Raw genomic sequence first — 72,089 nt, forward strand, 5'->3', positions numbered from 1 at the left:
TGATGCCCAGAAATATAGTGTTTGGAAATAAGTTTTATTCACACAATTTTAGGAAAGAATGTTAATCTTTTGGGTCAAGGAGAGTTTATAATTTTGTAACTTTTGTCATAAAAATGACAGGAGTCACACAGGGATTCTATAACCGCCTACGCCAGAGACATAGGCAAGCTTTTTTTCCTAGGTAGCAGTGCAGAGGTTTTCATGCTGAGTGGCTACTCTGGGAGTCTGAAGATGCCAGGAGTCTAGACTGGCTATCCTTTCCTCTCCAGGAGTTTATACATTCACAGCTGTCCAATCAAAGATCATCCTATGAAATTAGTAGCATTTTAAAATTATATTCATCAATAAGAGCATGTAATTCATGTTATGAAAAAAACTGTTTCAGATAATTTAGCAACTGGCATCTGTGTCTTTGCCAGCTGCGACTGGATCACGATGGTGTCCCAGCTGGGGACTTTCCTTTCAATCGGTGCTGTCTTTGAAATAGCTGAGACTCTCTCAGCTCAGCTTCAGGTATCTTAACTTCCTGGGTTTTTTGCTTATTTTAATGCTGACTGATTCTCCTGGATTCCCTACTCTCCTTATTAATTATACATTGAAAAGATAACAAAATATTACAAAGTAGTGTCATGTCTGTGGAATCCAGCATATTGGATTTTTTGCCTGGAGTGTCAAGCAAGATTAATTATTCTGATAATAGCTGGATTATTCCGTTTATCATATACAGTAAAAAGACACTGTTAACATTCAGACTGAGTTATTCTTGGTCTTAAGAGGCACAAATGGCAGACCCGGCATCTAGAGGGCATTTGTGCCTTTGAAAAAACTCCATCCCCTTGCTACCTTCCCCTGATCCTTGGGCCAAATTCTTGCCGCAGGGCTGGCTGTTACCATGGTGGCAAGAAGGCAGTCTTGCAGCGAGCTGTGTAGGTATGAATGTTTGGCAGAGCTCGAGAATTTTAGGTAGATGCTATAATTGCTCTGTCATTCAACACAAAAATGTGATTTTGTTTTTCTCTGATTGCTTTAGTTCCTGCTTTCCTACTGTGAGATTGTCAAGATCTGTTGCACAGCTTCTGAAAGCTAATTTGAGGTCAGCCTGTGAGTCAAAATCGATTCTTGATTTTTGTCAACTGTGAGCTGCAGACGCAGGGGTTCATTTGGGAAGGGAGGCAGCAGGCGCGCTTCCTTGCTGACCTCGGTGGGAGCCGCAGCTCTCGGCAGTGCCAGAACTGGGTCTTCTGCTCTTGCTCTGCGTTGATGAAAGAAGTTGAAAAGGGGCAGGATCCTTTTAGCTTAAATCCCTCCTGTTCCAAACTTTCTGCTATTTCGGTATTACCACAAGGGGAGAGGGAAGAAAGGTTAGATCTCAGGAATGCACCCTCATTAAAAGGAGGCTGGTAACCAGCCCACAGCGAGACCAGAGCCATGTCAGCTCCTACATTTGTAACTGAAACACCTTAAGTTTCCGGAAGTCTCTAAATGGATTGCTTTCAGTCGGAGCAGTACAGACATTATAAAACCTGCAATTACTTTTACTGTAGGGCCATAAAATATAGATCTGTTGAAGTCTTGGGGTAGGACGCATGGGCGCCCTACGGTTCCAACCAGCACAGATGAGAGTCTATCAGATATGATGAAAACAAGGCACTAGAAAATCCATTAGAGCTATTTGTTGCCACTTGCAATGATATTCCCTGTAACCACATTAAATCAAAGTATTTCTGGGGCTTCATTACAAGTTTTTTATATCAATACTGTATGCTGATATACATAATAGCGTTAACAAAATCAGGGAGAAGAAATTATATGATACTGTAGAAGTTAGGGATTTGTGGTCAGTTATTTAACATTTGTATCAGAGAAACACTTAATTTTTCAATTGGAGTGGGATACCATTGTGCTAGGGACTGCGCATGTACTGAGCAAATGAGAATCACTGGCCCAAAGTGCTTTGACCATCTAAATTGCATCAAGGACAAAGAGCGTAAAACGAGAGAATAAAAATGATTAAAGTTCTCTCTAGATATTGCTGCTCTGGGATTGAAACCATACTCATATCCAGTAAGAGAATGGAAAGAAACATCTGCTTTTGAACTCTAGGAAATAGCAAAAAGAGACTGACAGAAACCTGTGGTCACCCTGTGTAACACTACTCTTTTCCTTGCTCTTCAAAGTCTCCTCCTTTTCTCATATGCTCTCTACAAACAGAAACACAACTGGCCTGTACCTCTTCTGGAAATAGCCAGGCTGTCCACCAGTGGTTCACTAAAAGAAGCAAGAAAAGTACATTTTCATGGTAATAAATGAAGCAAGGCTGTCATCAGGCTTTAGACAAATGTCTGGAGGGAAAACTATCCTTGTTCTTCCTGATTCCATCAGAGTTTTGTATTTGAGTTTCCAGGGTCTATGAACACAAAACATAAAAAGGAGATATGAATCAAACATGCCAGTAAAGTTCAGTGAAAGTAATATGAAGCCAAAACAATGAATTTTTTCCCCCACAGCTCTGTTTGCAGTATGTAATTATCGCGAGCTGGTTGGCAGTCCTGCAATAATTAGGCACAACAGCATGAGTTAAGAACATATCATCAATCTTAGCTTAGGATTTCTTCACTTTTGTTGGTTTATGCTAACCTCATCATACTTAAATATGTATGTGTGTATCTTTGTAAAAGAATATTTTTAATGAAAAAGCCCAGCTTAAAATAAGCAATAACAGATTCCTCCATTTCTAGTGTAAATACATCATTTGCATTTTAGAAATCTAAGACATACAATCCCAAATTATAACCATACAAACTATGAATTTTTGACTTAGATGAGCAGATATACCTGCATTGTAAGTCATGGATTTCAGAATATTTTTGAACAATAAATATGAAACCCAGACTTGTAAAATGCAACATTCACAGTGACAGCCTTTGTGGGGATAGTGAAGATACAGAGAGCAGAGACCTGAAGTACCTAAAGGATGTGAAAATCCAGTTCTTACTCAGACTGGCTTTGCAAATCTCAGCCTGTTTACTCAATGTATTTACTTCCAAGCATCTGTCTCTGTGAAACAGATGTGCCAGGGAAACAGATGTTCCTGTTCAAAAGAGTGGTATTGCTGGTTAGGAAGTGGTTAGGAAGACAGATTTTCAGGGGTTTTCTTTCAGGATGCATTTATGGGGGCTGGAGCCACACTCTGATCTTCCATGGACCTCGAAGGGCAGTTTTGCCCCACTCCGGGACAAAAGCTTTGGAGCCCTTGTGCAAACTCTGGGCAGCTGGAGTTAATGCCCTCCTGTTAGTGCCTGGCCAGGAGCAACGTATTCGTTAGTGCAAGCAGCAGGGTCTGCTCCCCACACAAGTCCACCGCCTTTCCATTGGCCACATGCAACGCCAGTTTGTCAGCCTGGAGATAGTCAGCAGCAACTGATGCTCTGCCCTTTCTTGGAGCTTGGGATCCGCTATATCATCCTCATCCTTTAAAAGGAAGAGTGGAGGCAAGTGTCCTAACCAAACAGAGCTTTGGGGCAGTTGCTATTTCTGTTTTCCTCCCTAATCACTCCAGTCCCACAGAAATGCCAAATACAGCCTGTCCGCATTTTCAGCATATATGTGGAATGTAAGGGACCCCACAGGTGCATGTTACAGCATGAAGGCTGTGTTGCCCCTTTGTCTTTTCCACTTTACTATGGAGTGCTATACCAGAAAAATGGATCTATTGATTACTTACCAACAAGCTAAAGATTAAGTAAACATACAACTCCCCACCGCACCGGCTGGTTACTGTGGGTATTCCAAACTATTTGACACATGCCATGTAACAAAGTCAACAGTCAAGAAATCTTTCTTTCCTCACATTGTTGGCATCACACAGCCAATGCCCCTAATTTCTAGTATCCCCCAAAAGAAATGACGTACTCATCCATTAGCTAAGACTCCTGAGAACAACATTGAACATGGCTTCTGGAAACCTCACAGTTACAGCTCTTATGTGTGTTATGTGCATGTATATATGTACATATAAACATAAAAATTGTTAACAGTCCTATTTGACTTCCATTCCTAGCAAATGGATTATTTCCATTGGGTTTAATAGGAGAGTAGAATCAAGTCCCAATTCAGGAAAGTGCTTTAGCTGAGCTTTAAGGAGGGGACTCATCCCAGAAACTTCAATTAGGCATGTCAGCAAATGCTTTGCTGACTAAGGACTTTCATAGCTCAGCTGGTGTAGAGGGCAGCTTCCAAGCTGGATGCTACAGGATGTTGACCTCTCTCGAGAGCCCCTTGCAGCAGCCAACCATCTGCAAAACATGCCGAGTAATCATAATAATTCCCTTGGCAGCCTCTTTCAGGGAGGAAAGGGAAAAGAAAGAGTAGAAAAAAGAAGGAAATTCATTTTAGTTAGCATTGAAATGCTCTCATAATTATTGTCTTTACATTTTTAGTTTGAGGCTATATATTAGAACTTTTCTACTCTCATCCTTGGTGCTGATGACTGGTAAGAGGGGAGGAAGAAAATATGTTTTACTAGCTTTCTATTCTCACCCACTGACAAATGTAAATCTTGTTCCTAAGAAGACACATCATTTTAGGGGTAGTTAGCACTACTTATCAATTGCATCTCATTTAACACAAATAGATTTTGTATCTTATTGCAGGGATGGCCAACATCCCTAACCCTATGAGCGATATACCTAAATCTTCATGTGCCTGAGAGCCTGTTGTCATAGAATTTATGTAAATCTCAAATTAGGAAGGTTACATATATTAGGGTTGTGTCTATCTTTCTTGCAGCTAGCTTTAGTAAAGCTTTTGTTTGTTTGTTTCGATGGGGGAAGATGGAGGGAAAAAAGGCATTTTTTTCTTTTCCTCCTGATGTCCTAATATATGTGCTGCACTGAGGTACTTCATACTGATACACTGATATATTTGATATTGCTATACCTGATGTGCTGAACCCATTTGCTCCTCTGGAAGCTCTGATAATGGCGGTCATTGTTTTGTTGAATAGCTGCCTCTGGTTAGTGACTACTGAGTAATGAGCACTGTGATCAGGCCAAAATTATTTGATGTAGGAGGCCTATTTACACAGGAGAGGTCATAGTGCGGTGTTGTTCCCCATATGGAAGTAAGTTCATGAGTCAGTGAGGCTAATTTTTAAGCAAGGTACACGTTAGCACGTTCAGTTCTGAACTACATTGAACTTAAAAATGGAGGAACAGAAAGTAAAATGAAAATATTCTAACGTATGATATGCAATAATGCTTTAAATACTTTGTGAGCCCTCTAGTGGTGCTCAGCACATCCTGGAAACCTCCAGGAGCCCTGGCCAGAGCCAGGTGGCCCTTTTGCCCATCATGTTAATATAAACACTGTTCCTCAGGGTTCAGTGTGTTCATCTTCTTATTTCAGATCCTTACTAAAATCACATAGATGAGAATTTTATTTCTACCTACCCATGATAAAACGTTCTTCAGAACATAAGGAACTCACTGAAACCATTTTCTCTGTTTAGTTGTCCCTTTATAACAGTCAGTCAGCCTGCAATAGATTCCTGCTCCTACGCAGGTGCTGGGGAGACCCATAGCTCCCACCTCGCATTCCCATGACAGGGTATAAATCTTGAGGTGCACGTGCTGTGCTTCTCCAGAAATGGAGTTTTAATGAGTGCCTGCACTGTTGTCTCTACAGAGCGGAAACCATGTCTGAGCTCCTGCCCCGTGCGTGGTGCTGACTGGGCGAGCTGAGGCTGGGCAAGGGCTCTGCTTGCACACAGGCTCGTGGCTGCCACAGCCCCAGCAGCTGCGGTGGATCATCAAGACAACATAATGCCTACCATGACGGCTACAGGTCTGTTTTTCGGCATGCCACCCTGTATGGGGTGTGCCAAAGCAGCACGGTAAGGCTATAGCGCCGCAAAAAGGAATTCTCTGGAAAGGAATGATCTGGCCAGAAAATCCTAAATTTACTTCTGAAAGAGCTCAGCTCTGGGATTTCGCTGCGGTGAAAAGCATCATTCTGCTTCTCTTCTAAACACAATTCAGCATGCTCCTTTATTTTTTTTAGAATTGACTAATAAAGACTACAGGAGGGCACCGATTAGTGACATAAACCTATAATGCTCAGTGCAGTGACTGCCATAGGATTGCTGTTTAACAGCCTCCTTGCTAATCAATTCTCTTCAGTCAGCTAAATGCCATAGATGTTATGTAAATAAATGCAAGTTTAAGAGTGTTCTTCAGTGAGTGGTTAAAGCTATGTTCCTTCTACTCCATCATAAAATCAGCATGCATGTTAACAGATATCAACTCCACCTCATACAAATGACTTTTCTTTTTCATTTTACTGTTGCAACTTGGTAAAAACAGAAACAGGGAATAGTGATAAACTGCCTGTTCTTCTTGAGCAACTTTTTAAACATCCAATACCTCAATAGAGACCTGGTCATAGAACAAAGATGCTTATTTTAGACTCATAATGATGTCTACAATTTAGGTTGTTATAGAGCTTCCATTGTAAATTTTAAGCCAGTCTGCCACCCTTCAACTTTATGGATAAAAGGCCTGACTCTCATAGCCTTCCTCATGTATAATATTCACCCAGAGGAGACTTTTCCCTCTACAAGTTGATGTTTTAGTAACATACTTAGTAAGCAGTTTAAGGCACTGTGGAGTGCAGAATCCTATTAAGGACAAAAGGATCCAAAATCCATCAAGGACAATGACAACAAACACAGTGTCTTTAATAAAACTAGAATTTCACCCGTAGTGTCTGGGGTGTGGGTGAGCAGCACCTTTATACTAACAAAACCTTTATTTCCTAACCAGGGCCACTGGAAGCTGGACAACAGTGTATATTTGCCATTTATCTTCTGTTTAGTCCTGAGGCAAGGGCAGTGATACTCAAGCCGTGATAATCAAACATTTAATACCTAGCTCTTGGTTTATGCTTTCAATACTACATTCCAGTATCCTGCAATAAAGAGATCAGTGTATTGTCTCCAGGAGAAAATGAAGACACAAAAAGAAGGAATAACTTGCCCCAACTTACCCAGCAGAACTTGAAACCAAGCCCAGGTCTTACATGTTTATGGAACTGAGCAGAGATTTAACGTAAATTAAACAGGCTGATGCTCTGTCCTGCAAATTTCACTGACTTTCTCATATAGCATTCTCCTTTCTGTCTTCTATACAGTACTGATGTGGGATAATAAATTTTGAATAGAAAAAACATTTTGTTTGAAAGTCTAGCATTTAAAAATTTTGAAAAGCTGTAAAGTTCCATTATCTTGCCTGTGTAGGGAAATGCATTCTTTCCTCTTAATGTTTTTTTTCAGTGTGGGCTTTTTTTATTGTTTCCTATGATGCTGTGTGATATATATCACAGACAACTTCAAACACTCATTTTTTCACAGATAAAGAACCTTAATTGTCTAAATTCCTTTTGTATAATAAGAACTTTTAAATCTATTAATGTTTTATACATTAATATTAATTAATCTGCATGTATATTATTTATCAATATTTTAGCACATGGGACAGATGATGAACTTTTCTGCCTGATTTAAAAGGTAAGTAAACTGAGGTAAACCATACTGACAGACTGAAGCTCTCCAAGATAGGACTGTTGAAATGCAAGAATTTGAGAAAGCAGAAATGAGTGTGCTACATTTGTTGCTCCCCAAATTTTACCAATTTAGGAGCAACTGCTGAGTTGCTCCTATACACGCAAACACATGAAACTTTCAGCATTTTATTCAATACAGAGAATTGAACCTAATGACATATTGCACATGCAAAGCAATCCTGAAATCTTTGGTTTAATTGATAGGCAGCTAAATGATTTCAGAATATGTTTCTAAGGTTGCTTAAAGAGCAATCTTTCTGAATTCTGTAACGTAGGAGATGACCCTACCAGTATAGTCCAACGCAAATGGGTGGACACAGGACTGGCTATGTGAAAACCTAGAATTGAACAGAACTCAGTGAGGCCTGGTGAAATTCCACGATAGCAGAGACTTTTTAAACTTTATTTCAGTTTTATTTTTAGTACCAGCTGCTCAGAACTTTGATTTTTGTTTTTTTCTCAACTTATCTAGACCCTTTTCATTTAGCAAAACATTGGGGGCTTTCTCGCTACTTTGCATTGGACTGAAAATAATGCAAATGTTTAGTATAAAAACAGTTTTAAAATATGTAGCACATTTTCATGCCAAATCCCATGTCTGCGGTTGTTAGGGCTAGCAGTTTGTCATAATAAATCATACAAGTGGTCATGGGGAAAGGCAAAGGCAAAAGTCACAAGAGTGTAGCAAAAAGCCATGGATTGTATTATTTAAATACAGTTTTCCTTTATTTTTAAATACAAACATTCGAGAAAACAACCTTGATATCACTTACCTCAAGTTCAGTGGCAGCAATAGTGTAGAAATACATGGGCAAGCAAGAGCCATTATTATTGTTCCCTCTTCATTTCTGCTCTCCTGCCTGTGCCGAGGGAACAGTGCATGTAGCTTTATGGGACAGTAGGTCTCTGCCTGTGGTGCACAGACTCCTGAGTTCACGGATGACTTCTGTGGGGCCCTGCAGGAGACGGGTTAGCCAAGCAAGCCCTGGCCAGTATGCTAAAACTCGTTCTACTGGGCTTCAGGCCTCCATTCAAAACTCTTGGGATCTGCAATGAAACAAGCTGAAAATCATTGCTATAGAAGATTTTCATAAGGGCTGCCTTCTTCCTAAAGGAGCTAGTGTCTCCGGGCTTGCTCTGTGGTCAAAGCTGAGTGAAAGGTGCCTGGAGTTGCCCACCCAGAGGAGTCTATCTCTCTCCACTGATTAGAGGGTCAGCCCAGGTGGGTGACCCTCCAGGAGCTAAAATTTGCCTCTATAAATTTTGCCCTCAGTTCAGCTCCCCCGCATGCAAACTGGAGGCATCACAGAGCTGGAGGAGTAGCTGCACATTAAACGCAGCTCTGTCAATCTAACACCCACCTTGTACTGCAAAAAGAGGTCCTGCTGCCTCTCTCCTGCCCTTTCCCCAGCTGGAGGTACCCTCGTCCCTCATGTTGGCTTTGGCGATTGTGTGGCCTTAGGGTGAATTGAATCAGTTGACAGGTTGACGTATCTGGCAGCAAACCATTCTTTTATTTGCATATTTATTTATGTGCAGTGTCAGGTTTCCATTGGGTCAATTCTCTGATTTGATTTGCCCCAGAGCTATCCGACTGCTAGAGCCATCCCAAGGGGAACAGGGCAGGAGCGTGTGGCTGGGGGAGGAGAGAGGATGAGAAGCGGGACCTCCTCCCTCTTTCGGGACAGGACTCAGTGGGATGTGAAACTGTACCCAGAAGGTGAAGCTCGGTGGCAGGTTAAGCTGATCTGAGCTGGTGCTGCTGCTGGCCTGCCCATTCCCTCTCCCCTGTCATGCACTCCCAGATTGTCCTGGCACCAGCACTGGTGCTCAGCCAAGTGGGCAGCGAGTTGGCTGCAGGAACTGACTTTGCAGAAAGCTCAATACTTCTTTGCAGTGTTCGTTTTCAGCTGCATTGGCTGAAATGCATTTCTCGTCATTGGCTCGCTGTCCATGCAGGCAAGTGCCCACTGTGGCAGGGTGGGAGTGTGGGGCCACAGCCTCCAGGACACAGATCAGCTTGAGCTAATTTGGAAGTGCCCCTGAAATGTCCAGAAGAAATCCTTAGCTCCCCCATCTAGCTCATGGAGAGGGCCTCACCGAAGCATCCAGGGTCTCACTTGATTGTTATGAGCTGTTCCCATTTACATTGGTCCAACTGTGTCCCATCTCCTTCTGCTCTTTAGAAAAAGAAATCTCCTAACGGCAGAAGTTGTGGATAGATTTGAAAACACATAAAGCCAGCTGAAAGCAAAATGTATGTGACAGCTATCACAAAACTGCAGCCTTAACAATTATCACTGATGACAGCCTAGATGTCGAAAGAGTACTGAAAAAGTCAGATGCACTGCAGTGGCAGTAGTCAAAACCAGACATGATGGGAGGTGCTCTTTCAGTATGTACAAACGTGCATGTCAGAAGCCAGAACTGTCTTTCTGCATCTGGCCTATAAAAAAACTCACTTCATGTTCTGTACATATCAATTCAGTTTCTGTTTTCTCCTATATGATGAGCAAATGTGAGCACTTGGGTATAGTAAGCCACAGCTGTGAGATACCTCTGCCTGGGAACTTGCAAAAACAAATCTCCCAGTTTGACAAACATTCTCAAAACTAAGCCAGTTCCTGGATTCTGTAAGCTGCAAGAAAAACACCAAAATAGCGGTAAATTGCATAGGCTTTCACAAGGTGTAAAGGACTGAAGAACCAGGACAATAAGTTGAATTAAAAAAAACAAAAACAACTATGAGAGAAACTGTGAGAGTAACTAAGAGTAGCTGCAAAAAACAGAAAGTTACTATACCTTCTTGAGGTATGAAGGATTAGGTATCATGGGCCTGATTTATCACTGTATTGTACCATTTTATGCCAGTGTAAAAACAGGATGATAGGGCTGTGTTGAATACCACTAAGTACGCACCCCTTCAGTTCTGTCATGCATTCTCACAGGCCTAAAACCAACTACCAGTTGTGTGAATCAAAGAAAAACCTACTAAAAATGAAATAGTAGAGATGTCAGATGCTGGGAAAGATAATCATTATACTCCTTGATCAATGTAGTTTTACTGTAGCAGTCTGGCCTGAGGTGCAACAGGAATTTATTGAAAAGATAATTTTCAGTAAGATAAAGACCTCTTGCAAAGTGGCATTAATTTGTCTTTGATAAGTAATTAAATCAGACTGAAAGCTTCCTAAATACTCTGGAGTTATATATATACCTTAGTTGTTTGACTCTGTCCATGTTACCATGTTATTTAATGCTCACAGCTCTTAGAAGCATATTCTGAAATTGTTGTGCTTGTTGTATAGTATATTATTACTTGAGGAGACCCTTTGATTCACAATGACTTACTCACAGCAGAATATTCTATTCAAGAAGAGTAAGTGTGTGACCCTCTCTAAAACAGCACCCCATTCTAAGTGGGTATTATGCCACACATAGCAAAATTTGTATTCTTCACATGGAAAAAGTTTCACATTGTGAGAATTTATATTTCTTCTTTAAAATTACAGATAAGGCTTTATCAAGTGCAAAAAGCATTAGCAATTGCATTTAAAAACACTCTGAAGTTCTGGAAGTGCTGAGGAACCTGATTTCTAAGTGTGTTTATTTGAAGAAAGACTTCAATATGCATAGTGATTGATAGGCTAGAACAATGCAGGAAAAGAACTTGTAAAAAGGGGTCTAGTATGGCTGGGATAAGCATATTGTGAGAAAAGTACACCTTGTGTGGTAGCAGGACGTTTTAATAATGCAATAACAAATGGCTTAGTTTAATTATATCTGTGATCTGTTACTTTTAGCTATTTAAAATATTGCAAATGTATTCCTCATGTGATTGTTTCCAAAGAAATGTTTCAGAGAATTATTTGGCTTACATTCAGTCAGTAATAATCAGCGGCAATGTTACTTTTACAGTAAATGTACATGAAGTTTATGAGCAACTGCACAGTGGGACATAAAGATATCTATTTGGCATTTCCAAGTTTATGAGCTTTCTTCAGAAGAAACTTCTGAGAAGCTTATTTTCCCATGTACACATCTATATACAGTCATTTACTGTAAGCGAAAGCAGATTTGTGTCATCTGTTACATTTATTTGATCGACTATAGATTGTTTGCCCTTTGATTGCTGCTAATGTTCTGTGAGGCCATTTCTTTTCCTGCAGAGTTAATGATACTAAAGGAAAAAGTATTACTTTCTTTTTAGGACCAATTAATTTAGAAATGTTTTTGTTTAAAAGGGAAAGAATGAATAGATTGCTCATTCTCTCACCTGTCCACTTCAGGAGTGTGCAGAAATGCAGACTCCTGGGACATGGAGCTTACGACAGATGAAGGGAAAATATTTTTGTGAGAACCCTTTCGTTAAATTATTGGCAACAAATCATTTGTCTCTCAGGACACACAGGCACTTGGGTTTCTACTGGCAGAAACTGGAGGGAACCTGCTCTGAATTTACCTACTATTTATCCTGAAAAGTTTTAATAAGGGCTTAACTGTGAAAAGGTTTCTGAGTAATGAATTGTGATTGATGAAAGTATTCCAGTCCAGGGAAAATAATTATTCTATTGCATATTTCAGAATCTTTGGGATTAAGAACGCGGCCTTGTGGGATTCACAGAGATAAAGATAAGCAAACACATCAAGACGCTATCAGTCAAAGATTGTCTGTGGCTTCCTCCTTTCGCCTTGCTCTCCTCTGTGGCACAGCCCTCCTCCTGGTAGGAGGCTGCGAAGGCAGTTCAGGGAGCCTCAAGGAGATGCCACCTCCGGCTGCTGCCTTGGTCCTACTGTCAGAGCCAGCTCTTCCCACCCGGAGCCCTCCGAGGGCTGCCTCCTCTGACTCGGAGCGGCCACAGAGGGGACCTGCCACCGAACACCCTCCCAACTAGCCTTCATGGGTAAAAGCCAGTAATTAGTGTGCCATGTTTTGTTGTCAGCGTTAACGGAAGGGAGGCGTCCCACCTGACGTGGGTGTCAAAGAGCAGCACATCCAAGGGCTCTGTTGCCCAACAGGGCTGTGCAGGGTATCATCTTCCTTCCTTTGCCCTTCTTGGAGGACTTCAGTGACAATGTTCTTTTTTCCAGCTGAAAGATGGAAACAGCTCTGCTCTTCATGTCTCCCACTGGAATTTTTCGACAGCAAATGTGCACAGGGGAGTTTGAAGAGCCCACTGCTCTCACACCGCAGATACAGAGAAAGGCATGTGGGCTGGAAGAGCTTTCTAAGAAAACCTGGAACCTCCACGTCATTGCTGTTGGGCCCTTTCTGAATGAAAGCGAAGAGCTGATCAGTCTCAGTGAGACTGGTTTTATGGCAAAGGGAATTTAAATCCTAAGCATTTTTCTTTTTGTTTCCAGATTATGCAGACTTTCCCATTTGGTCACTGGTCTTTGTATTGCAGAACTGTGCTAGGAATGTAAATTAGGAGTAGCAATGAGCACAATTGCTTCTGTGCCTAAGTAGGTGCTGAAGTTATGGCCATCAGATGGAAGTTTTAATTATCATTGAGAGACTAGAATAGCAACATTTCTCCTTTTGTATCAGACTATAATTATCTCATTTTACACCTTTATGGTCACTGCTTGTTTTCATGGAAAGATTTTGTGCAGTCCTTCATGCAGTGATAAAAAAAGAATCAGAAACTACTAGCACCATAATTAGGACTGAAACTAGGAGAAAGCTCTTCCTAATAACTGCAGATATGGTAAGCAATTACAATTTACATTGGCTTTTTGTGTCCCCATGAGTTTTACAAAAAGCAAACAAATACAAACAGGTGCAGAACCCTCTACTTCCTTTTGCCAGGTCTGTCCCCTCCCCTCCCCTCCCCTCCTGGTTCCTGAAAACTGTGGCCACTCTAAGGGAAAGCTGTGGGCAGAGCATAGCTGTATACCAAGTGTTGCTAGACCTCTCCAGAACGTAATGTAGGCATGAGCCACTCTGGAGCTCATTCCTTGTGCTCCCTCCTCACCCTGTGCTAGACCCTCAGGCAATGTCCTGAGACAGGAAGAAAACTGCAGGTGTAAGGAAAAGAAGTAGTGCCACTCCTTTACCTGGGGTAAAGTTGAGCTCTTTGCTTTTTTTCTTCCTCTCCCCACATAAGCAGGAAAACCTGCAAGGCAGACAGATGCAGCTTTTAAAATAATTGTTTTCAAGTAAAGCTCAAAGGTACAAATGAGCTGGGATGACTTCCATGGAAGAAAAAGGGCAGTCAGGTCTGGGCTCCTCCTTTTCCTGCTTTCTGCCATCTCCTGTCCTGCAAAAGTGGCATTCCCTGACTCTGTCCCTTGCCCTGCCTGGCTGATGGGGGACCCTGGTTCATGGGGAAAAGGAGCCACCCCTTCCTGCTCAGCAGCCAGCAAGGATGGAATAGCTGCACTGGCCAGAGCCAGAGGGCCCTGGGAGTGGGAGTCCTCAACGCTAAGGATATTGTGGAGCTATGAGAAGCCAACACGGTGCCGTTTTCCATTGAATCCTCCTGCAAAGTACGTCCCTGGGCTGGGATCCATCACAACCTCCCTGATTTCAAGGCAGTGCACAAGTGGTTTCAGCAATTAAAAAATTATGAGAATGTGTCAAAAATAAGGGTTTCCGCTGGGGAGGGGTGCAAGCCTACTTTGTCTTTTAGGGACAATTATGTAACAAAACAAGAGTTTCATGTTTCGATCACCTAGCATACACTTTGAGATCTGGTGCCGCACTCAGGCAGATCTGAAGGCTTAGCGGTTTGAGACCATCTGACAGACCAAGTAATACATGTTATCACTCTGTCCTTTCAGTGATGACTCAGACATCAAGAATTTTCCACTTTCATGATTTTTCTTTCTATTTGGGTTTATATGACATGTTAACATACCAATAAAAAAGTAAAAAGTTAACAGAAATATGTGCTTATCATTAATATCAGTGTTGAATGATTTATTTAAGTAAGACAAGAGTGCTTTTTCTCTTTCTTTCTCTCCTCCCCTGCATTTCCATGGAATAAGAATTTGGTAATATGCCTGAAAACCTTCTTTTAAAATGTTGCTTCAGAATCAGTGACTAGAAAGATCAGAACATTTCCTGAAACTCTGTGGTTTGCGTAAGGTCACAGTAAAGATCAAATGGAAAAACTGCAGTGTGTACCAGTTGAGATGTATGAGTTTTTTGACCACTAAATTTGGTCCTATGTCATTTTGAATATTTCCCGGGAAAAGAATATAATTAAGACACCTCTATATATTTTAACATGCATATATGTATGTGTATATACATATCCATATAAATAGTATGTGCAAAGATTTCACTTATTTCAGCTGCAACTACAAAAAATGAAGTTACTTTAGAAAATTAACACTTAATAAAATGAGAGGTTTTTTTGAAAGACAAGAAATTGTGAATAAAGTTTAGATTTTGAAAAACAAAAATTCAGTGTTCTGTGTTTCAGTTTTGCTGGATAGTCACCTACAGATATGGACATGCAGCAGTTGTCCTTTTACACTACTAAGTTTTGAATGCTACTAAGGTTTGGTACATTAATGGCTCATACATTTTTCAAGCATGTTAATGGAAGTATACAAGGAGGTAGAATAAATAAAGGGAATATAAAAATACCACTCAGTAATACTTTGGAAGCTGGTGAGCTGCAGTTTGCTGTCTGGCTCTTAGTGTATCTGAAGTTCGTCTGAAAGTTGGAAGGGACCTCAGGAAGTCATTTAATATACCTAATAGATAACAATGTACATCAGTTTTTGCGGCAATTAAGGTATGTGTTGTGAAAGCAGAGGCAGATGTGTGTTTAGATTAGTGAGTTAGGCTAAATATGATAGGTGCTGAAACTTCAAGAACTGATTACCAAATTTATTTTTATTTACATTCTGGGCAAATGTTTGGGAATATGAGGAGAGTCATTAGAAGCGCTTCTCTTCACATGTATCAGTGTAATGATTAGCAAAACATCTGAAAGCATGCTATGCATTCCTCTATAAAATTGGCTGCTTCTTTGACCCAATAATTTTGGCTTACATTTCATCATATATTTTCCTCTCCTTCACTAAAATTCTCCTCGTCTCTTAGAATGACTTTTTCTCCTCTTTTTGTCCTAACCCCTCACACTGGAGACTCAAATGAAATATATGATGGAGCCTTCAGTTTTTTGGATCAGTAGGGATATTCATTTGGTTAGAGTTAGTCAAACAGCAGAGAGGCATTTTGTATTGCCATTGTAACCCTGCAACATTCTTGCACATACCAAAGAAAATGGTATTGGCAAGGATCAGTGTTATTCACAATGTTATCTTCTCTGCTTTGTTTATGGCAAGAACCTATGAATATAATTTATCATAGTTCAATTCTGAAGTCTGGAGTTGTCATGTAAAGCCAAACAGAGCAGATGTTGTTATGATGATGATGATTAACATTATTCTTGATGTTATTTTTAATTTGAAGCCTGTTTAGGAGAGCACTTACGTACATGCTTTAGTCTCATAAAGCTGAAGGGAACTCTCGAGTTTTCCGTGCTTGTTTAAACGCTCTTCTAGATAGGGATGGACCTGAATATATGTGAAAGTACTTCACTGAGCTGGAGCCTACTAGAGAAAAAGAACTTCTCATTTTCTTCATGGGATGGATCTTTGTTCATTCCAGCTGGGCTATGCAGGCATAAATCAAACTGACCTACCAAAGAAGTACCTTCCTGCATAAATTCCTGGATTGCTTAAACTTAACACCTAATTACAGAGCTGGTGGATTTGGATGTGAAGGCGGTTTGAACGGCTGCCTGAAACATCAAGAGCTGGGATGCCTTTGTCGAGAGCATTGTGCAGTGATGTGCAACGTGGGTAGATTCCTGTGGGATGTTGACAGTTTGTGGGAAATGCATGTAGGAGGAATGGGGTTACTAAGACTAGGGCTGTTAAAATGTAATTTTTTTCTTTCTCATTGTACTGCTTGTGGGCTTGGGGATTTTGGGGGTTTGTTTTGTTTTGTTCTCTTTTTAATGTAGGGGGAAGGAAGAGCTTCTGTTTCTGGAAAAATCTGGCCAATAAATGCAGTATGCAATGAGTCACTTGTTCCTGGAGGTTCAAAACTACCTGGGTTGTTCCCTCCCAAAAGGATGCTTGTTGATGCACCTGAAAGCTGTAATGTTCCTTTTTTGCTCATGTCATTTATATGGAATGATAATCACTTGATAAGCCATGGATTTATGTAATGAATTAATTAGCTGTGCAGTGTTTCCTCAACTCTCTGCCTGCCAGCCTGTGTCCACTGGGACTTGTTTGGCTTTTCTGAAGAGTTACAAATAGCTCTCAGTATTATTATTTTCTTTTAAATCAATTGGCAGGAAAGTGCTTTCTCCTCTTCACACCAGAAGTGGAATTTTCCCTCAGTGCTTTTCTGGCCTCTGAGGCATAGGATGGACAAGATTCAGTTCTGCATCAGCAGCAAGATTTCTGCATGCAAACATATGGATTTTAAAGTTCAGTAGCTTACAGAAGTGCAAGGATAGGGTTAGAAGCTTTTGCCATTGGAAGAGGGGGAATCTTAGCTTCATGAAAAACCTGTGACTCTAGCATTTAATATTAGCAGGGCATGAGACAACATATTTGAAGTTTTAATGCCTTGAAGTATAGCAAAACTACTTTCATGCCTCCCTTCCTCCCTTCCTTCCTTTTCCTCTGACTGTCTACTGGAATTGCCATATGATATCAGACCAGGATCTGTTTATTCTAAAGACAGTATATATAACTTTCAGAAAATTATTGTTGAACTCAATGAATTTGCATATTCTAATTTTCTTCATAAGTTTTCAGTCCATTTTTAATTCTGCTAGAACAAAGAGTTCCAGAGAGTAATTTTTATTTGTGTTGCCTGAAAAAAATGCAGTCTTTTATGATTCCTTATGGATTTTTATCATGTAATGTTTCCACTTTTTGAATGAGAAATGTTGAATAGGAGCACAAGATTTTTCATTTCTGTTAGAGTCATCACATTGCAACCTCTGATATATTCGTTCTTATTTTGCCCTTAAATTGAATGGTCCTAATCCTTTTTATCTTTTCATAAAGAAAATTCTGCATTCCTCTACTTATTTTAACTACTGTTTTTCTGAATCGCCTCTGTTGCTCTATTATCAACTATAAACGCAGTGACCAAAACTGAACACAGCATCCCAGTTGGCAGTGTATTATTCACTCACCTATCACATTATGCTATTTGTAAATGTATTTTTCCACCCTGATTTTATGTCTCATAGCATACCATTTGCCTTTTTTGGTCCAGACAACATACTGTACAGAAGCTTTTTTGCCGCACTGCCATCAGGAGTCACCCAGCCCTTTTGCAGAGCGTCTCAGTTCAGAACTCAGGGAAGCGTACGCAGCTTGCAAATCACTCTTGCTAGTGCTCTTCGCTTCTTATTTATCAGGATGTTTATCAGTACTGTGTTGCCATTCACCTGGCTTCGCTAGGCATCACATTTTTCTTCAACTTCAGTCTTTCTTTTCTTTTTAGGATATTCTGTGGATGTTTCCACTTCAGCACTTAGCCCTTTCTAGGGTTCATTCCCATCAACAGCACTGCTAGAGGACAGGGGGTAGCCCCTGTCTCAATTTCTGCCAAGCCATCAATACTGTTTATTCTTACTCTCCATTCATGCCTCTATACGGCGCTCCTGTTGCTCTTATAGAGCAGTTGCTGTAGCTCACGCAGGCACATCTGAACTGCCTTTGAACTTGCTAACTCCAGTATGGCTGGCTGCAGTGGGCAGTGTGGGAGACCGTGAGACCACCCAGCCCACCCTGGGCAGGCAGCCTGCGATGGTTTCTCTGCAGATACCCCTACCCTCCTGCCCTACGGGAGGAGCTGGTCAGAAATGACTCGTGTAAAGCTCCTTGACCTTCAGTTAGATCTCTGAGTGCAACTTAAGTCATAGCCTTCATATCCAAGCCACAAGGAGGGTTCCTCTGCCCCCCCAGGCAGCTGCATGTGTTAAACAGCGTCTCTGCAAGCACTTTATCAAAGGCTTATTGACAACTCCTATGCATTATATCAATGGGTGTAACTCCACTCATCCAGCTTTTATAGGCCTCCATCTAACAAAATTCATAATTGATTGCTTAATATTAAGCATTTGAGTACTGCCAATGGGTATTCTCCCATGCTCAAATATAAATGCATGCTTCTGTTCTGTACTTGGCCGAGGCTCTGCTCAGGTGCTTCACTGAAGAAGCAGGCTGTTTTATTGGAACATCAGTCTTTACACTTTAATTTCTAAAAAGCTCCTTTCTGTAGCAAAAAGAGCAGATACAAATTCCGCAGTACTGTGTTATGAAGCCTACCAACAGCTAGAAATACTTGCTGTACTATCTTTATAAACTCAAGCCAAAAGAACATTCATATTAAGCAATAATTTGAGCAAGATTAAGAGGAAGAGAGACAACACATGGCCAGTTAGTCACAAAGGTGCACATGTATGCATAAAATAAATCCCCAACCTGTTATAGTAATGCACTTAGTTACTGGAAATGCAATACAAGCTTACTTTCATGAGCAGGGATGAATGAACTTGTTTAACCTTTGTACAGCGTTTTCCACCCACACAAAAAGTGACATCAGATGCTTCATATAGCTAAAAAACAAGTCAGCACTTTGGAGCCTCCAGAACAAGAGACCAAGATATCTCCTTATCATTACTACAGTTTGTTCACTTGATTGGCTACCTGCTTACCGTGGGTCACTCGAAACTCCTTGTTAGTTATTTGTGGATCCTAATGACTCCGATGCAAAAAGAGAGCCCTTCAGCGCTGTTCATGAAGTCCTTGCTGCAAGGTATTTTACCCTTATGTGTGTAGTATACAGTAAGGCTTTTGCAGTAAATGACGAATATTGTACTATCTAATATGCTACTGAGAGAATCAGTGGCACTGAAGAAGGTTTTGAATAAGGTTGCAAGTCTTGCTGCCATTTTGGTTAGCTTAGAAAATGTTTCTGAGTCAGTCAGTCAGGCACAAGTTGGCCTTTGAGTAAAAGCTTACAGCCTTGAAGAAAGAGTTTAAATGAGCATCACTGAAATGGCTAAGTAAAATGCAGGCTGGACCTGTCTACTTTTGTGCCACAGTCTGAGTGGATTTGAGTCCATTTCAGCATTACCTAAAAAGTACCGCAGGTTTCCTGAAGTTCAGCATTTATAATCTTTGCAGGGCATCTCAGTGTTAGTAATTTTGTGCTGCTTTCAAGACAGCTTGGGCTTAGTGCCTGCATGTCCCAGTACACAACACGAAGGGACTTGGTTTGAATTGGCTTTTTTGGCCTATGTGAACACACTTATTCCTCTTTCCTCCCTCCCACCCCAAAAAGTGTTTGAGAAATAAACTTTGAAGTCCTGGGAGAACTAGCAAGCGCCTGCGAAGGGAGAAGGTGGGGGCGGTGGAGGTGGTGGAAGGAGTTCAGTTTGTCAACATGACAACCAGGAAGCAAGTTATTTTTAATGCTTGTGGTGGAGAGGGGGGCAGCCCACATGTTTTTGAAAAAGAGTTTAACTAATTGCATGGTAGAGCTTCTTCTGTTATTTGTCAATATGTTTCATTTGCAATCTTGGTTGGCAGGAGGAGTGTGAAAAGAGAATTGTGGCACAAGGCTCCTGAGCTAGCCAGTGTGGCACAGCGAGTCTGCGCCTAGGGCCTGGCTCTGTCCCCCCACGTCACCCTCCAGCTCTTCCTGACTTAAATGATGCTCATAAAAAGGACTTTACTGTCCCTAGAGAAATCATGAGCAGAGGCACCTGGAAACTGACCCTTTTTCAGAATTCAAAAACTGTTTATTTAAAACATGGCTCTGACAGCGCACAGCCTAAATTTAGAAGTGGTTCTTAAACCACAGAATACCTCATTTTTAGCTTAGTTTCATAACTCTATCAATGAAGAGGTTGATTGTGAGAACATGTGACCATGAGACTCTGCTTGACTGGACTGCCTTCAAAAGAAGTGAATTTTGGACACACAAACATTTTTTAAAATCACTATTTCAGTAGAGTCACATTTAGATTTTTTTTTCTTCTGCATAGTTTATATAGTCTATATATATATATTCACTATATATATATATATATATAGTTTATATCTCTGCACCCTGTTGATCGAACGAAACACTCTAAGTCCCACAATGTATGCATGACACAGGCTTGACATTGCTGCTAGATTCTTTCAGTTCAACAGCAGTGTTGAACTTTGTAAGCTCATCCTGAGCTTAAAATGTCAAAAAATAGCTCTATCCTTCAAGAGAACTGAGCAAACTTAGATTACGTGTGTGTATACACATGTGTGTGCACATATGTGTCTGTATACCCACACATACACACACATATGTACACACACACAGATATATACACCTGTATTTATATTATTCATTACAGCTATGTATTAATTCCATTTTCACACAGTTTAAAAAAAATGCAAACAAGTTCTTCTCTTTTTTTCTTAAAGAGCTGTAAAAGACTTAACCATGCAACATAGCAGGCAGACTAAATCCTGGGGAATATGCAAGTATTTGTTCCTTATTTTTGAAAATGAGTAAGTAGATAGAAGATACATTTTAAATTAAAAAGTAAAGGGCTAGAAATTCATACCTAAGTCCAGCTCGTTCAAGAAGAGCAAAGGAAGAGAGAGACGTGACAAGAGGTATTGCTGCAGCAACATCCCTGATTTACATGCATTTAGCGGACAGGAAATTAAAGTTACTTAATGCTCTGCCCTTCTTACTCTGGGAGTTCTCCTGCTGGGATCCAGTACAGCTCTGACAGTGCAACAGTGAGAGGGCCACCTCTGGAAATGCTAAGCATGCCAATACCAAAGTTCCACAGGTAGTCCTGGGTGAAATTCTCACCCTATTGAAGTCAGCAAGTGTTTTGCTACTGGCTACAGTGGAGCCAGAGTTTAATTCTCTGTCTGCAGAACAGAAGTTAGGAATCAGAATTAATAGCTGTGTACAGAAGTGCATGTGTTTTGAGTTTATAGTATCACAGACCTGCTCTTGGCTCAGAAGATTACAGGATGAACTAAGAACAGAAATAATGGAACAAAAATAAGTGCTTATTTTATTGATTTCCTGGTGCTTTAGAGAAGGTAGGAAATTATGATCAGTGGTAATTTGTACGTAACTTCTTGGCAGGATTTACCAGAGCTTTCCCACACATGAGACTGAGAAAATGCATTTGACCACTTTTTCTCTCATTAAAACAAAACAGAACAGTCCATAAACAATCTTGGAAAGCTGCCTTTTGAAAGGAAAAGGTTTGAAAAGCAGCAAACAATTGGATAAGATTTCTTTGGGATTTTACCCATGTTTTGGACCATGCTCAACATACGATAAGTTCACATCATCTGCAGACCCTGCTAGTCTAGTATGTCATAATAGCTGTGCCTAATTATTTAAATTTATTGCAAACAATTTTATAGGATTTATTTTCCATGAATTTAATTTTAAATGATGCACAATTAAACTAGGAAAAGTGTGAAACTGACAAGCAAACTAATTGAGACAAATGTCTCACAACCACAATCTTCTTCCTAGGAGAGGAAATACTGTAGTAAGACTGGCAGTGGACGAAAATTTAAAAGATTTGTAGAACGCATTTACCTTTACCTGTAACGCATAATCCTTTCACCAGCACTGCACCATTTCAAGACAGTATGTCCTTTCTGCAGTGGGGATGGATCAAAAACAGAAATCTTTTCTCAGTTCTTCCTTAATTTCAGAAATGTTTGCTCTCAAGATTCTGGTTCACTATCTCTCTGATGGCATTTGAGTGGAACTAGATCAAAAAATTCCAAATAGAACAGTTTCTGCATCAGTGATTCATATATGAAGTTGCATACTAGCATTGATCAGGCTGTGTTGCAAGTATTGTGCAATGGGAATATTTGTCTTTAAAAGGCACAGCTCAGGAAGCCGGAAAGTCTCAGCCTTTTTTTCTGGTTAACAGATTATTTCTAGCACTAAGGCACCAACTTATTTTTTTCTGTACAAAACGTGAGCTTGACTTCTTAATGGAAATGTATGAATAGCTTCAAATGCGTATTTTCTGATTTGTATACCGGTAGGGCCAGAGGTGACATTTAAGTGGAAAAGGGGACATTCTGAGCTTTTCATTCTCAGCCTACTAACCCATGACACTATCTGGCTGCCCTGCCCAGTTTTCTCTCCCATCTGCCAAGCACCAGGCAGTAACAACCGAGCCCATTAGGCAGTTCTTTCTGCTAAAATGACCAGCTGTGTAACAGTTAATCCTGATGTTTTAAAAAGAACCTACAATTGAACAATACTTTCAACAGCTGTGAGAGAGTTCATTGTGCCAAGGGACTGTACCTACAATGTACAATGGAGGTCAATTTAGGAGGGATTTGAATAAAAAGGAGACTGTTCTGTGTAGAGCGGCAATATGGAAGAATGAGTGGAGATTGGAGCATGAAGGTTGTCTTGATGTAAAAAGAAAGATATGAAAAGAGATTATGGATGAGAACGAATTTCACCAGGGAAGTGGACTCCCTGCGCACAGGCGCTGCGGGCTAAGCTTTGTTCTCAGACTTGGATTTTGCCAAAGCGCAGCGCAGTGTGAGGAAATTTCAGGCAGGAAGAGCTGTGGTACAGAGAAGCAAGTCAGGAGGCCAAATAAATTAAGACAGTATTAGACACCTAAAGACAGCACATCTCTCTTTTTTCTTTTTTTTTTTTTTTTCCATTTTATAGGTCCTAGAAGACAAGCTCTCTGTTCCAGATAATCTATCAAAGCAGATTTGAGCCGTGCTTTGCTGGCATCCTCAGAAAGTGCTTGCTTGGATATTAGCTGATTCTTACTAGCATAAAATGTGGGCAGGCAGTAATGGGCTGCAGGGCACAGTCTGAAAACCATAATTCAGAACTCTATATAACAGCCTGTATACATAAGCTATTGGACAAGACTTATGGTACCCTTGTGTCGCACGAGCTAGCCTAACCAGAGATGCATGCAAACAAAACATGCAGGTAGAGTCCTTAGAAGGCAAAGAGCACACGAAACCACATCAAGGCCTCTGTGAGCTAATTCTAAAACATCAACGAGCAGCGTGTTTAAAGAGCAGTGGCGGTGCAAAGAGAGAGAGAGAAGGTAACTGAATGAAAATTTTTTAAACTGCTTAGGATAACTCCATAACAAGTTATGTGTAATTTCAGACTGTGTTTAGCGAAGTTTCATTTGAAACAAGAAAGTAAAAGCATATATAATCCCATATGTCTGCTAGCTAAGCAGAACTAGCCAACAAGAGGAAAACATGACTGGGCCAGTAGTGTTACCAACTTGTGTTCTTTTGGAAAAGTTTAGAATGGATGAGATGAGACAGAGGGTGTGAAAAGGCGTCTCATAGAGGGTTACTGAATGAGTGTGGGGTTTTTTCTGCTGTAGTTGTTGTTTTTTAATTGTATTAATAAAATGGCTGCAAGCATGACTCACATGGGAGTGATCTCCTTCCTGAGCTAAAAGGAGGAAAGCAAGTGAGTCTCACCTACAGCTTGTGAGCTCCCATTGTGGTCATGGTGGGGGTTGGTGTGACATGTGGTTGCATCCCCAGGTGAAATGCTGAAGCTGAGACTCTTGAGGGCATCACAGCAACCTGGCTTCAAACCAGACAGTAAGCTGCAGTGTCCTGCTGTGCCAGAGCTACACTTTGAACCTTTGTATCCTAATAAGCATTGACTTCCCAGAGCTGAGACGGACCCACGGCAGCATTGGTGAGCTAGCAGCCTTGGGTGTCTGAGCTTCACGTGCTTCCCCTCGAGGCTGCTTAGGCGGGAAGGTGGTGAAGCGAGCAGGGATTTGGCTGAGAGGGAGACTCACAAGCTGAAGAGAGATGTGGGAGGGAAGAGCTTAGTAAATTGAGAAAAGCTCTGAAACATGGCCCTGAAGAGGCATCCTTCTCCTCATTTCAGTCAAAATTCATTAATATAATTTGGTTGCACAGATTGTTCTGTATCCTGGACCAGATCTGGCAAAGGGCACGAATAGCATCCTCATGTTTCCGAGAGGGTCAGGACGAATTTTCCTTTTGTGAAGGAATGGTAATTTTCCTCCGCAACTCAAGGGGTGTGCTCATGGATGAGGAGGGCTCTAGGGGTGAGGCTACCTCACACTCACTGACATGCAGGGAAGTGCTGCTGGTGGATGATGCTGCAGAGCACAGCTGAAGCTGGCTGTCGTGTCGTTCCCCTGGTCCAGGCTTTGCTCTCCCAGAGCAGGAAGCTCAGATGGCCACAGGTGCCCTGCAGCTCCTCAGAAATAACCTCCCCATTTTGGATCAGCCATGAATATACTTTAATTAGATGCACTAATACTGTGTGAAAAACCTTGTGACAGATTAGCCATGGTTGATGCAGAAAGAAGGTGGAGAAATATGAGAAAAAGCTCTCACAACATAATTTTTTTTCATTGTTCCCTGTGCAATCCAGAGCCATCAGAGAGTAGCTGTGCTGTTTGCTTGTTATTAGCTATTATTATATTTGGTGCAATCTATTTCAGAATGCGCCCTATTTTTCAGTTTCTGCTGTGATGCCATTATTCGTTCTAAGGTAAAGTCACTATTTTTTACAAAATATTATAAAGTGAATTATTATAGAATGAATTATTATTTTAAAAAATAACTAAAATCTAGTTATTCAAAAATATTAAATGTGAAAATTTTTGCAGCTTGCTAGGGGGTAGCAAGCTAGTAAATGTTTGAGTCTATGGTATCAACAGTAAAACTGAGGATTTCTTTAATACAAACTAAGCAGCACCTTGATTCAGACACAGTTTTATGGTGAAGATCTGTATCAGTTCTAGCAATTGGTTGACACTGTGCCTACCTACTGTGGTAGATGAAACACTTCCTTTTCATAAATGTAGAAAAACCATAGAGATAAATGATATTTGTGTGCTGTGAAGTTAAATAACGAATGTTGACATTTCAGTTATCATCATTAGACTTCAGTCTGAACACCCTACTGAGATGGATGGGATGAGATTACAGTCACTCAGAGAGCTCTCATTTCAGGCTGGCTGAAGACTTGGGTGTAACTCCTGGGGCTGGATTACTGCGCAGTTAGCATTGGGAAGGTTGCTTCCGTACCCTACAGAAGACAGACTCTAAAATAGGATGCAAATGATGGTTTAGGTCATGGTGCAGCCTCACTGTCTCGCACTGCGAGCCGCTTCCAAAAACTGTGTGTGCTGAGAGTTGTGACATCCTGTTGTACTCACTGCCTTTGTTCCAGCTAGACCCACAACCCACTGATCCCAACCTCTCCCCACTCTCACTAGAAACCTTCTCCTCTGCACCTGGCCTATAGCCATGTTCCCAGACTCACTTCGCCTCTGCATCTAGAAGCTGCTGCTTCACACAGGGGGAAGTGGTCCTCTGTCAAATTGTGAGTCTGGTTGCTTTATTTCTGCATAAACTTCTGCAGCCTGGACAGCATGCAGACAGGCACTGTGCCCACCCCAAATCGAGATGATCCCACCCCTGGATCCCAATCTTTTTCTACTTTTCCCCACAGTGTCTTACGCCTTCAGCAGCCTTGCCTCGCTTCCCTGCATAGTACACTCTCCTTAACCTGCGCCCCAGCATTTGCTCACACATGCAGCTCCAGCGCCAGATCTGTGCCCAAAACACAGTTGGTACCTTTGCAACATCAGGGCCCCATCCTGCTAGGTGCTTACCCCTGTCCTGCAGGACAGCCTGTGGCCCAGGATGCTGCCAAAGCCACTGCTTCTCCTCTGCCACGTGATATGCTGTGATGCTTGTCCACTGTCATGTCTTCTCACAAAGCAATGGTGTGGTGAAGAGGAGGGCACTGAAGCTGGGGGAAGAGTGGCCAACTGAGAAAGGGGAAGGCGGCACATCTGAAACAGACTTGGCAGCTTTGTAAAGAGGCACAGTCAACACCACTGATGTAAATGTCCCAAACAGATTATTCAACACATTCCAAGGGTTTCGTCAAGAAAATGGTTACAAGAAGGGAGGCTGTAGAGCAGTTTTGTCCTGTATAATGGGATTCTGCAGTCAGGAACACAGTTGCAAAATTTCAGGGTTTTTTTTATAAGGTAGTTCACGTTTATGCATCAGAACGGAAGCTACCCCTTGGCTCGCAAGCAGTCCAAGTGCTCTTCCCAGCTGTGGAAGGCATCTTTGCATGGGCGCTGAGTGAGGGAATAACGCAGTAAAATCTCCCAGAGCCTTCAGGCAAGCTAATATAGGAGCGCTCAGGATAGTTGTAAACCACAGTCATTCGCGATTCCTGTCATTTTTCTTCTTATTTGTCTGTGACTTTTTTTTTCCCCTCCTAGTTCCCCTCACAGGCTGTGGGATGAGTATTGACTGACTGCATATTATGTGTATTTTAACAGTGCAGGACTAAGCCAGTTCGGAGATTTTACTACGTTACTCTTGCAGACAGCGATCTTTTATGTGAGGTGAGTAATCCACATTGTGTATTGTTGGGTGAAGAGATATCTAGTGGCTCTGCAGGGATCATTTGGGTTCTAGATATCCACACTGTTGTTGTATACTCAACCTTGATGTGGAGCCAAAGAGGGTATCTCCGTACCATGCTTCCCAATACCTGCATGACCCCAGGGCATGAATTGTCCCAGCCCTGATCCTAGATAATGGGGAATTGATTGTAGTACACAGTCATACTACTAGCTTTGTACTGGCCTAATTGCCAGTGTGGAAGATCATATTCAAAATAACAATAGCATTTTCTTTTCTCTTTACCTTACAAGTATTTTTCTCATTTCACAGTCTGGCAAAACTGATGCAGAGATAGTTTAGTTGACTCATACAAAGTCGCTTATCAGCAAAGTATAGTCTAAATTGTCTGAATCCCTTTATAAGCAGTTTTTGTCTCATATTTTGGCCTGACTTAGCATCATCTCACATTCCAAGGACTTTTGAGTATATAGTGTCTTGAACAATGCATGACAGTGGCCATGTGACATTTTTCAGAGTTCTGAAAACTTAATGCAGAAATCTAGTAGGGATTTTGAGATGCTTTTATGTACACATCAAATCAAACCTCGCTTTAGCATACAGTTACGTTACAGTAAGTCAGATACATCCCTGTCATAACTCCATTGACTTTAATGAAGCAGTACCAGAAACTAGTTTTGTCTGTGAAATGTCAGGTTTCACAAACACATTTTTCAGCTCATGTGCAACTATTTTCCATAGTAGAAATAGTAGATTATTTGGCTATCGAATTAAAGTACTTGAATGAAATATAGACACCGTGAGGTTGAGTGTAGTTGAAGAGATTTTTCTTTATCTGTTCTCTTCATGCGTTGAAGGAAAGCAAACTGGTTGTGCCTAAAAATGTGGCTAAGTAATCCAGAGTAACACATAAAATTACCCAAGAGAAAAAAAAGGAAATTTTTAACAGTAATGGAGAAATTAAAAACACGTACTAAATACTGAGTAAATAAACACAAACTCAGATTTAAACTTCCCATTTTTTTTCTTAATTTCTAGCCTGCAGAGGAAGATGAAACCATGGTTTTAGATCATAACTGACTCTAAATTTGGGTGAATTTTTTTCAAATTCAACTCGGGTTTATCAGAACATGGCAGAAAAAATCCTATCAACAGCATTTTTCCTCTGTAAGGGAGGTCATGATGGCAGAAATTTCACAAGAACAATTGGCATCATCAGATTTCCACCTTTTAGTTGGTTTGAGGCCAAAATGGTCATTGATTTTTTTCCCTTACAAGCTGGAGCCTGAAATAATCATAGTGTCTTTTTTGCTGTAATAAAACTACTATGATACTAATTAGACACAACAAAACTAGTTCTGATGAATTTTTAATCTCTTTTTCTTATCCATTAAATATAGTCATTTCTGTATTTTCACATGTTCAGTTATACTTGAACTTAGATCAGATCTCTTTAATGAAATATTAAATAAATGACAAAGTTGGAAGCACAAAGTTGGAGTATAGAGGATTTTTTTTTGTGTTCTATTATGAGCAGTAAAAACAAAGCAAATAAGTAAATTGGTATTCAATTCCTCCACTTAAATACCTATAGAAAACAAGGTAAATAAAAATATATTTGACAGTGAATATGTCTAGTGGGAACACTTCCTTGTGTTTTACTTTATAGTGGCTAAACATTAAGTCAAGCCTTTAACTTGAATTTAATGTATTAAAGCAATAACAATCAAGGCACAAGGCATTTCCTGGGAATTAATGACTGACTGGGAGAGTTGATGGACCAACGTGAAGCTGAGGACCATTAACCTCAGCTAGTCATTAATTCCCCTGAAAATTCCCTGTACTGAAGTTGTTAGTGCTTTTTTATAATCTTCTTATCTATTAAAAAATATATATAAACATTTTCCCTCCAGTCCAAGCAATTTTTTAAAAGATACCATAGCAAGGAGATGTTTGGGCAGTAAAGTTGTTTCCCTTGGCTTTTCTGATAAATTAAAAATGAATGACAAAATTAAAAAAGAAACAAACTCAAACTATCTCAGAAGCAAAATGTGAATTCCCTAAATGAACACCGTGGGAGATGTTTGAGAACTCTGGCACAATAATTCACACCGAGTACGGCAGACAGCACGCTCGTGCAGGCAGCAGCACCCTGATGGCTTTCGCCACGCTCCCAGCAGCAATGCGGTTCCTCATTTCCCCTCAGGAGTCCCACAAAGTCCAGGTCTTTGACGTCACCTGCCTTGATACCCCTCACCCCTGCTCACGGCTAGTATCTCACTTTTGCACACTTCCCCAGCAGCAAAAGATATCAAGATCCCTCCAAATTAATTTTCCACCTGGAACATAAAACAGTGATGCAAATTTGAGAGGTCTGACCACAGAAATGTTTATTTCTCTGGACTCGCCAGGAAATCCTGATGGGTAACTGCCCAATTTCCAATACGTTCTAGCTGGATGAAGAACCTGCATGTTGATAGATTCATGGAATCAGAGCCTAAGCTAGCCCATTGATTTCAAAACCAAAAAGGAACTGTTATGATCCCCTATTCTGACATGTGATACTATGCTCCTTCATATATAGCTTATCAGGTTATTTGGCGCATTATTAATTATTATTAATAATGTTCATTGCAGTAATATCTCAGGATCAGTTGGGAATGGCATCCTATTGTATCAAGGGCCCTAGACAGACTGCAAGACATTTTTACGGTGTCTATAATCTTACTTTTCCTACACTGGTTGAAACTTAATAAATAAATAATCCATAGAAACTGTAAGAAACAGAAATGGTGATGGCATTCTTTGTCCAGTTTTCATTTTTTGACTTGATGGTATTGATTCATCTTTTATGAAAATTAATCTCAGGAGAGCAAAAGAGCCCAAAGATTTTACTTTTTAGACTCACAATTTCCAAGAGCAATTGCAAGTTGTTGCTCCTCCTGTTTTTGTGGATTGATTTTCTTATTTGATAAAGTGGTTACCAGCTACTGCCTTGTATCTTGGTCAAGCTGTTTTCAGGAGTCATTCATTCATCTTATAATTGGCAATAAAATGTTCCATCTCCTACTATAGCTTGTTTAAGAATCAGTCATTGCTAGTAACAAATGAAAACTCAGCTTGTGGAAGTGTAGGAAAAAGATGCTGAACCATGTGTAGGGATTTTTATTAGTCTTGGTATTTTTTGTGCGCCTGTGATCTAATTGAGGCATATGAGTCCATGATTAAATAAATGTAGGTGGTAAAATAATTTCAACCCTGTATTATATCTACTGATAAAACTACTCACTTCACATGAGGAATATCCTCTATATTAACATATTTAAAATATAACTCTTCAGCATAGAGAAATAAAGAAAAAAAGCCTTGATTGGAAAGGGCCACTTTTAAATCTGAAGCCCAACTTCTATTTAGGAGCTTTGGTATGTGTTTTTCCGCAGCTATGTTGATTTTCACGCTTGCTGAAGCCCTCACAACCAAGCAAGGCAATGGAATGCAACCCTTGCTCTATCTGATCAGAACCAAAATAGGAGATACCACCTCCCTCTTTGTCCTGCAAGTAGGAAAGAGGAAGTGTAAAGAGGATCCTAAACCAAAACCACCAATACAGCCATTCAGCAGACTCTGGGGAAGTTGGGACCCAAATGAGAATCCGAACTTCGTGGCTGATGCTTCCCTCTTGAAAGGGCTAAATTGAAATCTAAGATCCAGAATGAGGCTGAACTGACAGGGGGGAAAAGACAATTCAGAAATATACTGTTACCTCAGCGGCAAATTATTCAGTTTGGAACTATAAAAAGCTGTTTCAGTGCCTTTTTGCATAACATCATGCATATGACAGAAGTCTTTCCACTAACCAAAACAATTGCCAATGAAGAGGTTGTATTTTATCATTTGAGCTGCTATCCCAGCCATTAGAGACCTATGAGATTATCTTGGCTCAGGGTTTGATATTTATGCTTATTATTTAGGAGCATCGGATTCTCATCATTTGAAAAATGCCTACTGAATAGTGACAAGTGCTTGGTGCTCACACAAGTGATATCACTGCACTGGAGTTAATAAGTTTCAGACTCTGCAAGTTCAGAGCAGTATCACAGAAAAAGCTGGTGCTTTATTTATATCAAACTGACCTACAATTCAGTTTGACCTTGCTTACGTAAAATTGAGGGTTTCTGTAGTACTTACCCTCCAAGGTATTCTATAACTCTTGCTTAGGTAGCTAACCATGTGAATATCCTATTCATTGCTATCATAGTATAGCCATTTTATAAATGTGTATATTATATTGTAAATTAGAGGCAGTCATCTGAAATACGTCCTAAGAAAATATTCTAAAGACTTAGAAAGACTTCTAAAGTGTTAAAAGACAGTCAGACTGCAGTTATAAGCTGTTGTTATGATTTGCAGCAGGCAGAAGGAGGGGCCCTGTAACATCCCTTCCACCCAGCTACAGAGTTGTTGAAGAAATGTAAGCAGGCAGAGGAGATGTTGATAGAGAGCTGCAGTGATTCAAGATTATGGAAGTTATTTGGTTAACTAATTAAGAAATTATATTGATTTGCAAAACAGTTTTTAGAAATACACACCAGTTTTACTGCCATCACTTTTAATAAGCAATGGTGTCTCAAGGTAGCTCTGGTCCAGGAAAATGGTTGCATTAGCAAACAGACTAATAAATGCAGAGGTAAATATGACTTTAGCTGTTTGTAGACAAAAATGGACATACTTCTCAGGGAGTGAGGTGGTCATGGCCATCCAATTTGTAAATCCATAGGTAGCTACAATCAGTTGCAAAGCAGATAAAAAAATCTGATGATTTCCTAGTTTGCTAGAACTGAGTTCTTCTATTTTAAGTGAAAAATACAGGTTTTTAAAAATCATTATTGAAATGTATGTGCAAAGTGCATTGCTTTTGGACTCGTCTTGGAGATGGCTCCAGCATAACCCACATAGCTATCCATGCAAAAAAGTGACTTAAGGTCTACTGAAATCCAGTGAGGGAAGAGCATGGTGACAGCTTGAGCAGACCTATGGCGAAGACCATTGTAAGAAGTAACACTGATATCATTAAATGTATTTAATTTAGAAGCTGCACTGATTGTGAACCTGCAACATACACTGCAAAAGGAATACTTTTAAAGGAGAGTAGATGAACTAAGAGATTATTATTATAAGACTGTGTTTCCATGGAATTGGTACTCTAGACTTACTTTGCTTGAGCTGGATGTATGCTGGTATGATCATATCTGCTATGAAGAGACCAGAAATAGTAAGTAAAGAAGAAAGTGGTAAGAAGGAAAATCTCTCTTTCATTCTTGAATCAATAAGTGGAGAGTTTGTATCTCCAAAACAATGAGTCTGGGAAGATTGTAAATTAATATCAAATTGAAACAGCCAATTTCACTGAAGCCTAGTCTCTTAATATGTTGTCCAGTCTTCTTAACATATTATGACTATGTATGACTCTCAGATACTCTTTTCAAAAGAGAGAGAAAAAAGTTTTTCAGGGCCCTATTAATAGAAGAATGAGAATTTAACCTGAGAGGAAATATGAAACATGCGGATATCAGTTGTTGTTATAAGCAATTGCTATTCAGCCTCAGTGATTTCAGATAAGGTAAATTCCTTGAGGGAGAACTTGTTCTGGGGGATCAGCCTTTTCCTCCAGGGTTTTCTAGTCTTAGATGGAAGCACTGCCTTTGCAGTGTAATTTGCACATGGTATTTGCACATAGTATGTGTGATTATAACATCTTCCTAGCTTTGTAGCAGCCTGGCCACACTTCTCCCATTACCACCACGAATCATTCCTCCCCACTCCTAGCTGATTTCCCTCTGTCTTTTGAATCTCATGTCAAGGAACTTAATCTCTTCCCCACTTCTGCAGCTCACTGAGGTGAATTTCACTGCTTATTGGGAAATGAATGTCTCTAAGTAAATGTTAATACCAAATTAATAGTTTTATTTAAAGCATCTTTTGTACTCTTGACTGGTGTAGCTCTGTCCATTTTTCTATTGTCTCTGATACCCTCTTGGGAATTTTGCAGAGGTTTCATAGAGGTTCAAAACATTAAGGTAACCTTCTTGGACTATGTTGATTTTCACTATAAATAGCAAATCAAAGCAAGATGAATGCCTAGAATTAGTATAACTTTCTAGCTGCTTGTAATATATTTGGCAATGTATAGTTCATAAGGGCTATTTAACATAGATTTCTCATTAGCATAATATTCTTGCATGTTAAATGTTTTATACGATATTTCCATAGCTACTACGGGCAATAAATAAAATGGCTTTCCTATGAGAAAATACATTGTTTTTAAATTTAGTTATGAAGGTGTTTCATCTCCGTACTACTACTCATATTTACAGTCATCACGAGCTAGCCTAACTTTGCCTTTGACTTATGTGTGTTCATCTGTAAACATTAAAGGACCCACACTGCTACTCTTCCTCAATAAGCTGTTAGCTTTGTTACACCAAATTCAGTTTTTCATTATATAGACTGAAGGCACTCCTTTGGTTTTAAATGGAGCAAAATCTGCTTCATCGCATCACTAACTCTTCTAAGGGATTTTGCATGTATAGAACAAGACATTTATTTTTTCCAGCAGTAATTTCTAGAAACTAGTTTGACACAAAGTGAAAGAGCTCTATGCCAGCTGTTCAGACTTGTTTAGCCAATAAAACAGAAGACAGTCCAGGTTGGGCAGAGGAGGCAGCAGCATTTAAGGTGATCTGGGCTACCAACGTGCTTAGAGAAGCAGGCACACTTGATAGCAACTGAAATAAGGGGTTGGTCTAGAAAAACGTTAGGGTCTAGAAAAGCTTCTGCCTGGTCTGATGTTGAACAGGCGGTGGGCTAGGAAGAACACAGTGTGGTAGATCAGACATGCAGGCACAAAACTGTGTTTAACATGCTCTGGTGGAAGGAAAGAGAGACTTGATTTACCAGCACATAAAGTAAATGGATGGTGCATTGAGCTATATCAGTAGGAGTACTGAGTCAGAGCTCATCATCTGGAAAACTGGAAATTTTCAATACTACAGCCACCTAGCAATTGCTGTGTATATTCTGGGAGCATGGGGAAAGTGACAAGTAATGCTTTTTGGAGCATGATATAAATGAAGTGGGTTTAATCTTCTGGATGTTTCCATCCTATAAGTTTTCCTGTCAGATTTGGGAGAACAGTATTTCACTAGGCGTTCAGTTGTCTCTGAGTTATTGTAACAATGGAATATATTCTTCCAAACCTGAATTGCTGGAAAAAAACAGGCAGTTGGTGGGCAAGAGGAGAAGAGTGAGGAAGAAAGAGATTCTGGGCATGACTCCGATCTAATTTACTGTATCTCACAAATTCAGGACAAATATGACAGCATCTGACTAGTGTTCATTGTGAAGTGACTAAATGCTTGTTTTCTTGGGTCGAAAATCAGAATAAAGAGAGCATTTCTCCTCTGATGGGCTAGATTTAAGGGCAGCTTCATGTAAGACATGAAAGAAGTGATGATCTTTTTTTTTTTTTTTTTGTAAAGAAACATCCTATGCATGCTTCAGTGAAAAAGACACGAACTTCTTCTAGAATTTAATACATTTTGTAACAGTAATAGGAAAGACACCTGCAGACGAAACAATACATGCATGGAGGATTTAGTGGAAAACGACTTAATTCTTCTAGGCTGGAGGCACATCAGTGTCGACCTATTGCTGATCTACTGTTGAAAAGATACAGTTCAACAAGCCAGTCCTTGAAGTCGCTGCTGGCAAACCTCATTCTAGGTAACTATGGAATTTCAGCGTGCTATTTACTTAGCCCTTGATAGCTGCTAGTTAAATTTAATCAAAATTCAGTTGAATAAGGAAAACTGGAAGACCTATCATATTTTGAATGTCTCTTGTATTATAATTTCAAAGAGCAAGAGGGTAAACCTTAAGTCTAAAGATGAAATATTCTGGTATTGTTACCTATTATCTATAAAAGCTAATGCTATATGTTTAACAATTGTCTTTGTAAGCCATTATGGAAACCAAATTTAAAGTGTTCACATTTTCTTCTAAAGTATCGTACCAGTATGTCGCTAGATTTTTACTTTTTTGGAATGAAAGACCAGAAGCATCTTCTGGGCTGGAGTAGAGTCAAGTGTTTCTTCTAAATGCATGTATCAATTTTTATCATCTTCTCTATAAAATTATTTATACTTTTTTTGATGAGAGCTTTGTTTGGTTCTGATCTTTGTGCATTCTGATTAGCTCGTAGACACGCTGACATAGCATCGATGTTTATTATTTGTGTCTGGGAGTGAATGATCGAAAAATGGCAGAGCAACCAGTTTTGTGAAATTGTTTAAACTTCTTTCAAATAAGTACCTTCCCATGTTAGTATTAAAACAATATAATGTCTGTTATACATTTTACTACTTTTACTACATACAGACTTCTGGCTTAGCACTCATTAAATATTCAGAGGGCTGGCAATAGTTTGGTATCTCACTTCTGAGACTTCTGAGAAGAGGAACTGAAAATAAGCTTAATTCGGAAAAAGACTAGACAATGGCGAGTTAGTTTATTTTTGTAGCTTACTTCTTAATATCAGCAGAATACAGCTCGATACCATAATTTATACAATGACTGTATGGGGTTTTGGTTTACCTTGAAAAGTTTAGGTCCTGAAATACAGAGTTAGAGTAAAATGCGTGAGAAACATAAAGATTATCCTAGCCAAAGTGGAATCTATTGCTGTGACAAGAATTAACGTAACAGATTTTTATTTTTACAAAGTCAAAAATAGTCCCGTATCAGCCAATATGACTCTGCATCACCGTGCTAAAGCTCTCCTAGTCCTCTTTTAACTATTTTGACTGCTGGATCATGTGAGCATATTCTTGTAATGTCAGTTTTGCAGTGGAACCCATTTGATCAGAAAAGATATAAACCCAACATGATTTAAATACACAGTTTGCTTCCAACATCAAAACGCATTGAGCAAATGCTGGGGAACGAGAGACCCACTAGCAGAGCACGGGCTGTTCTCCAGTTAGCGCAGGAGCTACGACAGCACGTACGGACCGAAGTCCTGCCGCAGTTTTAATTACAGCACAGACATCTCCCTAGTACTTATTTTTATTTATCCACTTGTCAGCTCTGGGGAACATGTAAGCACTGTGCGTGTTGTGAAGAGCCCGCGACCGCCAGCCGGGTCATCCTTCACCGTCGGATGCCTGGGGGTTTCCAGCATATTCCTGAATATGTAGATTTATTTATTTATTTATTTATCTGATTTGCCGGGGCAGGAGCGCGCGTTTATTTCGGCTGCCCTGCAAGGAGGCGCTCGGCGCTCCCGAGGCGCGGCCGCAGCCCCCTCCCCGCCCCCGCGGCGACCGGCACCGCCGCGCTCGGGGCCTCGCGGACAGGTGGGAGCCGCCCCCGCGGGGGCGAGCGCTGCCCGCGCGCGTCCCGCGGAGCGCCTCGCTCCCCCGCCGCGGCGCGGTGCAGCCGGGGGCGGCGGGGCGCGGACAGGTGGGCCGGCGGGGGCGGCGGTGGGGGCGGGCCGCGGGTAGGCAGCGGCGCGGCTGCCGAGCGGCGCTGCCCGGAGCCTCGGCCCTGCGATAAAAGGGAAGGGGCAGGGAGGCGGCACCGGCGGCAGGAGGAACGTGCCTGGGAGGGAGCGGGAGGCTGTGCCGAGCGGCGAGCCGCCTCCCTCCCTCCCTGCCGCCCGCCCTCCCGCAGGAATCCCGGGCGGCGCGGCGGCGGCAGCGGGACGCGCGGCTCCCCCTGGCTGCGCGGCGGCGGCGGGAGGCGGCCGCGCTCTGAGGAGGAGCCGCCGCCGCCTCATCCTGCGGCAGCGCGAGGAGCCCGGCGAGCGCAGGTGGGTGGCAGCGCCCGCCACCGCGGCGGCGCGGCCGGGCAGCTGGACCCCGCTGCGGGTTTAAAACCTCTCTAGGCTGAAACCGCCGCCGGGGTTTAGCCGCGGCTCCCCCCTCGCTGCGGGGCAGGGGGTGCCGCGGGGGCGGCGGTTGTGTGGGGTGAGGCGGCGGCGGCGGCTGCGCGTGGCGGGCGTTAGGGGGGCGGCGGCGGCTGCGCGTGGCGGCGGCGGTTGCCAGCGGCGGGCGTTAGAGGGGCGGCGCGGAGGCGGCGGGCGCGCACCTGAGGCGGGAGTCGGTGGCGGCTGGGGAGAGCGAGGGGGCGGCGGTGGCGGCGCGGGCGCGTTTGCGGCGCGGCATCGCCGCGGGACGGCGGGGTGTACCTGGAAATGCTCCTCGGGGCACGGGCAGGCGTCATCGGCGCTTGCGGGTTTTTTTTAATTATTATTATTTACTTATTTTTAAAACTTGTTCTTGGAAAATCGCGTTTAATTTCGGTTTCTTTTCCAGTTCGTGATTTCTGGTAGATGCCGCGATTATCTGACCTAGCGCTGTGTGCGAGCCGCTCCCCGAGGGGCGCAGGTACCCGGGCGGCACTAGTCATACCTGCGCTCGCAGCGGCGGGCTGAAATGAGTTAGTTTCGGTCCGTTAATGACTCGGTGGCGTTTTCCCAAAGAGGCCCCCTGCGCGGCGTGCGTACGGCCGCTTCCAGAGAAGGCATGAGCAATCCTTGACTGGAAGGAGGGGGAGTACGTGTGCGCGCAGCAGCGCCTATGCTGCCGAAAGCTCGTATTCTGAAACTTTGTGGTGCGGCGAAACCCCTGCTCTGAACACAAAAGCCTCTTCAGGGAAGGCGTTACCTTCTGCTTAGCCCTTTCCTGAAAATATGATAAATGCATGAGGCTTCTAGGCACAGTGTGTGGGGTTCTTGGTTTGATTTTATGCAAGTGTTTAATTCAGCAGAATCTGTGGTGTACTGCTCAAACTGCTGCAAGCCTGGAATAAATCTAGTCTTTTTATTATATTTAAGTAAAAAGTTCAAGATCACTTTTTACCTCTGAGATGTTCCTCAGAATATTAGCTTTATTTTTGTATGCATTTCCTTACAGCATATGTAAGGTAACTAAGCTGCGCATGGAAACTGTCTCTGTAAAGTTGTTTGCTCTTCAGATGGAAGAATAAATTGAATTAGTTTTTTGTATTTATCAAATAATGAAGTGCTTCTTGTGTTCTCACTTCAGAAGTTGCCTTGCTCTGTCAAGGTTATAATGTGTTCACTAAGCAACAAAGATAATACAGAAATCTTTAAAACTATCATTTATCTTTCAAAGACTTAAATGTTCTCTTGGGTTAAATTAAGCTGAGATTGGGTTTCTTCCTTTCCCAAAACTTATCCAAGAAAAAAATTGCGAATAACTTGGTGTAAATATTTTAATACTCATTTTACAGAGGGGGATGCTATAGAATGGTTGTACAGAAAAACAAGTGAGCTGAAATACTGTGATAATAGGGTCTACTGCATAAAATATGGCTAATTTCTCTTATATGACTACAGGTGGCAGTGTAGAAGCCAAGAACAAAAATTGGCAGAAATATTTTCTGTGTATGAGAAAACGAAGAGTGTACTCATGACTAAGCACAGGAACCTGAAAAACCACAGGTATGTGAAGTGATTCATACAGCTACCTATGGTGCTACCAGTATTTAATGTATTCTGACATTCCTGGCTCACTAGGTATTTCTGGACCAATTATCACTTAATGTATTCATAGTGAGATCCTAATCAAAATGTCACGGAAAATCTATATTTGATAACTAACACGAACAGAAATACTTTGAAGGCAATATGTAAGGTTTTCCCCCTGCCACACGCTTTTCATGGTTTACTTTAATTATAAAGAATTGGACCACTAAGATGTAAAATGTTTGCTTCTCTTTTAATAAATAAAGACTTCATATTGATAAAGCAAGCAGTATGTCCTACATCCAGTTATAGTTAAAATGGAGAAACTCAAGGTACAGTAGAAAGTTCCTATGTCTGGATGTTTTTGATGTCTTTTTCAGTACTGTCTTTTGAGTTCTGAAGAATCAAAAGTGTGAGGAGGATTACAGACATGAAATTAAGATGCCATTTCAAATGACTGTCCAGGTGTGAAGCCCATGTGACATAAAGGAAAATAAAGTTATAAGATGAAAGTATTTATAACACACTGCTTCAGACACAAAATAAATATGTAAAAATAAGCAGTACATAATGAGAGCTCATGATTAGCACTTTTCTATTTCAAAGCAAAGGGAAATAGACTACTTAGTGATTATTTTTTCTCATTAATTAACAGCATTAGCTTAAGGCAAAGGCTTTCTTGTATGTTTACATTAGTGTGCAGAGCCTGTAGAAATTAGTCCGTGTGTCCACATTCCAGGATTCCTGGGAAGCCATGGAGGACAGGACAGAAACTCAGAGCTAGAGCTTGAGGATTTCTTAGGAATTACATGAATGGGAGGTTATCCTGGTGAGAAGTGTCAAAATGCAACTGCCACTGTATTTATTAATATATTATATTTTTGCATTTGGCTATTCCTATTCTAGTCTAAGAAGGCATTTTGTCTAAACCTTTAAATTGCTTCTGAGGAAACATAGTAAAACCACAAGTGTTCACAAATGACCGAGTTACCTTGTGTCAGCTGCTCTGCAGTAATTGAACTTGGGCACATTTTTAGTTAGCCCCAATTGGAAAGTAAAACGCATATGCAGATAGAATGATCTATTTCAGTTAGAGTGCGCTAAGAGCTTACCTCACATCAGGTATGACCAGTCAGCTGATTATCAATAAACTGTTAAATTATAGTAATACAGGTGCTTGAGATTGTGTAATCCAAGTAACTTTTTTGCCTTTCAGTTACAAAACATTCAGGGAATTGCATTTGAGGTATAGCTTCCTGGGGACCCAAACCCTGGAATTGTAAGCTGTCTGGATAGCGACTGTCTCTGTTCAGGAATTGTAAGGCTCTGATCTGCAAATGAGGCTTGTGTGTGCTGTCACAATGCTTTCATGATATGCTGTGCTTTGTGTAGACTATTCTGAAAAACTATCACAGTTTCTAAAGTGAATTTAAAAAAAATAAAGTGAATAAGCCTAGATCTTCAGAGCTGTTCTGCAGAGAAGAGTTCTTCTAACCATCCTTGCCTGGCCATCAGGTTATTGCTCATCACCTGTTATTTCTGAGTGGGGACCTGCTTAGGTATAGCTGGATGAGAGGAAAGAAGCAGTAATAAGCTGTATAAGATCTATATGGCTCTGTAGTGTGTGTGTGTGTGTGTGTGTGTGTGTGTGTGTGGTGTTTTTTTTTTTTTTTTTCTCCACTTGCATATTGAGGAAAGCAGTTAAGTATACTCTTAAAATTTATGTGAATAGCCCTGTTCAAGTCAGTTGAACTGCTTGCATAGTTCAGGTCAGCATAAGCTTATGGCTATGAGCATAGAGTTCATTAGTTTGTGCTAACGTATTTAGAACGGAAAATGAAAATGCCATGTGTCATTGATACAAAATTTTAATGAGGTCTTCCATTACATCAAGTATTTGCCAAAATATTAAATAAAAGAAAACTCGTAACTAAGCAGTGTGATACTCAAGAGTTCAATCCACAGACATTTTTCTGTGCTAATTATGAAGTATTGACATAAATGAATGAAAGTACTTGTTAAAGTGCCTTTTGCAGTGTATAACAGTTATGTGTTCACAAGATGATTCATAGCATTCAGCAATTTGTGATGAGTTTCCCTGCCATTACTGGAGATTACTAAGTATCTAATGGATTTGCACTCCATTGGGTTACTTTAAATTAGATTTGATAGTGAAAAGGAGAACAATTTTCTATCAGCTGAAAATCAGGCCTGTACTAGAAATCAGCTATTCAGTATTAAATTGTACTGTACAATAAAGAGATATTTATTTTTCTAAAATAAAATACAAATGTTTAGTCATCTTCTCTATAAAGACAGCGATGGTGATGGTGGTGGGGAAAGCTACTGCTTTTGTTTTTGAAAGTTAATGTACATTGTAACTAATAAAATATGGCAGACTTGACATAATTGAAAGTAGAATTCATAATGAGAAATCTAAACTGGAAGTGTGATTATGTAAGAAGCCATTTTGAAACTACAAGTCTTGGTTACATAGAATACTACTTGATTTGATGCAGGATGTATTTGTAAGTATTGTTCCCATTAAAGGCACAACAGATGCTATATCTTGGCAAAAAACTGTCCTATGATTCCATTTTGAACTGAAAGTTGTGACTGGTTATGTGTTCTGTTGTCTTAAGATAACTATGTTTAAGTGCTCATACAACTGGTCATTTTGCACTATCCTGAAGATGGGTGTAATCTGTTAGATTAAACCTTCCAGACAATCATGCTTTATCAAAGTGTGTATTATCTGTTAATGATACTGTGTTTTACATAAGAAAAATAAACTTTCTCTCTTTTTGGTAGTTGTATAGGATTGTCTTGAAAATTTAATGAGAACTTGGAAAATGTATTGGGTGCGTGGGTTAGTGTTTTTTTGTTTGTTTTCCTCCCCTTTAACCTTAACAGGCACAAACCAGTACAGGAGCCAGAGGGTAGGGTTTTTTATTTAAAAAGTGTCTGAGGCCATTTAGTTTACACTCTGGCTTCCCAGGCTCATGAGGCTGATACCAGGTCTCCAGTCAAAACAGTAGTGCTTTCTTAATCTCAAATTGTTAATACAGTTATTAAACCAAGGGGGTAGTTACACCACTGGATGATGTCCATTGTACATTCCTATAACTGAAGTGAGCTCTTAGGAAGAAGCAAGAGTACATCCTGTTTGCCACAACACACTAAACATATGTAAGGGAGGTATCCTTAATTAGCAAACATATGTAAAGTAAAGCTCCAAGCATGTGGTCCTACTGCTGTATCTAGGCTGGCTGCCACTGGGCTGTGGTTGGTATGTCCTATTGCAGGAGGATATCAGACTTGTAAAGAAGTGATCCTGAAATCCCATGCTGTAGATGAGACCTTAATCTCAGGTGATGGCCAAGTATCTTCTTCCTCTAAGAGGATACTTGGCCATCTGCATTGGTGGCGATTGTAGATGGCAAGAGGTGTATCCAGTCATGGAGAGAACTTATTTCAGTGGAGTGCAAATAACTAGATTTATGATGCTAGAAAGGAGCACATAATAACCTTCAAAGGTGGCTGACAACAAAAGGAGCCTAGACAATCTCTTAGTGTTGGCAAAGCTGGTGGAGAGATGCTGGTAACAGTGGATGGCTAGGAAGATAGAGCTGGAAGCGAAATCTGAGTTGCTAGATAGAAGGTTAAAAATCAAGGCCTGTGTGGCAGCATTCTGCACAGCAATACCAGAACCCTGCATGGGGACAGGCAGAAGGGTAGGGCATGCAGGTGAAGATGACACAGCTTCTGGGACTGAAGTCTTTAACACTGTTATGCATAATGTACAACAGAGGCTGACAAAGCTCAGGTAGAAAAGAGCTGTCTGAACAAACTAAGGCCCATTTAGATTATAGCACAGAAGACTAGGTAGAACAAATTAGAAGCCTTCCTATATAAATGCTAGAAGGCTAAAAGATAAGATGGAAGAACTGGCATACCTGGTTCTAAAGTATGATAGTGACAGCATAGACCTACTAGAGAGAGGGTAGTTAGCAGGGCACTTGTTAGGGGGGGGTCTATGAAATGAAGCCTGGTAGAAGGAACAGCCAAAAGAGTAAAATGCTTGCAGCCAGTGTGGAGATCAGATACTGAGTACAGACTCAGAACAAATGCATGCTGTATAACAACTGCTTCTCCAGCTCTTTAAAAAGATTTAGAAAAAGCAAAGGGTTTTTATGCAGCAGGGTGGAGTAGGTTGTAAGGAGTAGAAAGATGTCTAATGACTAAGAACTAAAAGCACTTGAAGCAAATTTCACTGTAGCTGAAAGGCTGGGTTATCCACATCCATACACTCACTGCATAGGAGTTCAAAGGTTAGAAACCAAAACTTTGCTCTATGGGGAGAGAAGTAGAAAGGTCCAATTGGGGGATCTGCTTCAAATCAAAATACTTCTAAGACAAATTTTAGAACAAATCAATAAAATAAATTATGACAAATTCCCAGATCAAGAGCTCTAGAAGAACTCAGGGTGTAAAATTGCTGACCAGATAAATGGTGTTTAACCACTCAGTACTCCTTTGGCACTAGAGAAATTAAGGGTGGCAAGTGTGATGCCAGTTCTTAAGAAGACTTTCAGGAAGCTTGCAGGAAAGAACAGGCCAAGTATAAATGGCATTTGTACTGGTCAGTTTGTTGGCAACTATAATGTAGAATAGAATTAGTAGATTGATGGACAGATTTGATGTAATGGGAAAGAGCCAGCACTGCCATAATCAAACTGCCTCAGAGCTGTTGGAGTTCTTGCATTTGGAGCTCTTTGAAGTTCTTTGAGGCTGTAATTAAGTGTAATCTAGTTGATGTAGTATGTTTGGATTTCAAAAAGTCTTTTGAGAACTAGTCACCAAAGACATTTAGCAAAACGAACCTGCTATGACATGAGGGGAAAGTTCTCTCATGGACTAACAAGATGGGATAAGAGTAAACAATCCTTTCTTACAATGGGGCTGGAGGTCACCAGTAGTTTCACACAGATCTGTGCTAGGGCCTTTAGCACTGTTCAGCATAAGCATCTGTGATCTTGGAAAAGTGAACGCAGAGTGATTCTGAGTTAGAGTAGCAAAAATGAAAGCCCACTGTGAAGAGCCAAAGAGGGATCTTGTGATACTTAGTAACTGGGAATGAAGCAGTAGATGAAATTTGATGCTAATAACATTAAGTAATGCAAGCAGGGGAGAACAATCCTGCTGTTGTGTCACTGAGTCTATAAACTATTGTCACTCAAGGAAGAGATGTTGAATATACTGTGGCAAGTTCTCTACAGGCATCAATTAAATGTCAGGACTGGTTAGAAAAAAAATTATTAGGAAATAATATTGAGTATTATTAGGAAAGAATAATCAACAGAACAGAAATCTGTTATGCCAGTATATAAACTGCCTAGGCTTGTGTCCTGACCTTTTGGGTGCAGTTCTGATACCCTTATTAAAAAAAAAAAAAAAAAAAAAAAAAAAAAAGCACTAAAACTAGAAATAGTAGAGAGAAAGGTGACAATGATAATAAAGAGTTATTAAATAGGTTAGAAATCTTCAGTGTGGCAAAGAAACAGCTGAAGGTGAATATGATAAAAATCTATAGTCACAACTGTAATGGAGAAGATGGATAACGAATGATCATTAACTGTCTCTTGTAGTACAAGACCCAGAGGGTGTCAAATAAAATTACCAAGTGACAGATTCAGAACAAGTAAGTGTGTGGGGTTTGTGATGGTGTGGGGTATTTTTTTTATTTATTCATTTATTTTTAACATAGTGCGTGGTTAAGCTGTGAATCACTGGATGCTAAAAGGTTATCTAGGTTGAAAAATCCAGTGGAATTCCTGGAAGAGTCTGTAAAGGGTTTTCTGTGCAAAAGCACCACCTTTTGCATAGAACACAAGCCACAGTCTCTGAAAGCAGGGAGGGATCTTGAGGTATAGCTCTGCGTACTTTCCCTGTTCTAATGTTCTTCCCCAGACCTCTCATCTCACCTTTGCTAAAGACAAAATATGGGAGCGGTATGTGTCTTTGGCCTGACTGAATAAGGCTGTTCTTAAGTAAAATGAAGACAAATTATAGTCCTCTGAAGAAAATGCTGACCTTATGCCAATCTTGATGCAGAACAGAATTATTAGTGGGGAAAAAAAGTGTTATGAAGGACAATTTTCTGCACCTAATAACTTCTCAGGGAAAAAAAAATTGGTTTTCTATTAAGACTCTACTAGTCTTCATTATACCACATTGATAAGTTTGGTGCTTGTATGAGGGTCTTGATATCCTTTTCTTTATGTTCTAATGTGTCTATATTCAATTTTCATTCTGTGCTTTCTCATGGCATGCAGGCCACTTTGTATTCCTTGCAGGCTATCTTCAGATGGACTGAATTAAAATTCTAATTGCAAAAATAAAACGTACTCTGTTAAAGCTTGGAACAGACTTACACATACAATAAAATGCAAAACATAGTTTTTTGAATTGTGAACATGGGAGATAAAATCTCTTTTTTCTATAAACTTGGTGAGATTATGCCTAGGTTTTTTCATTATCTGGATGTACACGGGCTAAAGTTACATTATTTAGAGTTGGACTGAGCAAGGACTTGGAGAAAATAGGTTATTGAGAATAAAAGATGACTTGATTGTTAGACATGAAAGTTGTGTTGAAATATTAAACGGATGTAAAAGTTATGGAGCAAGAATTATGTAGAGTAAGCCAACCCAAGTAACAAATGAAATTAAGGAAAAATAATATAATGCAGTTAGGTAGAGAAATGTCTGAGTCTTAAGGGCTATGAGCTTATGTAAACACAGCCAGCAGTCTGTTACAGAACCAGAATGGACAGAATATTATAATCTGTAAGGAGTTAAAGGGGTGGAGGTTGGGGTATATCCCAACGTTAACTCTATCCAAGGAAAATTAGTCATCTTGAGTTCCTGGGGCCAGTAACAACAGAACAGCTCTTGGGTGACAGAGAGCCCCCAGAGCTGGTTCTTGCTCTGAATCACCCTCTGCAGGAGCCTCTCTCTGTCCCTGTTGGCTAAAGATTGATGCTGCAGACAAGGAAGACCAGTACCGCCCCCACCCTGTTTAAAGTTGGCTTTTGTGAATGTGCCCGTTCTGCCCGTTAGCATGAGACCTGATCTTATTAAATGTTTTAGCAGGCCACTTGATTCCTGTGGTACTAGGATAAAAATACATAGAGAGACAGTACTAGCTAAATATATTTTTCACAGTTTTCATAGGAAAGTGGGTATTTCATATGTGAACAATTATAAATAAAAAGATAAGTTATAGTCATACAGTAAGAGATCACATGGAGTTTTTCTTAAATTACAAAATTGAGGGAGTGCAGCCTGTTTGGAACAAGAGGTTAATTATGTGTTCTGCCACTCATCCCAATACTGTGTTGCTTGACAAGAATGGGAGAATGATCAGTCCTCTTCTTAGGTTAGTTATTTTGATGATCTGTTTGAACGCTCTCTAGAGTTTTGCTATTTGTTTAACAGTAACAAAACTTGCTTCTGTCAGTTTTAAAATTTTCATTTTCTATAACGAGATATACCGAAGAAAAATAATATATTGCTTTTCTTGTTTTTTATTTTGTAATTTAGGTATTAAGGCAGTGATGCTGAACCACTGGCAGTCTGACATTAAGAGAGATTTTTGTCAGCACAGATGGCAGTAGGTTTTAATTTTTTTCTTTTTTTCCAAACTAATATGGTACCAGACACCACAGAACTCCACTAGTACTATACTTAGGGGTTAGACTTTCACATCTATTTAAAACCATACTTTAAACCATAAATCACAGTTTTTCAAATAGAAATGAGTATGCACCAGCCAAGCACACCTCTCTCAAGTAGTGTTTATCCTAAAGTTCTCAGTTAAGAAATGGACACTATGGACACTGATATGTTTTCATTGGATGAAAACAATTCTTTGGAAACTATTTCAGTTAGATTTTTCTAATGGAAAATCTTTTGAGAAGATAAAATGCTTGCTGCAGTTTGAAGAAACTTCTGTGTATGTACTAAACCTTTTTTCTTTAATAGCAACCAGACGATGTATTTCTTTTTTGAGTTTGGGGAGGATGACTGACTGAAGTTATCCTCTAATGTTCTCACCTTACAAATAGTTGATTGTACTTGTTAGTTTTTATCAGGATTGTTCTTACTGTTCCTGATAACTGCGTTGATCGTGCACTCAGTAATAAAAATAATAATTCTGAAGTCAAAATGAAAGTCACATGCTGTCCTTGACTCAGATTTCAGTTACGTGAAGTCTGCTTTGCTCACAAATAAAATCGTAAACTCTTATGAAACCTTATATAAAGTGGAAACCAGAGTTCAAAACAAAACAAAAACGAGTTTATCAGGTCTCTGCTGAGCCTACTGGCTAGGGATAGGCATACTTCTGACATCACTTCCTACAGCCTTGCATCTTCCTCGTTGCTGAGGATGCAGAGAAATTGCAAGCCCTTTAATTCAAGGGACTGACGTTGTCGCAAGTTGCTTTTTCTCTTTTTTAGATATACCTTCTCTTCTGTCTTCTTTTCATTTCTCTGATTTTTCTTTACTTCTCTGCAATTTTACTTTTGTTAATCTCCCAGTTGTCCAAATTTTATATTGTTTATTTTCTAAATTGGCCCACATCAGTTTTTCCTGAAATTTGTCAATATTTTTCTTTCCGTTTCTCCCTTCACAAATAACTTCTGTTAAATATTCATTACAATTAGTATTTGAATGAGGATCTCCTGATTTCTAAGTCTGCACTGTAGCCACAAGGCTGTTATATCAGGAAAGTTCCTGCACTGCTTCCCCAACTTTCCCTTCCAACCGTTTGAAAAGTGTCCTGCCCATCTGCTGAAAGAGTGAGCGTGGGTACCTGATTTCAGATGACTATTCTAGGTTCTGGATGGCAAATGGAAGCAGGGTGCTAGCCTGCAGCCCAAGGTCAAGGTAAGGTAGGGTTCAAGATCAGTACCTGCACTTGGCTAGGCCTAGGATGTTTCCAGCTTCGGACCGGCGCTGTAAGACTGCCCTTCTGAAGCCTAGCTTTTCCCACTGCCTAGATCCTGTGTATGTACCGTAAGCCTCTGGCTTCTCCTTTGGGGACCAGTCTGCAATAGCTAGGAGCAGTAGTGCATGGATGGTAAGCATTGGAGTCTTTTATTTCATTTAGTGTTTGGACCAGTGTCAGCAAGATCGGATTAGAAGGAGCTGCAGCATCCAGAGGCGGTAGCTGTTCTGGGGTGGTGCATTTCCTCATCCTGTTTCATCAACCTTCTATTTCTTAACTTAAATTCCCGAAGACTATCAGTAATCCATGCCTCTAGTGCTGTGTCCAGCTAAAACTTGAGGCCTGATAAACGTTGTTCATGGGATCTTGGGCAGATCCTTTTCCACCGCTGCCTCAATTGCCGCAGTCACTTTTTTAGGCTTCATCACAAGAGATGAACTTGTAGGTAGTTACTCAAGAGGAAAGGACTAAGAATAGAAGTGTTAGCTCCCTTTCTATTTGAACCTGAGCCATACGTAAATGTTATGAAGGGAGAAGTACTGGCTAGATGTAATTCTGTGAATTCAAAACATTTTTTTGAAATACTGGGCAGTTCAGGGAAAAGAATCTCAATACCTTGATATAAAATCAGACACATTTCACAACTCTATCAAATGTCATTTCTTTGCTATACCTTTAGACTCCAACCTGCACAAGTTTGAATATCCAGCATAGAGCCTTTGAGTTTTCACTTGAAGCTATATGGGACATCATGACTAAGGTGAATTTAAAAAGTGTGGAAGTAAGCCTTTTCAGAATTAGAAGTCTTGGTGATTTCTCTAAAGAGCTCTGTGGCATTTGCTCTGTATGTCCTTCCCCCCCTCCCCGTGCTCATAAAATTTTTAAATTGGGACCAGTTTCTTCTGGGTTAAATACAAGATGCTGTCAGTAACACAGATGTGTATTTTAAACTGTAACTTTCAAGTTCGAGCTGCAGCATTATCCTATAAAGCCAAAAAATTATTGCACAAATCTGTTGCAGACCGAGTCCGGAAAACTTCATCCTAAAAAATGATTGCTTTGCAGCTGGGGGGGAAGGGGTGAACTGGTGGTAGTGGTGCTTATAATGAGTTTTGAAACCTTGATTAGTTAGCAGTCATTCCAAGGAATCATTCCAAGGAGTCTGTTATAGGACATTTATTCAGCAAAACTTTAAAAGCTCATAAGAGCTTGAAGCTAGATGGGGTACTTTCTTGTTCAAATGCTTTGCTGAACTGTCCATAAAATGTGACTGGATAAATAATTACTCTGAATTTTATTTTAATGGTTCAAGCTGGAAGAAAGCTGTGTCCCATAGAAATTCTGTTTTGATGTCTTGGAACATAGTAAGAGCTAATCAAACCTGTGGATAATATGAAACTGAGAAGCTAGAAAATTCTTAGGGAGTTAGAATTAAAATCAAAATTAGCTGAGAGTATTTGAAGAAGTGGTCTGGTGTACATAATGAGATTTAAGAAAAAAACATGTAGCAGTAATCAAATGCACAGATACGATATAATTTGATGGTCGGTGGTACACAGGCAAGAATTTTGAAGCTAGTAGTAGAGGTTAAATTGTGCTGGTGGTGGGAAAGAGGAACATATGCCTAAATTTCACATTTATCAGGCTCTTCATATTTGACTCAATCAGATTGAGTCATAAAAAAAAGGCCCGGGGAAAAATTAAAAACAAAAGGGAAAAGATAGCCCAGGCAAAACAATGATTAAATACCTAACAGTTATTATATTAAAAAAGAAACAAGCACTTAACAGTCATTCTGTCAAATTAATCTCTTGTTACACAATTCCTGTTTTTTCATTTGAGTTTTGCTGACCATTCTCTGAGCCAAGTATATCCCTCAACTTGTTGGAAATTGAGCTGGGGAATATTTTATGGATAAAATGCTGTGGATCTTCCCCCCTCAAGTTTGATATTTTATACAGAAGTACATCAAAATTGAAGATAGAAGGGTTTGTCTCTCATACCAATTGTTTCTTAAATAGAACAGGATTTTCCTTGGGCGCTGGTTGCGTGTTTTCTTCGTTATGTGATGAAAGAAATGCTGCTGAGTTGGTATTAAAGTTCGTAAATATTTTTGTTGCCTGCTCTAGTTGTCTCAAACGTTCTTTTGCTCTTTCCATTACCAGGCTGTATTACTCTGAGACTCTGTGAGAAAGCTGCTCTTCCATTATTCTAAAACCGAGTGCCCAGCTACCATTTAGAGATACTTAAGTTTTCCACTCATCTTACTGATTTTAAGCATTGGGCTGCAAGACACCTTGAAAATACTGTACTTTCCCCACTGTTCCAAAGCAGGGTCACTTTACTGTGATTAATGCATTTTTGACACTGAATTTATCTAGTCCCTTTCAAGCTGGTTTTACTGAGTTGTTTATTGTTATCGTCCTTTTTCCTCCCCTCTAACAAATCCATTTTATACTCTCAGTTTGTCAGGCTAGATTTCTTTCTCTCTTTTAGGCATTATTTTCTGCTTAGTATTAGTTGAAGAGCATCAGCACTGATGACTTTGGGGCATTCCCAAAGGCTAACTTTTGTCTAATGGGAGTATGGACTTTGTTTCCTCTATAGTTAATGGAGAATGATTAGAGTTTCCAGGGCAATTCTGAGTTTCCAAGTTAGGCTCTGTTCTGAATTGCCCTCCAGAGGAAGCCAGCAGCTTTTGCAGCTGGTGCCAGTTGAAGTAATCTCTTTTGCTGTTTCTGCAGTCCCATAATGATAGGCAAAGGTTCCTTTCTAACTCCTATAGGTGCAGCAAAACTGGATTGGATAGGAACTGGTGAAGAACTAGATTTTGCTGCCTGTGGTGACTGGATGTATCAAAAGAGGAGAAATAAGAAGAATTTTTGAGTTTTGTGACTTTATTAGATTATAGGTATGTGCTGGCTTTAACTATTTGTGCTTGTACAAAATATAAGCTGCAGTCATTTTCATGCATGAGTTGTGTTTCAGTTTCTAGTGACTGTTGGAAATTAAAGGACCCAAACAATTAAGCAGAAAGGGTTTTTCTAGGGCACTTGTCTTGTAATTATGTTGTGAATACTTGGTGGCTGGTGTCATTAATTTCTTAGTGGAACTAATTTTTCTTATAGTGCTGAAAAATCTGTCCTGTTGAAAACGGTATGACATGTTGAAAACTGTACTTCTGTCTTGCATGAATTGAACAGTCTTTTGAAGTTGGTACATGGCTAAAATATCATGTAGTGCTGTTACAAACTTGTCATTAATGAATTTATTTTAACTTGGTTCAGTTTTTGTAGTATATCCATATCTCTGTTCTTGCCCTGGAAAAGTTCAGAATTTTACCAAAAAAAGACTGTCTGCAAAGAGGTCTTGATCTTAGAGGCCTCCTCCTTATTCCTTAATGTGTGTTTGTATAATGCCTGCTTACAGTCTATTATTAAATCTATAATTTTCTTATGCTACTAGAGATTTATATGATGTTTCAGTATACGATATACTATACAATATACCAATAATATAAGTCCATGTAACTTCTAGAATAAAATACTTGCAGCTCTAAAATAGCTTATTGTAGGATAAAATACTTGACGACAGATGAAGTGTAGGGACTTCTTGCTTAAGCCATTACTGTGTACTGTTTTGTTTTTTCCAGTCAGTATCTTCTCTTTCCCATCTTATCAGCTATTAGTCTACTTAGGCTCATTCAGAAAGTTGATTCAAATGTAAATACTCATATATTTTGAAGTTAAATTCCAAACTCATGTTTGTAACATTTTTATTATTTGTATTTCACATAGTGCCCATAGAAGCCCACTGTTCAAACCTAAATAAGTTGATTGTCTTCATAGTATTTCTCAGTTTTTAATGTGGGTGGATTTAATATTTGTGCTTCTTGACTTTACTATTCTTTTCCATACAATTTTCATATTACATTTTTTGTTTTCATTTTCTACATTAATCTTTCTACATACACTGGGAGGGAATTGATGGTGGCAGAAGTATGGGAAGATACACAGAGAAAAGTGGCCTTGTGAGACATAGAATTGCTTATTTATTTTTTAATAATTTGCGTAATGATATACCCAAAATCTCTGTTTGGGAGAAGGGCTTGGGGAATTCCTCTAAAAAGAGGTGCAAGAATAGGAAAGAATGTTAACAGACAGTGATTAATTACTTTATTATAAATGAGGAACTCTCTGTATCTCTTCTTGGTTTGAAATGAGTTGCTGTGTATTGAGAAGGTACACACTGGCAGAAGACTTTCCTGTCTTACTAAGTTATGAGACTAGGAAATAACTAAATTTACCATGGGGAGTTTACCTAACTAACCACAACCTTTTACTAATATGTTCATTTTGTCCTCACATACAGATTTTGAAATAAAAATGCCAGTAATCATGTGTCATTGATGGGAAGTAAAAGGCAATATTTTGGTCATAATTGGTAGGAGGCAAGACTGACGTTCGTATGAGTTTTTCCCAATTACAGAATGAGTACAAAATATTTCATAGAAATTAAATTATTTCTTTAAAACTTCTATCACTATAACTTGGCATTTGGAAATGGCTGTGCTTTCTCACTCTTAATGCTTTTGCTTTAAAAGTGATTTTCTTTAAATAGGAAATAAATTACGTATTTAAAATGTCAAGTATTTTCTTCTGATCTCAGTCTTCAGTTAACAATTGAATAAAGTCCTCAGAATCCTGTGTAGTGTGGGGTTCTTTTGTTTGTTTGTTTTTCTCCAAGGCCAGAAAGATCCCTAGGCTATTTTCTGAAATCTTTTGCATGCAACAGGATGCAGTCTGCCCAACAGTGATTCTGCTGTGCTCAGTATCTTGAAAAAACTTAAGAGGATGACAGAGAATCCATCATTTGGCCTGGTACTTTGTGCAAACAATTAATTATCCTTATTGAAAATTTATACAGATTGATTTCCATAAGTCCTACTTGAAGACACTTCTTTTTCATCGCTTAAGTCGCTTGGGGCTTTTTCTATGTCTTCTCCAATTTTTTTTTTTTTTTTTTTTTTTTAGTATCTTCTGTTTACAGTTCTAGTGTCTACATTTTATAGTATTGTTCTCACCAGTGTCGTACATAGAAAAGCAAAATAGGCAAACTGACTTCTACTAGGTGTCTAGGGATTGCCGTATTCCTTTTCTTGCCATAATGTTGTCTGCAAGGCACATGTTAAATGATTCTTTTTTCTTTTTTCTTTTTTCTTTTTTTTTTCATTGTGACCTCACAACTTAATGAAAGTAGCTGCTCTCCAGGTTAAGGTCCCAGGTTTCAGACATACAGCCAACTCTCTGTGTTCGTAGAGGAGTATGGCGTTGCATTTGCGTTACATTTTTTGCCTCCATTGTGTATTATTTGTGTTTGCTGCCCAGAATTGGGAGAAATACCAGGCTTGATTAGAGATAAATCTGCTTATGTAGGGCGTCTTGAGTTTTGCAGCACTATCTGCTGGAAGTGCCTTAAGGGTGAGAAAACAGTCATCTTAAACTCTGTGTGTTCTCTAACTCCTTCTTGCATTTCATAATTATTTCAAAATGAGTAGTCTATATGTATGCTTAATCACATTTAACATTGAACTTTGCAACTAATTCAGTGAACTGCACTTTCCTCTTACATGGGAAAAAATAAAAGAATTTACATTCTTTTACAAAGTCTAGGAGCTCTTAGAAACTCCCTTGTTCCAAATTTGCCTCTTTCCAATCTGTTTCTACCTTTCAGCATGGGGAGGGGGAGTTGAAATTGCCTGTTCCTATTTGATGTTTCATGCTTTCTGTTCATATCCAGTGAACAAGCTATGTCTGGGGATGTTCTCTTATCTTCATGACATGTGCCCCCTTGTACTAAACCAAGGTTTAACAGGTTATACCCAGTGTTTATAGAACCCCTTTCTTGAACCTTTCAAAAAACTGCCTAGAGCTGCTTACAAGTCAAATAACTCTCTTAATGCCATGACTTATTGAAATGACTTTAGAAATATAATAGCTTAAATTAAGCACACGTTCCTCTTTTCTGCAGGTCCTTCATCACCGTGTTGATCTTGGCAGATCTTTGAGACCCTTGTCTGGCAGTCTGTAACTAAGCACAGGCAGACTAAACCCAGGGCTTAAAGCTTGTTCTGTAGTGAAAGTGGTCCAGTATGTCCCTCTGTCTCTGTGTCAGTAGATGGTGTCAATGGCAATGGCAGGTAAATAAGTACCAGAGACTCTTGTTTGGGTAAGGTCCTTAGAAGTTTTAGCAGAGCTATCTGATAAATGAGCTGCTGTTTGCATTTCTTCCCTTACTACGTGGTATGAAGTGTTGCCCTTTGCGTGAATGAAGTTGGAACTACTAATCTATTTTGGATAACTGACAAATCAGGGTTGTCACAGAGCTGTTCAGAAAGTGTATGTGTGAGGGAAGTTGTCCTTGTAAAACTTTTTTTCTTTCCTGTTTGTTATGTTTTAGAATGAGGATCAGCTTTGGCAGCCACTAAATAATCTTAGCGTGTGATGGTTTGCCTTAGCAAGTTATACGCTCAGAAATCGGACTGTAAAGCTTCAGCTTAAAGACTTTTCTTGTCCGAGGACTGTTATTTTGTATTCCTATCCAAAATAAACTAGAGCAGGGCTGCTCAGCTTATGAAGTCTGTCTATGGCTTGACAGGGCTGTTCATGTAATCTTTTTTCCCAAGGCCTCCTTTAATGCAGACCTCAACATCCTTTAATGGATATGGAGATAGCAGCCTGTTACTATCATTGTTTTGCCTGCAGTCCTTCTGCTGTCACCTTATGTATTGTTCCTCAGGAAACATCATGCCCGTGCATGGGTTGTTGCCACTGGAGTAATTCAGTTTGTGTGGGGGCCCCTTCCATATCTGTGCTGGAGTTGCTACTGGGGATAATGGAGGCTGTGTGTAGATTATGTGAATTATCAAAACAGTAACGGCCCATTCCTGATAATCTTCTCTCTTCCCTGGAGGATAGATGAGAATTGAAACTGTGCTGTATGTTCAGGAAGTCTGATGTATCTAGGAAGCATCTAGGATTTGCATGCTCGCTATTGTGCTCATATGAACTTCACGCCTCTAAGGAGTACAGAGTTGCCACACGTGTTGCATCACAGTACTTGGCAGTGCCGTGCTCTTGCTCCCCTTGGAAAGTGGAGTCTCGAGAGGCTGGGCCAGTTGTCTACTCAGCTAGTTGGGTGTGGGGTTTGGGGTTTTTTTTGGAGGGGTGTGTGTGTGTGGCTGTGACCACCAGTTCTTGAGGAGGTGTTAGAAGCTGGAAAATCAAGATGTAGCTGGGATACTGGGACCCCCTTGTCTATCCCTCTGGGATATCTTATCACTTACCCTAGCAAACCAATTTTTGGCCTGGGGTGAAGTTTACAAACCTCACTCATGCTGCATTTGTGCTTGGTTTTGGTCCTGTGGGGAAAGGAGGGGGCAAAGCTGCAAAGCAAGAAAGTGGTCCTGTCCTTTGGAGCTGGGAAGGACAAAGGCAAACACACAGCAGGGCTCCATCATGCAGGGCATGTTTAGGCAAGATCACCCAGACTGATGCTAAGCGGGGCACAAGACCTCGTAATTTAGCATGGCTTGGAATTGTAACACTTTGGCAGTGCTGTCATGGTATAGTGGGTCTTCTATCAGCATGTATGCAAAAGGTCTGGTCACATGGAAAGGAGGAGCAGCAGTTACCTTTTTTCACAACTAGAAAAGGCTGCATAGCCTGTCTAGCTATAGATAAACTATTTCTAGAGGAGGGAGCAGTGGGAAAGTATGATAGTGAACTATGGAACATGTATGATCAACTCTTGCAATATTAAATCTGCTTCAAAATAAAAGATGCAAACTGGAATTGAGATATGCTACCTTAACTTTTGAGGGTGAAGTGGGCAACACACTAGAACTTGAAATTAAAAACAGGGTGGGAGTGTGAAAGCTCAGGCATTGTTGTGACTGCAGCGTGAGGTATATCTACAGACTATTTGAGCCTCTGAAAGCAGAAAACTTCAGGTAATTCGCTCCTCTGTTAGACCTTTTTCATAATACAAATGAAGGTGCTGAGAGCCAGCTGGAGAGAGTGAATGTGTTGCTTCAGGTAAAATTCTGTAGACAGAGTCCTCATATTTAAAAATAATGCAAATGTTGATATTTTTCTGGAAAAATTCTGAGTTTGATTTAGAGCAGTGTTTAAGCTAATAAAAGGGGGAGCGAAATCAAACTGTTGTGTATGTCATGAAAGATACAGGAACAATGTAGATCTAGACTGCTATTCCCACTAGGTTTTTTCCTTTTTGTGTTCCCTGGTACATTCTAAAAATATTTTCAATATCTTAACATCTGCATTGTTACGAAAAATGGCATGTCTTTGTTTTGTTTTCAGCTGTGTTGTTCTTGCATTACATTTTGTTTCATGCTCTCTTCAGTTGGGATGTGAAGTCATTTTCTTTTGTCAGTTGTAGACCTAATTGCCCTGACTCCAAAAGTGCACTGTGCACCACTTGGAAGAAGCTGCATCTTTTGTCCTGCCTTGAATAACTCAACCTGTATGTTTACAGTATGGAGTAATTCGATTGTGAAAGTGTGTTTATGATTGGCAGAGAGGGGCAGTTGGTAGGGTGAAAGTAAAGGGAGGTAAGCCATTTCAACATAGGAAGAATGAGTTTGGAGAAAGGCTAGTATTCTACTAGTAATAGAAAGATTAGTAGGCCTACAGAGAGGTGTGTGTGTGAGTATATTTTGCATATTATTGTGTATTAGCACATCTAATCTTAAACACAGAAGTGTCCCAAATGGAACATGTAGGTTCCTGTGGACTCCCAAGGGCCATGCAGTGGAGGAAGCTGGATGAATGAAGGTGGCCATGTTGCTTGTTATGCTGCTTCTACTTGACATCTATAAGTTAGAACCAAGTATGGCCAGACTTGCTGTGATCACAAGGGAGAGAGGAGAAGGATTAAGACAGACTGGCTAATGAGGGCAAAACAGTAGTAAGTGAGAGACAGCTAGGGAGAGGTCATTAGCTCCTAGACAATACTGCTTTCCAGTGTACTGCCTGGAACGCAGGATTTCTTGATTTCTCTTTCTCTCCCAGTCCTGGATATCAGAAAAGGTGATACTCACAACTACTGTCAGTTATTCAGTTGACTCAAGCAGCAGAGCTGAGGGTTGAGTGTTAAAGTTCCAACCCTGTCTCTCAGCTGTGCAGTTGTCAGTAGGATGCCACAAAAAGGCTTGGTTTCATATTTTTTTCCTCTAAAACTGAGGAAACTTTCCCTTTACAGAATGCTCTTTAACAGAAACATAATGGAGGGCAAAGCCAGGTAGCCAGAACTAGGAAATTAAAATTGCCTGTGTAACTTTTATCCTTCTTCCTTGGATGTTTGTGTTGGTGTAAAATCATCAGTTAAATGGTAAGTACTGTTTTTTCCAGAATAAACATGCCAGTGACAAAATGATGATACATGTGGAATGAATCAGAGATACGTAATGGATGATGACAAATATTCTTGAGGTGGTATGCTTGGGCAAAGTTGTACGAAGACATTCTGATGCCCTAGGCAACCTCATCCTTCGAGGGGTTTCTGTCAGCTGCCTTGATCTGCACCTCCCTTTTCTGGGCAGCAGCACTCGTGGCAACAGCAACCTCTGGGGCTTACATGTGCTTGGTACCCTCCCCTAGAAAATTGCTAGAGGTCGGTGTTTCCCTTCTTTGTATCCTTGCTGCAAGCCAGTGGTGTGGCAGTAGTTCCTGGCTTTATAAAACTTCGTGTGTGTTTCAGAGGAGGTGCTGGGCTATGTGGCCAGCATTCATTTATTGTCTTGAAGTAGCTAGCATCCCACTAATGGTACATGCGCTGTGCTTTGGGAATATCTTGTATCTAAGATTTCCTCTTTTCACAAGAGTGGGTAAGTGTGAATGACATAGGGCATTGGACAAGGACAGAGGAGGGTCTTATGGCAGAGACATCAGATGGCATGAGAGCTGAATTCTCTCACTGCTGGCTGTACCACACAGTTCCTGTGTGAAGCTGTCACTTTGTGGCCAACTGCTAAGATGCTGCTGTATGTGTTTTATTTTCTGGTTTCCCAGATCAACTCCTGGAGCCATATGGCATCATTCAGGGCTGGTTTTAGATGATTTGCAGTAAAGAATTCAAGACACAATCTCTAATAACGATAAAAAGGAATAATAGGTACTGAAACGTATCTGTTGTATGAGACTGGAAGAATAGGACAATCTGAGATCTAGAATCGTCCAGATTGTTTGAATTTGCAATTACAGGTCTGAAACAACTTTCTGGCATCCCCTTCTTCTCCCTCCACCCCCAAGTTTGGATATTCTCAAGAGAGCATTGTGCTTAAACAGAAGTGATTGAAACCAAGGAGACAACAGATGTGTCGGTTAAGCTATAGGTCTGCTTTTTTAAAAAAAACTAATTTAGTTTTAAGTGGCATTAAAGGCCTCAGTTTAGGAAAGCACTTAGTAAGGCATCTAACTGCATATTTGAATTGAGGCCAGAATTGATAAACTTTGGATACTGTGCGATAATGCATTCTAACATGAACAGTGGATCCACAATGGTTAACGTGTATGTCCAAAGCATGGTTGTATCTTACTTCTGCTGGGATTTGTTTTTGTAACTTTCAAAGCCAGTATGTATTTTTTGGTAAGAGGTGGTTTACCATCATTTTGCTTAACAAACACATTTTCAGTAAAACAGGATACAAAGGAATTTTTTTGACAGTAACATTTATAAGCAAAGAATGTTCTCCAGTCTCCCCAAATATCTAATATAAGTCACTGACCTCACTCTCATTTCTACTTCTTTAGCACTTTATTTTTTGACTGCTTATTAGGCGATTTGCTGTTCCAGTACAACATCCAATTGCAGCAGACTGGAGAGAGTGTTGCGAGACTTCAGAAGATTGTAAAGGAAAAAAAGACATTTTAGACTTTAGCTCTTTTAGCCCTTAGGCTACCATTAAAACAATACTTATCATTAATTGATGGGGAAGCATTTAAACTGTGTCTAAAGGGTCACTGTAATAAAGTATTTACAATGGAAAATAAAGATTATTTGCCAATTTTTAAATTGCAAAAATATTAGAGATTCATGACTTCCAATAGATAGGCCTGTGGGCAGTTATCCAGTAAAAAGAGAGGATAAAAAAAGCAAGAACATATGAATGGAGAACAGGAAAGGGGAATTTAATGCATGAGCAACCAGAAAGGAATTAAGTGTAATTAAGGAACTATCCATAATTACAGAATGCACATATACAGGATAAACAGGTACAAGATGTATATAAAATATTAAAATGATCAAAGTCTTCCTAAACTCATCTCAATTTGAACTATCTTAAACAGAAACAAAATAATAAGGTACAAAGGCTTTACCTGACTTCTCAGTGGAAAGAATAAACTTAATTTTCTTTGACTCCTGCCAAAGTTTCCAAAATTCATTCTGGCTTAGGGAAGAGCACCTTGGCCAAATGTTATTTTAAAAAATTTATAAATACTTCCATAAATCTGTTTTTTTCCTTAGACTTGTGGACTGATCTATAATTTAAAAAGTTGAAATTAATCTCAGTGGGTCTGTCTCCCTTTAAGTCTCTTTGCTTAAATCAAATGAAGAGTTCACAAAATGTAGCACTTCCCTCAGTGAGGGTGATGACTTCAAGAAAATAGTGTATTTAACATTTGAGAAAGCTTAATCAAAATATGTTTATTTAAAATGAAACAACTGTTACAGCAAAAAAGAGTATATTAGAATATTTTAGAATAAAATGTAATTGCACTTTATTAATAGACTGAAATCAATACATTCGGAAAATCCTTGATGACACAGGGTGGAGTTTCCCACTGTACCCTCATAAAACTAAACAAAACAAGTATGTTTGTTTTCCATAATATTTTTGATTAACATATTTTTAAAAAAATAATTTATGATTTGATTTAGAATTTAATAAGTCTGCTACCCTTTCTGATTAGGGAAGAAAGAAATTACCTCCTTTTCCCTTGTAAGTTGTGATTTTTTGATTGAAGGATTCTATCTGGAAATCTTTCTATAAATTAAGCATAACAATTGATAAAGTTCAAAACAGTATTTTACTTTACAGTGATAGGGTGTTTGCGAACTCTGCTAGTTACAGTAGTCTGAATTTCGAGGTTTTCTGGGGAAAAAATTGACATTTCTATATCCATGTTAATCTTCTAGAGATCATAGCTAAATCATAGAAAACACTAATTTTAAAATTTCACTTTTCTTTAAAATGAAACTCTAGCTAAGTAAGTTTTATGAAGATTATTCATATATATCTCCCTGCCAGGCAAAATGCCAAAATAACAAAGTATTCCTTTTGTCTTTTTAGCAGGAGTTATCATAAAAGTGGCTGTATCACCTTACTTCCTTTCCTTTTCTAAATCTGGACTGTGGTTTGTTTTGCTTTCTCTGTATCCATAAAGACCCAGCTCCTTTTATAAAACTAACAAATGATAGGATTTAAACAATTTTCTCGTCAAGAATGTGGTCCTAAATTCATATATTGGTCCATCTGGCTATGTTAGATTCCAGGTATAATCCTCTAATGTGTAAACCCAACTGGCTGGAAAATTGCAAAAGAATTGCATGTTTACAGATAGCTGATTCCATAAAACAGAATATGCTTTAACACAGCAACATTTAAAACACTAGATATGGAGAAGTAATCTGTAGTCTGCCCTTTCCCTCCTGGAATAATTTTTCTATAAAAATTTTTCAATGGTGGTGGTCATGGGGGTCTGGGGAGGGACTTGGTAGCATTTCAGACTCAGAAAAACCTAGGTAGGTGATAGTGAATCAGTGGGTAACCTTTAAACTTTTTTCAGCAGCTAAAAACCAATTTTATTGTTTGCCAGCCCTTACAAATGATGATCTAGATGCTCTCCAGAGGTCCCTTCCAACCTCAATCACTCTGCAACTCTGTGACAAATATACTAGGCCATTTGAATATTTATTTGATATATATCCCATTCCCATATATTTATTTATATATATGCATGCACGGGGGCGTGCGCGCGTGCGCGCACACACACACACACACACACACACACACAAATATTTGATATTTATCCCACTCTATTTCCACCCATAGTAGCTGAGACAAAATGTTTTTCAATAGCAGTGCCTCTCTCTGTAGGTGATTTGTAAATATAGTTCTGTGTGTGTCTAGTTCTCTTTGTGGAACTACCACCACAGAAAGCATACTAAAGGAATATCACTGGATGGGTGATTGATATGAGCAAATAAAGAGTGGGGGTAACATTTTGACACAGAAGTTGGTGACAAAAGCCCTGTTGACTAGTGAGATGAGAATTTGTGGTGAGAGGATGAACAATAATAATCTAACATTCATTCACTGTTTCCCCCAAACACACTGTGTTGTTCCATCATGATTCACTGACTACACCCTACTATTCTGGTTATGAAAACCAATTAATAACAAAATTCAGGTAATAAATAAATCTGAAAATATACTGGTGCTTTTATTATGATTGCTATGTGCAACAGGTTAAGATACTTTAAGAAAGAAGAAAGTGTTGAACAAAATTGACCTCTGTTAGTTTTAAGTGTGTTTAGGAGCTTGTTCTGTCACTTCTGGTTTTGGGGGAGTTCTTTTTTGTTTTTGTTTTTCTAGACAAGTATCTCTTCAGTTATAGGTTCTACACTAGAATAGCAATCGAGGGGTATTGATAGTCAAGTGAGATTTGAGAAACTTCATGGCACTAGACTATGCAAAGTAGTGAAATGAAGGAATCTGGCGCTGTATGACTTGAACTTATCACTATGCTTCTGTTGAGCATCTTTTTTCAAAGAATTACACATGTAAGTGATGCTTGTATGTGTAGGGTTAATCACGTGCATAACTTTTGAAGTTCAGCTCTTGGTAGCATATTGATCAGATCCTTCAGTGTGTACTTTGACTTCTGTGGGCTATGTGACTGTTTAGGCATCAAAGTTAAAGTGTATGTCTAAGTCCTTGCAGAATCTGTGCCATGCCTGAGAAAGTGAAGTCCAGCTGGTCAAGTGTAGAAGGTATAGCTGGTATTCCTGTAAATAACTTCAAATAAAAACATGGTAGATTTAAAGTGTGAACCTGATGTCTCTTTGTAAGCTTAATGAGCAATAATGAGATGATTTAAAACTGCTTATCACATTTATTTAAGGGGAGATTGGTGCATTTCCCTGTAGAAAATGATAAAGCTAGAAGACATTGTTATTTTAGATGCAGTATTTTGTATGTTAGACTATCACATACAGTAATGTTACAATTTCAGATACTCAATTTATTCAGTACATATGTATCATTTCTTAATCCTGTTTTGAAAATATACAGCTGAATACTTGGTAGTTTATAGATACATTAATTTTGTTAAGAGTTGCCAAGAAGAGGTTGACGGTTTGGAACAAGGATTGCTGTGGTTGCTATGTGCAAAAACCTAGAACAAGCCAGCGGGAAATAATATCAGGGTGGGAAAGTATTGCCATGGTTACAGAGTATTTTCTTTAAGGGAGAGGTGGATAACACAGCAAGAATCATTGAAACTTAGGTAATATTGTATTATACAAAAAGCAAAAGATCTGAAAGATAACTGTCTTGTGCTCTTAATGACATTTTGTTAGCTTTCAGCAAAGAGAGATTTAATTAAAGAAAGAATAATGTCTATGGAAGCTTTGTTACAAAAATATACTTAGCTCTTATTTTTTAAAACTGGAATGCCAGCAAAATATCTTACATATTTTGGCTCCATCTCTTTGTTTTTAAACGAAAAAGATTTTTATTTGTGTAAAGTAGATTGAGTGACTTTAAAAAGAAAAATGTGTAATTATACCCAAATAATTTAACTCTCATAAACTTTTAAATCAGCTTTTCAGTGTATTAGAAGGTGCAAAATAACTTCAATTTGCAAAACTACATGCAACGCAAAATGATTATGAAATACAATTAAAATTGTAATATATAATAACAATGTGCTTTAAGTTATGCTACAGATCTGAACTGCAAAATTAATCTGCCAAACAGCCTTTTTAATTTATAGGCATCTTCTAGGATATAATTGTAATCTGCTCTGTTTGAGCCTGATGATCAGGAAGTGGAAGACCACTCTGCTGTTTGTTTTCCATTTTGATATTTAGGAATATCCTTTCATCTCCCTCACACATTAAGAAGAGTTACAGTGTAGGTAGCCTGGTCCATGCCCTGCTCACCTTGCCCCGTCAGCTGAATCCCAGCTCACTGTTCAGAAATGTTCTGCAGCTGGGAAAGGTGGATTGGGGACTGAGCAATCTAGTGGGAAGGAGAGAGAACAGACCAGAGCTCTAGAAACAAAAAGAGGGAAGCTGTAAGAAGTGGTTTGTCTCTTTTAGTGTGTGTGTTTTGTGTTTTTTTTTTTTTTCCCCATCACTGCAGTTCACTTGAATCTGGTTGATGGAATTGCACATACAAGACAATACTTCTGAGTTGTATAACTGTACTGAAGGTCTACACTTAATCCTGGCTAATTTGCCAGTTTCATTTGCGTATATCCTTGTCTGTGCTGGAGGGAATGTGGCAGAATTGATCATACTGGGGGTTAAAGGCTGAAAAGAGGCAGAAACAGACAAATAATCTCTCCCCACAGGAGCCTGCTGTCTCTAGAGCACAGCAGCTTCACACCACACAAATTGTCCATGTCACGTCTCTGCCCTGGGCACATTTTATTTGAGATCGGGGTGAGGAGGGTTTAGAATGTCAGGTGAAATACATTTAGCTGTTTATGACTGTTTTCCATAGTTTTAGTGCTGTGTTGCCCATGCTATCAGATAGGAATTTGAAACTTGGAGGAAGTCAGTGATTGCCCTTTTACTTTGCTCCTGTCAAATACCTAAACATGGAAAAAAATGTTCATGTTTTCTGGCTATTACAGCAGGGATGAAAGAACCTTCTTAAGATGATCTTAAAGCTTTGGGAGGTGGCTCTTAGGCAGTAGACACACAAGATGCACTGTGAAGAACAAAGTGGGGAAGGATGGTCCAAGTGGGGACCTAGTATGCTGGGACTGGGGTTCAGGTATGCAAGAACAACTGAAGAGAGGAGCCTAGGAGGAAGAAATGAGATGGGAGAGAAGCAAGAGAACTGAGATCAACTGAGGAGACAAGGGAGGAAAACTTGGGCAGCAAAATGGGAAGCTTAGGCAAGAAGTCCAAAGAGGGAGATGAGAACCTGGATTTGGAAACCTGAGGGCCTAGAGACAGTGGGAGAGTATGACAGTGAGGGCCAGTGTTTGGAAGTTTGAGAGAGAATGAAGAACAAATGAAAAGGGGGAAAAAATGAAGGGTGCAAAAGCAGAAAACATTAAGATCAAAGAAACAGGTCAGAAGTTGTGTGCAATTCAAATACACTGCTCTCTGCTGTAAAGCACGAAAGATTTCTGAGCGTGGCCTGCTATTTCTTACTTGTCAGATATATTTTTTAGCTGATTCACTATCAAAATATGTCTCGCTTCTCTCTAGTGATGACTTGCATGGAAAAGAGCAGCTTACTGCTATGCTTAGTCACTTGATCAGTACAAAGGACAGAGGTCTGTAGTATGGATCCAAGAGTTTCACGCTCTGGTCAGGCCACTTTCATATGAAAGTATGCTCTACATTTTTTCCAGCAATTTTAAGAATATACCGAACAAAGATATATTTGAATAATAAGATAGTAAAATCAGGTGCTAAAAAATTATCCAAAGACAGAATTAAGTTTGGCAATGCTGTCTTAGTTCATTGTAATTCTGGTTGTACAGCCATGATAGAGTATCTAATTACACATTCACATAATACTTATTCTGCAGGACTTCTTTCTCCAGTCTGTTCATCAGGTGGATTTGCATGGGGATGAATCCAGTTCCACAGCTACAGACCCTGAAAGATGTGCAGTGAATGAGGGAAGCTTCCAAAAAATGGGGGGTTAGGGGAAGGGCAGCCGAGTGCTGCCCAGGAGAATTGGACTCTATTCCTGTCTGTCACAGAGGTCTGAGATGCATTTTCAGTCAAGTCCCTTACCACTAGTGAAAAGCTGCTTTTTCCTACTTGTTTACACCCTGTTTTAAGACTGTGCTTGCTTGTCAGAAGTGCAGAGCTCTCATTTCCATCAGTGAGGTCAGTGGTAGCTGCATGCTGAGGGTTTCTGACTCATGACTGGAGACAGCTTCCCCCAGGGATGATTGCCTCCTAGCTGAGAGCCATTGGAGGGACTTGTACTGGCTGTGGGGATGGCTGAAGTGTTTCTGAAGCAGCTGCTGAACTGTTGCAGTTTACAGCTTAGGCTACTAAGGTCACCTGGCACTGTTTATGGTTTTCTTTGCTATAGCTTGAATTGGATGACCACAGTTAATGGTACATCAAGCCTCAGTCTCTTTACACCTCAATTCCCCAAGTGTGCAATGGTTATTCCCCTTCCATCTTTCATAGGGAGAGGGTGTTTATTAATACTACAGACAGATTTTCACAGTTTGCATACAATGGAGTGGAATAGGATACACCAAGAAAGTTTATGGCTATGTGCTGAATAGCAGAGTGAATCAAATATCAAGCCATACTCATTGAATGAACACCTAATGATCTTTTGCACTGGATGGGATGACATGTACAAGAAATCCTAGGTTCAATAACTGAAGGCTTTCATGGGGTGTGCAAACATACAGAAAGATGGACTTAAGCTTGTGCAGGTGTTCTTCAGTCTGGCACCATCGACCTTTTGAGTGCTTAATTTCACACTCTTTAAGATAGCTTTTGTGCATGGTACATTTTTAGAAGTACTGGTATTTACTGACCTGTATGCCTTTTTAACTTATAATGATTCCATAAAAACGTAAGTGACTGGCAAGACTAATTCATGGATAAAGATAAACTGACATAAACTGTTTAAATGAGTTCTAAAAAACTGGTCACCTGGCAAGTTCCCATGTATATCCATCTTGTTAAACAACCTGAAAGCAAATTAGATTTTTCGTAGTATCTCTGTAAAAGTCATGGTTTCCAATCCTGTTGTTCAGGTAAATTTTACACTCTGTAGGCTGAAAACCCCTCTTCCTTCTCTCTGTCCTGTTCTTTCTCCAACCCTGTGCTTAAAAGCTAGCTCTCATTCACTTTGTCAAGGTTCCTCCCTTTCTTTTGCTTTTCCATGATTCTTAAATTAAACAGGCCTTGATTTAACTAGTGACATGCTATTGAAAAAGTTAGGTTTCTAGCCATGAAAACTGTGAACAGGCTATTTGAATTTTAATTAATGCCACGTATTTGCAGAGGAAAAGTTTTTGAAATAAGCTGTTGAAACTTTTCAGAAACAAAATTACTGACAGTTTCTCAAAAGCAAGAGAACTTCAACTGTCACAATTTCTTTAAAAAAGAAAAAACATTTTTTGGTATTGAGTAACATGTTTTCTTTTTTTTTTTGTTTTGATACAGCACCAATAAATGCAACTGTAGTTCCTGTGCAGGACTTCACTACTTGTAAACTACAGTGTTAAATAGCTATTAGGCAGCTTGGTCTAACGAGTCCAGGGACGGGGGTGTTCGATAATGGATAATCAGTCTCTTTTTATGCTTTTAAGCTTATGATGTCATGAATCATCCCAGTGAGCCAACACAGGACAACAATAGTAGATAGGAATCGCCTAATATCCACTTTCTTCCCTTTCAGTGTAGGAGTTTTCATTTTGAGTATAATAATTGCTTGAGATTCCATAATAAAATAGTTATACGGTAAAAATATATATTAAAAAAGTTAAAATACCAAACAGATGTTACTACAAACAAATATGGGACAAATGTTCTTCCTTATTTCATATCCATGAAACAAATACTCACTTGCATAGGAACAGTTCAGGTGTGACAAAGATATTTTTGTCCTCCTCTTTGTGTGCTTATGGACAACAGAATGATATTATTCACAGGCATGTCACATAATAGCCATTAAACCCCCAAAGGAGGCTTTAAGGATATCCATCTGTGCCACAGTCACGAAACTAGTGTTGTACATCACATAGAAGATCAAAACACCTGAAGCCCGAAACTACAGCATGCCATGATAATATCATAACAGAAATGAGAGTAATCACTGATACCATGTCCTTTGATTGACCTGAGAAAGCAGAATACATACTGATATATTTGTGTTCCTTTTAGTACACGTGCAGTTAGTTCAGAGCTCTAGTGTCTATGTGCCTCTCTGAGCCGGATGATCAAGTCTGTCTTTTCTCTAGACGTGTTGGTCTGGAGCTGCTTCCCATTGTTTTACAAAGTGTGTGTAGATGATAGAGTATACCTTTAAGGAAGAAATATTTGAAGATACCTTTTTTTTCTTTTTTTAATTGGGAAGGTCGTGAGTCTGTAAACATTTCAGAGTATACAAGAGGAATTGAAAACTTGGAGGACACAAAGACTTAAGAAAAATTCAAGCCCTGCCAATGTAATGGCTTTTGTTGGACAGATTCTATGAAATTACATTGGTTGTATGAGACCCAGATATGGGACCCTGTTATGTTTTGGCTGATTTGCTTGAGAGGTCAGTATCTGAAGGGTTCTCAGTGAATTTGTGCTACAGAAAATGTCAGTAGGTCTCCTAGTTTGTTTGCCTTTTTATGCAGTAGTAATCTTGCACTTGCCCCTATTCCTTGTTGATTTATAAATAGTTTTGTGTTTATTGCTAAGTATAAACTACTCTTGCTTTGTGGCAGAAGATGTGTATGTTTGTGTGAATAAACAGATTTTGTTGCCTTATATGAAGGGATTACTGCAGTAAGGAGGGAAGGAGGGAGCTGTCTGAAAATTGGAGCACAGAGCTTGAGTACACTAAACTCTTCTTCCTTGTCACTCTTGACTTCTGTCTTCTCTGGACTGTTTTGTCGTTGATTAACAACACAAATGCCTGACTCTCGCTTTACACACACGTATTATTTAACTACATGCATGAATAATTGTCATTTGGGGTGTTTAAGGTGGGATTCAGTTGCCTAAACAAAATTGCCTAGGGCTGTTTGAGATGCCATCGGATATTCCAGGCCTCTGCATGGGACATGCAGGTCTGGTGCAGTTTCGGCACCCTTTGGAATTTGGAGAAATGGTGGCAGGATGCCAGGTGGACATAAGATATTTCAGACAGCACCAGAGGCCTATATTGGAGGAAATGAATCCCGTCTGTAAAGTCTGAAGAGAATTCGTTGTTAGCATTTTTGTATTGGTGAAGTTGTTTATTTTGTAATCAGCTAGCCCATTTGGCAGTAGATTGATTGATAATGAGACCCAAAAGAAAATATATATTTTAGCTTCCTATCACAGTTTGACACTTAGAGACTGCAACATGATGCTGCTGGTTCATCAGTCGATCTCAGAGTGCTGCTGCTGCTTGTGTTCTGTTTAATGGCACCATGAGAGCATCCTATAGCAAATACATGAACAGCTTCATTACTTTTAATTATCAGTGTTTTAGATAATTTTTGTTAATTTTTTCCAAAGTTTTCTATTCTAAGCTCTCTCTCCAAAACTGCTGAAAATCTGGACATAACAGTGAAGTTGGACAATGTCAAGATAACAAAAATGAGCTGTCACTAAAGTCTTGCCTCTGCAGGAAATAACCGCTATTTGAGAGAGAGAGAGAGAGTAATGCACCTGAGAGCTTCCTTGTCAAGGAGAGAAAGTAAAACTCAGTTCTCCAAGTCCAGCCTGTAGGTTGAAAGCATCTCAGTTAAAGTATGCAACTTTTTATACCTTCTTGAAAAACCTGCACATTTTGTAGTTGTGGTGAGGCAGCTGCTCTACAAGATTTCATGTTATAAAGATGATGGAAATTACCTTTCCAGTGCCTTTCACTATTACTGTGTCTGCTTGTGTTTAGCCCTCCTAATTTCTTCTAAAATGTATTCTTGATTTATAATATTAATCCGTATTAACATTTGCAAGTTATTGTTTCTTCTAAAAGTTATAGTTAATTGTTGTATTGTTACTCTGTAATACTAAGAGGTATGTGAATAACTGCTGTATTGGTGCTGCATTCCACAGTCTATATGATTCTGATGCCTACTGATAAAAATAAACAGCTAGTATGCCAAAAGAACATTAAGTAGAATTTAAGTCTACTCAGTTTATAGACTCTTAGAAAACTGTTATGATTGCAAGTAAAACAAATGTCAGATATCTATAAACATATCTAAGCTCCTAAATATGAATTTGTACATGTCTGACTAGGGTTTCAGGTGTACTGTGATCAGATGCAATGTCCTGGTATTGCTGGACAATTCTTTCCCTCTCATTTCTGTTATTTTTTTATCTTTTGCTCTTGATTATGTATTAGCTTACCATTATTTTGATGTATATTTATATATAATTCCATTCATTCTTCCTTAGGGCTGTAATATATTTTGAGACGTAGTTATGCATACTGAAAAATGTATCAGCCTGGTCATTACTGTTGTACCAGGGCAACATCTACTGTCTTTTCCCATTCGGCTTTGCCTGCCTGCCTAAGCAGCAAAATGCTTGTTAAGTTCCCCGTTTGGTGGACATGTTCATGCTGTTTTACAGCGGCAGAGAATTTTTCCCGCATGTTGATTCAAGATGGCTATTTTGAAGATGATAACATTTGAAATGTTCATTACACATCTTTCTTTTATTGCTTTTGTGGTGCAGTTTTAAAAATGTCAACTCTCATGCCTTCTCTGGAAGGGTTTTAATAAGCATTTTGTGTGGGTTTTTTTGGTGGGTTTTTTTTCCTGCTCTCTCTCCTTGCTACAAGTTAGGAAACCTTTAATGGTCATTAGTTCTGAAATAGTATATTAGTTGCAGTAAACCTGCTCAATGTGAGCCAAGTTATATTAATTATATCTAACAGCCAAGAGTGTTTTTTTTATACTTGTTTTGTAATTCAATTCTTTTCTTTTTTTCCTTGGGGATTGGAAACTAAAAATATGTTGAACTGTACAGATTGTTCTAATTGCTAAAGACCATTTCCTTATTCCTATAAGAATGTGTTGTGGGAGCAGCTCTAAGTTGACAGAAGGGCAAATTTTTGGCAGAATAGAAGTTTTCCAGCTAATACCAGATCAGAAGAGCATCTTTTCCAAATAGACTCTGTTGGAAGAAAAAAATGCCCTTTTGAGAATTAGGAGTTTGAAAGTTCCAATCAGAAGAGTAGCCACCAAGGCTCTACAAAGAAGCTGACTTGTTTAAAAATAAAAATCCCAGGAGCATCAGTAAGTTGACCAGTGACAGAGTCTGACCTTGCTAATTACAGCTAATACTATGATTTCCACCCATGATATTGTACCTTGGGGCTATGTTTTTGTATCCCAGTGTTAATAGGCTTGCTACCACATAAAAAGTGATGGTAACTGAGCACTTGTTGGAGTGAGAGCCTTAGAATAGCAATTGCATTTGAGTTCATCCCGATGTAAGACAGTAGGACACCTACAAGGAGAATGGGACCCAGGTATATAAAAATATTTCTGAAGGGTTTTGTTCAATAGTACAGAACCTAGTCATTTTGCCAAAAAGACTTAGAGGAATAATTTCTTGAATTTCAGTGGTTAAGAAATAGATGTCGTTGGCTCAAATGAAATCTGAGAAGTTTATTGATGTTAGAGTAGAGTTAGAGTTCTAATATAAGTCTTGAAAGGTTTGAAAATGTATTTTATAAATAAATCTCTTTCCAGGCACAGTACATTTCACTGCTGTAGCAAAAACATATAAACAGATGTACTTTGCTATTGTAGCCCAAACTTCTTAAAAAAAAAAAAAAAAAAAAAAAAAAAGAAAGAAAAGTGTTATCCAAAACCTAAATTTGTGAATTATTCTGGTGTGAATTTGGGTTAGTGGATCACATTGTTTTCCCTATCCCTGCAGCAAATACCTTGTGTGCCACAGTTTGTATTATTGGGTTAAAACTGGCTTCTGTTTGCAGAGCAACTGAACATTGTTGATACTTCTTAGCAGTATGGGAGTGTAAAGCAAGGAAGTTAGGCTTTTGGTTGGATACAGGACTGGGAACCAGAAGATTAAGTCCTGTTCTTGGCTCTGCCTCCAAGCCTTCCTGTGTGACCTGGAGCAAATCATTTAGTCATCTCGAGGCTTTATGTTCTGCACCTATGAACAGGAGAAAAGCAAGTTTTGCAAATACTCACTAATGAGGACTTGTCAGTGGCAAGAACATTGTCACGGTGCTTTGGGATGCTGAAAAGGAAGGTACCAGACCAAGGCAAAACACATATTGCTGTGTTCTTCCTTTTCCAGGTTCAAAAGCACAATTAAGAAGAGCCTCTTAAAGTGACTATTTCCTTAAACTTTTAATGTATTTGTCATCAGATGTAAACACAATCTTTTTTTCTTCTGGCTTTCATTTCTTACTCCTCAGGAAAATCTATGTCATGAGTTATGACTGGTCCACATGTTTTTGCTAATTGTTAGTTTATAGCATTTTATAAAAATGAAGAATAATTAAGTATTTAGAACTGGGCAGTAAAAGGGGTAGCATTTGGACAATTCATGAAATAGTTGGTGCCTTTTAATGGCAGGGTACTCCCTCTGCTCATGAATTATTCATTTTAATGCTTTTGTTATAATACCGACAGTGTTCAATCTGTGAGGCTGTTCTGTGATAGCCTTCCTCTGCTGAAATACTCCATAGCAGCAGCTACCATTTGTTTCAGAAACTAATGCATCTAAGTTGATAACATATTGAGTAAACGTGTTTTCATGATCAAGAAAATGAGAAAAGGCAAAGATAAAAAACATTACAGCTAAGAAGGTCTGTTTTGCTGAATGTTTCAGTTACAGTTTGTTTACTTTTTTGGGAACCATTTAGGGGAATCATTTAAAATAAATATTTTTATTGATTCTTGCGTTTAGTATTAAATGCAAATTACCTCTATAACAATGACGCATCAGTGTCTTTATATAGCATTGTTCAATGAAAGGCAGTTTGAAAGCAATCCTTGTACGTAAATATATTAAGCTTTTCTTAAAACTAATGTTTAACGGTCTCTTTGAAACAGTTTTTAGGATGAAACATAACATAACCGCAGAACCCACACAGAAAATGTATCTGAGTCATGTGCATACAGAAATAAAAGTTTCTTTGTGGTATCTAATATCAGTCTTTCATTAAAGCATGGACTTTCCTAAACAGAAATTCCAGTGCAAATGGTTAAGGGTTCTCTTCCCCTCCTCCTCCCTACCCTTTTCTTATGCTGACTTAAGTCAGTGAGTCTAGCAGGGTACATTAGGGACGGTCCCTGCGCAAAGTGGGGAATTCAGGGCTGGGGACTACGTGGTACTGGTTTGAATGGACAGAGCATGTGCTCAAGTACAGTGCTGTCTCTGTGTAATGTGATTTTAAAAGCGGTGTTTTCTCTTAAACCATATATGT

The 72,089-nt window shown here is 39.5% G+C and overlaps 2 long non-coding RNA genes across 3 annotated transcripts; both read left to right on the forward strand.

Moving 5' to 3' along the window:
- The first annotated feature begins 5,697 nt into the window (after positions 1-5,697).
- LOC135323586 (uncharacterized) lies at positions 5,698-14,988 on the forward strand. The gene is made up of 3 exons (XR_010385061.1): positions 5,698-5,893; positions 7,524-7,564; positions 12,205-14,988. It is a non-coding gene; the product is annotated as an uncharacterized LOC135323586 (long non-coding RNA).
- A 21,478-nt stretch (positions 14,989-36,466) lies between these two features.
- On the forward strand, positions 36,467-41,466 carry LOC112981987 (uncharacterized). 2 transcript variants are annotated; one of them, XR_003258880.2, is made up of 3 exons: positions 36,467-36,970; positions 38,522-38,626; positions 39,867-41,466. It is a non-coding gene; the product is annotated as an uncharacterized LOC112981987 (long non-coding RNA). The 2 variants fall into 2 exon arrangements; XR_003258881.2 differs by lacking the exon at positions 39,867-41,466 and adding an exon at positions 39,031-39,858.
- The last annotated feature ends 30,623 nt before the right edge of the window (positions 41,467-72,089 follow it).

This window comes from Dromaius novaehollandiae, chromosome 1, assembly GCF_036370855.1.
Source record: "Dromaius novaehollandiae isolate bDroNov1 chromosome 1, bDroNov1.hap1, whole genome shotgun sequence".
NCBI lineage: Eukaryota > Metazoa > Chordata > Aves > Casuariiformes > Dromaiidae > Dromaius > Dromaius novaehollandiae.